Below are 61,461 nucleotides of genomic sequence, written 5' to 3'. Positions count from 1 at the left end.
GCTTAGTCCCGAAATAACCACACAAAAATTGTATTAATTAAAATATTGCTTGGCCCATTTGCTCTAGCCTCTTATTGGCTAACTCTCACATCTTGGATTTAACCCATTTCTATTCATCTGTGTATCGTCACGTGGCAGTGGCTTACTGGGAAAGAGTCTGCATGTTTGACTCTGGTGGCTCCATGGCAGCTCTCTCTCACTTCCTCCCAGCATTCAGTTCTGTTTTTCCAGCCTACCTAAGTCTTGCCCTATCAAAAGGCCAAGACAGTTTCTTTATTCATTAACCAATAAAAGCAACACATAAACAGAAGAACCTCCTACACCAGTTGGGATCATTAATGTTGAAGTCAAAGTTGTGAGGTTTTGTTGTTGTTGTTTGGGTGGTTTTTTTTGAGGGGGTGGAGAGTTGAAACAGGGTTTCTCTGTGTAGCCCTGGCTGTCCTGGAACTCATTCTGTAGACCAGGCTGGCCTTGAACTCAGAGAACCACCTGCCTCTGCCTCTTGAGTGTTGGGATTAAAACCATGAGACACCTTTGCCTGGCAAAGTGGTAAATTTGAATCCCAGCTCATATACTGAGCTATATGGACCAAGTCTTTCTGCTGTGGACCCTCAAATGCGTATGTTGCACTTGTACTTGTACTGGGTGTGGTGGCATGCACCTCTAATCCCAGCGTTCAGGGAGTGGCGGCAGGAGGACTGAGTTTGAGGCCAGCTCAGACAACAGAGTGAGCCACTGGAGAAGGAAAGAGAGCTGGAAAGAACAAATCCTAACTTCCCAGGTGCTGGCAGTAGGAGGTGCACTGTGTGTGATGACTGGATATAGACTCAAAGACTGAAAGCCTCACACTGGGATGGATCCCCTTCCAAAGCAAGCCTGAGGCTGGGACGGTGGTGTAGGCTTGTAATACCAGCACTTGGGAGACACATTGTCTCAAGCTTGAGGCCAACCCGGGCTACTTAGCTACGGAGTGAATTCCAGGCTACCTTAGGTGTTATTTTAATACATAACAAGCCCTGGTCTGAAAAAATAAATAGGCCCAAGAGAGCTGCCCTGTCCTTTCCCATGGTGTGATCATAGAACTAGAGGTGCCACCTTTACGGAAGAGCTAATCTTTAGACTATGCCAACACCTCACCTATGGTTTATAAATTACACAATCTGTGCTGATGGACCTTCATGGTCAATTTGACTGTACTGAGATCTACCTAAGGGATTAGTAAAGCACACTTCTGGGTGTGTGTGTGAGGGCTTTATCTGAGGCTATTAGACCATGACAGTTCCGTCCGAAAGAATGAGTGAAAGACTTGAATGATGCCCAACATGATGGAATTATTGCAAGGTGGTCAAAAGTAGGAGTTAGCTGGAGGAAGCCTATCACCGGGGGCATACCCTGGGACTGTTTCTTGCTCTGGTCCCTCTTCTATTTATTTCCTAGCCATCATGATGTGAATTGCTCTGCTATGCCATAGTCTGTCAAAATGAAATGATACCACTGAAATCCAGCCATCTCCCCAGTCCTGTTTCCTCACCTGCTAAGTTGCTGTCTCTCAACAGTTAGGAGAAAAGTGACACACACACAGGCTAAGGCATCTGTGTTACATTAGTCTAAGCAGACTAAGGTCACTTTCTGAGCTGCCCATCAATAAAATTAGGCTTTAGCCAGTCTGTAATCCCGGCACTCAGGAAGCAAAGGCAGGCAGATCTCTCTGAGTTTGAAGCCAACCTGGTCTATATAGACAGCCAGGGCTATGTAGAGAGATGCAATCTCAAAAACAAACAAACAAAAACAAATAAGTAAATAAATAAAATTAGGACTTTAAGTATCATGTTCACATTGCCAGCAGGGGGAGAAATAGGTTTTTTAACATAGCTTGAAGCTTCTAAAGCTTGAAAGATGAAGGGGGAATGTAGATCTCAGTTGGTAGCATGCTTGCCCAGAATGTCTGAAACCCTAGGTTCAATCCCAATACCACATAAAACACATGCGGAGGGATAAAGTTTTTAATCCCAGCATTCAGGAGGTGGAGACAGTGTAGCAGGACAAAGGTTTCTTCATCTTATCTCAGCTGAAGCCATTTTTGGTTTCTGCTCCCTTCCTTGAAGAGTCCTATGGAAAAATACTTAACCATGTTCTAGAACTTGGTAGTCGAAATGCCCCCAGCTAACTGCATATTCTCTTGGCTCTTCTGCTCTGCGAGAAGTGTCCTCTCTAAGCAGTGACTGCCGGCTTTAATACAGACTCTCAGTTCAAACTTTGGTTGTGCTGAATGGTCTCTACTCCATAACAGCAGGTGGATCATAAGTTCTCCTTTGGTCGTACTTTGGAGAGGGCTTAGTGGGTGAAAACACTTGCTCTTCTGAGTACCTGAGTTCAGATATCCAGAACCCACATAAAAGTTGATGTGTGTGTGTGTGTGTGTGTGTGTGTGTGTGTGTGTGTGTGTGTAATCTCAGGGCTCCTACAGTGAAACAGGAGGTGCAGTCAGGAGAATCCCAGGAGCTCACAGACTACCTAGTCTTGTGTGCTTAGTGGAGAAAACAAACGACCCCGTTTCAAAGAAGATAGAGAGATGGCTCTGAGGTTAAAAGCACTTACTTGTCTTCCAGAGGTTCAATTACCAGTATCTACATGTTGGTTCACAGCACACGTACATACCTACTTTAGCAAGTACACATACACACTCTCTCCTTCTGTCTCCAGAACTGAAGATAATACTGAAAACTCACGGAGTAAAAGCACTTAACACAAAAGACTTATGATCCAGGTTTGATCCCTGGAACCCACAAAGTTGACCTCTGACCTCCATATGTGAGTCCCCCCCATCTTGCATACAGTGATAAGAAAGTCAAAAACTTTGTAAAAAGTGGAAAAAGAAGACCCTCCCCAAGGTTGTCCTCTGATTTCTGCTTGCATGCATACTATGGCATACACGTGCCCACATTCATATGCGTTGATTGTGGTTGGAATAAGAATGGTCCCATAGGCTCATGTCTGTGAATACTTGGTGGAGCTGTTTGGGAAGGTAAACATGAAGCCTTGTTGGAAGAGGGTTGGGCTTTGAGGTTTCAAAAGTCCAAGCCATTTCCTAGTTAGCTTACTCCCCTTCTCTTCTTCCCTCCTCTCCTCCTCCTTCTCCCCCCACCCTCTTTTTGGTTGTTTCTCAAGATGTGAGCTCTCAGACACTGCTCTAGGGCTATGCCTGCTGCCATGCTCCCTGCCATTACGGTCATGGACTCTAACCTTCTGAAATCATAAGCCCCAAATTAAATGCTTTCTTTTGTAAGTTGCCTTGGTCATGGTGTCTTATCATGGCAATAGTAAAGTAACTAAGACATGAATGTATGCACACATGCATACACTTGTCTTCCAGGTCATTCTGAGCTACACAGTGAGTTTGAAGAAAGCCTGGGCAACATGAACCCCTTCCTGCCCCCTCCCCAGCCTAAAGTCTTCAAATCTTGTATCCTGCCCTTTGTCCTAAGTTCCACCAGTTGTTGAAGACCACACCTGTGCTGAGAACCAGGAACCGGCAACCATGACGAGGACCATGTTGTGGTAACAATGAAGTGTTCCTGGATCAGTGTGTGTCCTTACGTGACTTGCAGGGCTTGGTGTGGACTCAAATCCATTTTTTGTTCTCACCTGAGGAAGGAAGCTTGCCCTTTTTTTAAATATTTACTGGTTCTTGTTTCAGGACTAAGCTTTCTGCACACCCAACACCCCCTGAATGAGCCCTTTGCTGGCAGAGCAGGCGTGGTTTGCAGGAAGTAATCTTGCTCTGTCTAGAAGGACCAAGGCAAGGCAGAACCACCATTTATGACATTTTTTTTTCCCTAAGCTCCTGGCAAGCCTGAGTTCCAGGCACCCCATGACCTGCCCTCACCTGCCTCCCAGGCACTGATCCTGCCAGTCTGCTCACTCTGCCACTGGTTATGCTTGACTTGCCGCCCAACTCTCTCCCTCCTTTTCTGTGTCTTCCTCTAGGCTCCTCTAGGTTACACTTGGGATTCTCTGAACCCAGAATTTTACCATTTCCTGTTTCCCCTAGTTGTATTTTATAAGGGACAAATATGTCTAGGTATTACTGCTGATGGGATCAAACCTGGATCATCCCCTCTTACCACTGAGCCCCCCATTGGTAAGATCATCTCTCTTTTCTTCACCCTTCTTAAGATGTGACCTGGGCGGTGGGAGCTGGAGAGATGGTTAAGAGCACTGACTGCTCTTCCAGAGGTCCTGAGCTCAATTCCCAGCAACCACATGGTGACTCTACAACCATCTGTAATGAGGTCTGGTGCTCTCTTCTGGCCTGCAGACATACATGCAGATAGAACACTATATACATAATAAATACATTACAAAAAAAAAAGGTGTGACCTCAGACAAGTCCTGTTACTTCTTGGAATGATTTTCAAACGTGGTAGGTTGTAAACTTTAATCTGGATCATGCTTATTTATGATGTTTATTTCCATAACTAGGATTTTTCACTTCAGGACAAATCAAAGGCTCATTAAAAATTCATCACCCTCAGGCACCGGGTGTGTGATTGGGCTCCTTTCTAGAAGGTCAGGCAAAGAATCTAAGAGGAAACCACAAGAGGCATCCTCTCAGATTCCTTCTTGACATGCGCATCACTGTCCACTGATGCGCATGTCTTTGCTGGCCCCTGAGACTAGTGCTCAGGGGTGAGCGGAGGTCGGGGTGAGCAAACGAGAGGCAGGTGCATAAATTTTAGGAGCTGGCCAACAGCAGTAGCCTTCCACTCCTGACCGGGTTTGGGACACGGTGGTTCTCTGCTATCGCGTGGTACTACCAAAGAGAAGAGAAAGTAAAAAGGAAAGGAAGTCTGGGTCTGGCTGTTCTGTGACCAGAGAAAGTGGGCAGGGGTTTTCATAAGGGGTTTCACTTTTCATAAGAATGCATGATGGCAACCCAGATCCTAGAGGGCTCAAAGGAAAATCACAATCTGGGTAGGAAAAAAAGAATGTGGAATTTGTACTCAGTCCTTTCACAGTACAGGGCAAGACCACCCCCACTCTCAGCCGCTGATAGTGGACTTTCTACTGGGTTCTCCAAGACCTTTCCTTATCATACTCCGCTAGGCCCTAACGTCAAAACTGGGACTCTCCACTAAAACTCTTTAAGATTCTGGCTGCGCATCGGTGGAAGAAGCCCACTTGAAACTGTCCATGCCTCTCGGCAGCAGGAGGTCCAGAGAAAGGTCCCGCTGCTCAAGCTCGGAGTACACAGGTCGGTAACCCAGCAGCTGCAGTGCGCCAGCGCACAGTTCCTGAACCCGCTGAATCTTTGCGAAGGGCAGCGTGTGACGCCAGGCTTGGGACACACTGAGCGCATCTCTGGATGAGGTCTTGAAGGCCTCACGGCGTGTTCCTGGGCCTGAGCCGTGCGTGATGTTGTGGATCCAAGTCTGGAGCTGCGGCGTGAGGCTCAGGCCGGTGAAGGCATAGAGCTCACGGATCTCGGTGAGCGGGTCCCGGGCCAAATCCTCGAAGCGCACTAGGCGGTAACGATCTTGCAGGAAGGGCGGCGGCTTGTACAATGCTGCCTCTGCGATGCGTACGTGGCTGCGACACACCTCACTGACCACGCGCAGCCGGGGGTCCGCCTCCACCTGCGTACCGTTGGTACCCAAGACGATGCCATTATCCCGTGCCAGCGCCTTAGCTGTCTGCTCTCGGGAACGCAGCACCGCCCGCGGGTCGCGCACCAGGTGCACGATGCGCAGGTTGAGCGCGGGGTCATTGAGCAGCGGGTAGAGAACTTGCAGGTTAAAGAAGCGCACCTCCTTGAGCACTATGTGGCTGTAAGAGCTGCAGGCTTCCTGGACCAGGCCGAAGGGCCGCGTTGGGCACAGAGTCTTGCACACCTCCTCGCTGCTGATGTTGCCACGACCGAAGGCGTTGCAGACTGGAGGCGAGCACAACGCGCGACTCACCGCCCACTGGAAGAGATCTGAGACATTGCGACGCCAGGGCAGGTAGGCATCAAATACGTCCATGTCGCATAGGAATACTGAACGGACCAGGTCGCGCACGGCCATGTGAAGCACAGGGGCACTGCCCTGCGACAGGGCATTCCACACATGCCAGGCCGGCTCCATCAGGTAGAAGACATCTGGGTGTTGACTGAAGAGCTGGCCCACGAAAGATGAGCCCGAGCGCCACGAGGACAGCACGAGTACATGCACATGCCCCCTACTGCCAGCTGGGGATGAGGGCATTTGCCGGGAGACCAGGAAGACCAGGATGCAGGTCTGTGTTATTAAGAGTGAAAGCACTAAAGTGCTGGAGAAGCGGGGCAGCCGCATGCCTCTGGTTAGGACCTATAAAAGGGAGGGACAGCATTAGGGCCTATGGCCTGAGCTCACACACCAGGCCCAACTTCAGTCCTGTGCCAGCTGCACGCTATATGTAGCTGTAGAAGGACCCTGAATTTCTACTTCTTCTGCCTCCATCTCCTAAATGCTGGGATTACGGATATGTGCTACCACACCTGTTTTAGCAAATACTATTTTTCAATTAAGACCCCTTAAGAATCGCTCTTATGGAGTAACTTTGAGGTGTTTGGCCATATCGAAGTACTGCCAGGTTTTTCAGGTTGACTCCTGCCTCTTTACTTCCGGCTCTGTGATCTTAGCACCAGGCAATCTCTCTGTGATTCTATTTACTCATCTTTAAAGGGCAATAATACAGGCATCTGGCTTCAAGAATTTGTGGGCATTGACTGAAAAAAGCGTAGGGGAAGGAGAGTGTCGTAACTCCCATGATTGAAGATTAGACCTTTCGGGCTGGAGAGATGGCTCAGTGGTTAAGAGCATTGCCTGCTCTTCCAAAGGTCCTGAGTTCAATTCCCGGCAACCACATGGTGGCTCACAACCATCTGTAATGAGGTCTGGTGCCCTCTTCTGGCCTGCAGACATACACACAGACAGAATATTGTGTACATAATAAAAAACAAAAGTTAAAAAAAAAAGATTAGACCTTTCTACAGCACAGTGTGCTTCCATGTGGTATGATTTTTTAATTAACAAGTAGTATCACTTTTGTTATTAAAAACGAACAGTGTTGTAGAATATTATTTTAAGATGTGTTACATTTGTTTATGCTGTGGAACATTTGTTTAATGATGCAAAAATGTGTCGTTGCATTCTTTTTTTGTTTTTGTTTTTGTTGTTATTGTTATTGTTGTTGTGTTTTTTTGAGACAAGGTTTCTCTCTGTAACAGCCCTAGCGGTGGCAGAACTCACAGAGATCTGCCTGCCTCTGCCCCCCGAGTGCTGGGATTAAAGACGTGCACCACCACCACCCAGCCTATTGCATTCTTTTATGTTGCATTTGTTTAATTCTGTGAAGCTGTGTTACTTTGCCTGCCTAAAACATCTGATTGGTCTCATAAAGAGCTGAATGGCCAATAACAAGAAAGGAGAAAGGATAGGATAGGTGGGACTGGCAGGCAGAGAAGATGATAAATAGGAGGAGAGATGTGGGAGGAGAAGCTCCAGGAGCAAATGAAGGAGGAGGACACCAGGGACTGTCACCCAGCTACACAACAAGTCAAGGAGTAAGAAGCAAAGAAAGGTATACAGAAATATACTAAGGCAAAAGCCCAGAGGCATAAGGTGGGATGATTTAAATAGGGAAAAAAAAAGCTGGCTAGAAATAAGGCAAGCTAAAGCCGGGTGTTCATACGTAAGAATAAGTCTCCATGTGACTTATTTGGGAGCTGAGTGGTGGGTCCCCAAAAAGAGCAAAGAAATAACCAATAACCAACAGCAGAACAGGGCATGGTAAGATGGTTCAGCAGGTAAGGTCTTGCTGCCAAGCCTGATGAACTGATTTTAAATCCCTGGAAGACACGTGTGAAAGATCAGCGCCGATTCCCCGAAACTACCCTTGTCCTTTGACCTCTACATATGCACACCCTCCCCCCACACCATGGAATGGGGGTATGTAAGCCCTGCATTCACTAACCCCACATTAGACAGAGGTCTGATCTCCAAAATAAACAAAGAACTCAAGAAATTGGACACCAGAAGATCACATAATCCAATTTTTAAAAAATGGAGTACAGACATAAACAGAGAACTCTCAACAGAGGAAACTAAAATGGCTGAAAGACACTTAAGGAAATGTTCAACATCCTTAGTCATCAGAGAAACGCAAATCAAAACAACTCTGAGATTCCATCTTACACCTGTAAGAATGGCCAAGATCAAAAACACTGATGACAACTTATGCTGGAGAGATTGTGAGGAAAAGGAAACACTTCTGCATTGCTGGTGGGAATGCAAACTGGTACAACCCCTTTGGATGTCAGTGTGTGGCGATTTATTAGAAAATTAGGAAACAACCTTCCTCAAGACCCAGTAATACCACGTTTGGGTATATATCCAAAGGATGCTCAATCGTGCACAAGGACATGTGTTCAACTATGTTCATAGCAGCTTTGCTTATCATAACCAGAACCTGGGAACAACCTAAATGCCCCTTGACCGTAGAATGGATAAGGAAAATGTGGTACATTTACACAATGGAGTACTACACAGCAGAAAAAAATAACGACAGCTTGAATTTTGCAGGAAAATGGATGGAGCTAGAAAACATTCTTTTGAGTGAGGTAACCCAGACACAGAAAGACAATTATCACATGTACTCACTCATAGGTGGTTTTTAAACATAAAGCAAAGAAAGCCAGCCTACAAACCACAATCCCAGAGAACTTAGACAACAATGTGGACCCTAAGAGAGACTTACACAGATCTAATCTACATGGGAAGTAGAAAGTAGAAAAAGACAAGATCTGAGTAAATTGGGAGCCTGGGGACCTTGTGGGAGGATTGAAGGAGGGAGGGGAAAGGCATGGAGGGGAGCAGAGCAAAAGATAGAGCTCAATAAATATCAATTAAAAACAAAAGAAAGCTAGAACTTATCCGACAGTGGTGGCACACACCTTTATTCCTATCACTCGGGAGGCAGAGGCAGGCGGATCTCTGTGAGTTCGAGGCCAGCCTGGTCTACAAGAGCTAGTTCTAGGGCTGGAGAGATGGCTCAGAGCTTAAGAGCATTGCCTGCTCTTCCAAAGGTCCTGAGTTCAATTCCCAGCAACCACACGGTGGCTCACAACCATCTGCAATGGGGTCTGGTGCCCTTTTCTGGTCTGCAGGTATACACACAGACAGACAGAATATTGCATACATAATAAATATTAAAAACAAATAAAAAAAGAACTAGTTCCAGGACAGGCACCCAAAAGTTACAGAGAAACCCTGTCTCGAAAAGCCAAGAGAAAGAGAGAGAGAGAGAGAGAGAGAGAGAGAGAGAGAGAGAAAGAAAAAGAAAAGAAAGCCAGAACTCTTAAGTGACTCTTGTGCTAGAGGGAGTATTATCTCACCCTGTTACTGGAACTCAAGAACCAGAAAGAACTTTCGGTAGTTGTACAGGTCTCTAGGAGCCCATGTCCTTCCTGAGATTGTCTCATAAGAACGCCAGAGTTCCCACACAGGTTAATTACCAGAGGGTTGGAAGCAGTGAAACATATTTTTATCTTCATGGTCAAGTTTTACCTTCTCAACCTTCCTAGAAAGATGAGACAATTATCCCTGTTTTCATTGAGGCAACTTGAGTTCAGCCACAGGAATACCCAGTCAGGAAATGATCGGAGCTTAGTGTTAGAGTGCTAGCCTGGTGGTGATGGGGGGTGGTGGAATGTGTGAGTTCAATGCCCAGTAGCCCTTCCTACACTGAAATAAATTAAAAAAAAAACAAGACCAAGGACTGGGGACACGACTCAGTGAGTAAAATGCTTGCTGAGCAAGCTGAGGACCTGAGTTCATATCCCCAGAACAGGCATAAAGGTCGGTGTAGTGATGTTTTCTGTAACCACAACAATAGTCACTCTAGCCAAATGGAAGTTCTAGGTTCAAAAACTAAGGTAGGGTCCTGGTTTGATCCCCTACCCCTATAAACCAAGTAAGGCAGCCAATGCCTATAATCCTAGTCCTGGATCGATGAAAGCAAAAAGAGTATAAATCCAAGGTCATCCTCTCCCACAAAGTTCAAGGCCAGCCTGGTAAGTATTAGACCCTGTATCAAGCAAACAAACAAGCAACACGGGGCCATCAGATGGCTCAGAGGGTAGTGTTGAGCTCAGGGGACAACCAGCAAGAGTTGGCTCTGATCTTTCATCATTAGGGTCCCAGGGATTCACCTGAGGTTGTTGGGCTTTGTGGCAAGTGCTTTTACCTTTCTTTGCCAGCCGTGAGCTACCTCAGTAGCACACTTTCCTTCCCTTCCTCCCTTCCTCCCTTCCTCCCTTCCTCCCTTCCTCCCTTCCTCCCTTCCTCCCTTCCTTCTTTCCTTTCTTGTTTTTTATTTGTTTGTTTATTTTGTTTTGTTTGTTTTTTGAGATAAGGCTTCTCTGGCTGTAACTCTAGCTATCCTGGAACTCACTTTGTAGACCAGGCTGGCCTTGAACTCAGAGATCTGCCTGCCTCTGCCTCCCTGAGTGTTGGGACTAAAGGTGTGTGCCATTACTGCCTGGCAGCAGCCCACTTTCTTATTTCTTTAAAAAAACAAAAAACAAAAACAAACAAACAAAAAAAACCTGGGGCTGGAGAGATGGCTCAATGGTTAAGAGCCATCTGGTTGTTCTTCCAGAGGACCCAGGTTCAATTCCCAGCACCCACATGGCAGCTCACAACTATAATTCCAGTTCCCTGGGATCTGACACCTTTACACCAATGCACATAAAATAAACTTAAAATAAATTATTAAAAAACTCCTCAGTGTCAGTGTTATAATTTATTAGTTTTTCTAGTGGCTTACCATAGTGTAATACATAAATTTACATTCTATGAATATATATCTCTCATAGATGCCTCCTATTATAACTTTTGGTTAAATCAATATTAAAAGTGTGCAAGATATGATTTAAAAATGCAATTGACAGCTAAAACACACAATGTAGTAGTAAAGAGGACATTTCCTTTGATAGAAAAGTTTATTATTTTTAATAATAAAACTAATAAATGCTGTACCTATTAACTCATGCCTGTAATCTTAGCACTTGGAAGAGGCAGGAGGATTATTGGGCTACATGAGACCCTGTCTCAAAAAAACAAACAAAATAAAACCAAATTTAAAAGAGCAAATAAAAACCATAATAAAACTGCTTTCCTTGGAATTAGATCCCCCTGGCTATTAAAATTGTAACAGGGGGTGAAAGATAAAATGGAAGGGATGTGGAAAGCAGAATAAAAAGAGATCCCATGGAAAACAGATAAAGAAAACAGGAGCTTCAGTGTAGGGGGTCTAAGGCAGAAGAGTCTCTGTCCTGGAGGAGTTGACAATCCAGCTAGGTACATCAAGACTCACCCGTGGGGTCTGGAGAGATGGTTCAGCAGTTAAGAGCACTTGCTGCTCTTGCAGAGGACAGGGTTTGGTGCCTAGTACCCACATTCACAGCTCACAACCATCCGTAATTCTAGCTCCAGGGGATCTGTCTTCCTCTTCTGGCCTCCACGGGTACCCGACATGCACCCAGTGCACATACATGCATTCAGGAAAAGCACCCCTACACATAAAGTAAAAGCAATCTAAAAAGGGGATGGGATGACCCAGTCATGACGGTCAAAAGATCAGAAAGTTGGTAGTCCAAGTGACTGACTTGGATGGGCCATACCTACTTTTCTCCTGGATTCTGTTCTAATTCACCCCTCCCCTTCTCCCAGCTCATCTTGCACAGTGCCTGCAGACTTATCTAAATCTGATTAGGTCCATCTACTTGGCTTTCCAAATGTACCGTTAATTGCCATCCAGAATCCTCTAGGTCAGAGTTCATCAAAGAGCATCCAGGCTCCATATGCCCAAACCTTCTGCTGTGTGTAGTGAGTACCTACCCCTGTCTCCACCTGGGATAATCTCAACTTCCTCTCACGTAGCTACTGCCAGTGTCTCTCAAAGCACGCCACTCTGCCATACTCCATTGCTCCTTCCTGCCTGCAGGCAGCACTAAGTTGGGATTGTGATTTTGGAATTTTTTTGAAGTACCCATCAATTTTCAGGGATCTGGCACTATACAAGCACATGTGTATCTACTAGGCATGCGTTCTTTGCAAGATAGCCTCTAAGCTGGCATAGTGCACATGCCTGTAAACCCAGTATTTGAGAAGTGGAGGGAGGAGGATCAGGAGTTCAAGGATAGCCTGAGTTAAATGAACCTGTCTAAAATCAATTTTAAAAATACAAAAAAAAAACCCTAACAACAAAAACCAATTGTGCTGGTTTGAATAGAAATGGCTCCCACAGACTCATGTATCTGAATGCTCAGCCATAGGGAGAAGCACTATATTAGGAGATGTGGCCTTCTTGGAGGTGGGTGTATCACTGTGGAGGTGACTCTGGGGTCTCATATATGCTCAAGCGACACCCAGTGTGGCATACAGTCTCCTTCTGCTACCTGCTGATCACAATGTAGAACTCTCAGCTCCTTCTCCAGCACTATGTCGGCCTGCCTGCTGTCATGCTCCCGTCACGATGATAATGGACTGAACCTCTACAACTAGGCCACCTGTCTCAAGTACGTGTTTGCCTTATAAGAGTTGCTGTGGTTACGTGTAGAAGGCCGCAACCATATTCTCCACCATGGATTTCCCCTTGATTTGTCAGTTATTGCTTGCTATCACTTTCCCTTATCCTGTCAGTTATTTCTGCTAAACACTATGGGTATCTTCAAGACAGGTTACAAAATGCCATGGTTATTCAAATTAAAAATTGGATAAATATCTATTTAAATAAAAAAGGGGGGAATAATAAAGGAACTGCCCCCGATGCTCTGTTCATTATACATTTTTTAAATGGCAGCACGGCCTATACCATGAAAAACAGAGACCCTCAATCAGTTATCTACCACAATGGCTACAGCCCTGGATCAACAGGCTACCATAGATACATCTATTAGAGGTAGAATAAAAAACAGATGGATAGCTTATGACAGCTTGCCCAATTGGGCTATAAATGAAAAACTCCAGCCTTATGTATAACCAATGTACCATATGAGAACTTTATAAAAATGGCTAACTTGTCCCGAGAATTGTCTTTGTATCTTGCAGGAGAATTTTGATGATTTGCTGTCCTCCTTGAGACGGTCCATCATGACAATCAACTCCACGCAAATGGACATAAGCCTGGCCAAAGGATTCCAGTCCTAGATTATGTCCTTCATCCCCTACTTCAAAGAATGGATGGGGATGGAAATGTTTTGGAACAATCCTATGCTATGGAATAATGTTTCTCCTCTGGATGGTCTGCTGACTCAAATCCCAAAGTCTTAGGTACAAAATGGTTTTTGCACAGCGCTGGCTGCCCTGGAACAGGGAGCCTCTTCTGATATATGGTTATTTATGTTAAAGCAGTAAGGTTTAAGCCAACCAGCTCCTGCACCCCTAGGACTATGGTCCATTGCACAGGGTGGAATGCTTGGCTTAACTAGCCCTAAAGGTTATGGAGCTAAAAAGCATCGCACAGAGAATGGCCCTCTCTGAGAGATAAGTCGCTCTACATAAGGGTTTCCTGCCATATATTCCCCTTTCCCAGAAAAATGGCAGAGGACAGGCCGGATAGGTTCCAGATGTCATGAGCCTAGGGACAGATTCCATGTAAGCCCATTTTAATGTTTTCATTTTGGAAAATGTGACCTCTATCTTTACCTTTTGAGGGAGTTGCCTTTCTGCAAAGAAGTAAAATTAGCGGGAGATGTAGAAGGCCACAACCACACTCTCCACCATAGATGGCGCTGCACCGCCAGGTGAGCTAGAAAGCTCACACATGTTGGTATTTTTCCACTACTCCCAAGGTATCACCTGGGACTGGGAGCAGTTGACCAATCCAAAAATGACACGTCCAAAGCAGGGTCTGTTTCCTATATAAGGGATGGGTTCCATCTTATCTGGGTCTCCGCCATATGGCTTATGCTCTAGCTCCCAAGAGGATTAAAGCCTTTCTGCAAAAGAATCCTATGTCCCGCATGGTTCTTGCAGGCGAGATGATAGCGCGGGACAGTTACGGTGTCTCTTCACAGCAATAGAAACCCTAACTAAGACATGTCCCAAGATTGGCTTATCTACATACCTACCCCTTCCAATTCCTGGCCTCACCTAGAAGTAGTTTAAGAATGGGACTCCTGAGCTGTAGAGATGGTTTGCTTTGCAAAGGACCTGGGTTCAATTCCCAGCATCCACATGGAGGCTCACAACTATCCATTAACTACAGTTCAAAGTGATCTGACCCCCTCCTGAGCTTGCCAGCACTAGGCACACATGTGGTGCACAGACATACATGCAGGCAAAACATTCACACACATAAAATGAAGTAAGTAAATCTAAAAAAGAAAACAGGAAAAAGAAGAGAACACTTGCCAATCTCCAAGGGAGAGAAAAACTGTCAACATAGAAAAACACTGAACAGAGAAATGACTAAGTTCTCAAGCAAGCTGACAGTATCATCTGAACATCTGGATCCAAGGGTACAGATTACACTCCTGCTTAAACCAATGAAAGATGAGTTTCTGTGAAAACCAGGAGTTCTGGTTTGATAGTGGATACTGGTCGGTGCACAGAGCTTCTGGCTTATGATTATGCTATTTCTCCATGTGGGAGCTAAATACATTAATGTATCAATGACAATTTGTTGTGGAATATTATTTAGGTGTGTTACATTTGTTTATGCTGTGGAACATTTGTTTTAGTGATGCAAAGATGTGCTACCTTCATTTATGCTGCATTTTTAAACTCTATGAAGCTCTGATACTCTACCTGTCTCAAACACCTGATGGTCTAATAAACATCTGAACAGTCAATAGTGAGGCAGGAGAAAGGATAGGCAGGGCTGGCAGGCAGAGACAATAAATAGAAGGAGAAATCTGAGAACAGGAAAAAGCAAGACAGAACAAGGCGAGGAGAATGTCAGGGGCCACCCACCCAGTCACCCACCCAGCCACCCAGCCAGCCAGCCAGCCAGCCAGCCACAGACTAAGAATGAAAGTAAGATTACAGAAGTAAGAAAAGGAAAATGCCCAGAAGCAAAAGGTAGTCAGGATAATTTAAGAAAAGCTGGTAAGAAACAAGCCAAACAAAGGCTGGGCATTTATAAGAATGAGACTCCTTGTGTGATTTATTTGGGAGTTGAGTGGCAGACCTCCCTCTCCAAAAGCCCAAAAAGAGCAAGAGCAAAGAACAGAAAACAGCCAACAACAACTCATCAGTCCAGTGTGGTGGCGCACACCTGTCTGTCATCCCAGGGGTTGGGAGGTAAAGGCAGGAAGATCAGTTTAGTGCCAGCCTGGGCTCTGCAGGGAGTTCCAGGCTAGCATGGGCTAAATGACACTCTGTCTCAAACAAAACAAAAACACGATAGGCCAGTTTGGTAGTACAAGCCTATAATCCCAGAATTTGGGAAGCAGAGGTAGGAGGATCACTAGAATTTTGAAGCCAACCCTATATCTAGTTGAAAGCTTATCTCAGAGAGAGAGAGAGAGAGAATGCATGTCCATCAGGATACTTTTTGTTGTTGTTGCTTGTTTGTTTGTGGGTTTTGTTTTTCATTTTTGTTTTTTATTTTTGAGGTTTCTCTGTGTAGCCCTGGCTGTTCTAGAACTTGCTCTGTAAACCAGGATGGCCTTGAACTCACAGAGATCCACCTGCCTCTGCCTCCCAAATGCTGGGATTAAAGGTGTGAGCCACCACTGCCCAGCAAGGACACTTTTATGCTCTGTGCTGTTTGCTCTTTTCTGAGGTGTTATACTTCAACAAAACATTTGAATAAGACTCTGAGTATCATAAAAGGAAGAAGCTGAAAGGCCACATGAAGCCAGGTGTGGTCACTCATTCCTGTAATCTCAGCACTCTAGAGGCTGAGGTAAGAATACTGCTGCAAATGTGAAGCCAGCCTGGCTAAATGATGAGTTTCGGGGCAGTCTGGATTGTAGGGTGAGACCAAAGAGTACCTGGCATAAATAAATGCATACTGAATTGAAATCAGACACCCCACCATCCAAGTCTGAAAGGAGTAATTAATTAGACTCTTGCCCCGCATTTCTTTCTGCAGTGTTCCTTAAACATCCCTTACCATTTCATGGCCTGGGAGACAGTGGGAGCACTGTTTTCTGCCTGTTTTGCAGATGGGAAGACTGGGATAGGAGGCAAGGGATGTCTGCCATCCCAGGTGCTGAGGTGGAGTCCAGGAACTTCCAGCCAAGCTCCACTAGACAGCTCTTGCTGCCATCAGCCCTGGCATGGAATCTAAGAGAGTGAAACATCACACTGGCAGGCTCAGACTTTGCTCTCAGTTTTATATCAGCCAGAGGCCATCCCTGCTCAGGAATCCCAACGGCTGGGCACATCGGATTCTAGGGGAGGAAATGGGTAAACATCACACCTCGAGGATGACCAGCGAAATAAAACTGCAGTGACGGAGTCCAGGATGTTCCTTAGGGAGAAGGATGCGTAAGAGAGAGAACAGAGGGGAAGAGAAGGAAAATGAAAGGAAAAAAAAAAAACAAGGGAGGAGGAATTAGTCTTGTGATCAAGAGGCAGCACAGTAAATTGGGCATGGTGACCCATACCTTTAATCCCTGCAGAGGCAGGACGATCTCTGCAAGTTGGAGGCCAGCCTGGTCTACATAGTGCGCTCCAAGACAGCCAGGAGCATGTAGAGACCTTGCCTCAAAAATAAATAAAATTTTAAAAGAGGCAGCATAATAAATACACCTGCTTCGGGATCCCTGCAGCCCACGCCCTGCGCGATTGCTGATGTGATGATCCTTGAAATGAGGAAATGAGCTCAACTATTGTCCCCATTTTACACAAGAGGGAGCTGAAGCTTGGGGAAATTAAGACTCACCTTAAGCACCCCAACACCGGCTGAGCCAGAATGGGAACTCTGGCAGCCTACCTGCAGCGGCTCAGAGGGGACTCACTGCCTGCTCAGCCCACATGTCTTTCTGCTGTACCTTGAAGTTACCCCAGGCAGTATCGATTATGTCAAAAAACGCACACATGCCAAAGGGCCGCAACGGATGGGAGAAGGCAGCTACAAATAACCTATCTAGAAAGGAACTTACACCTAGGATATTAAAGAGTTCCTATGAGTGGGAAAAGGATTTAAGAAGACATTTTTTTTTTCCAGAGAAGATACACAAATGAGTGATAAATACATTCTTAGTCACCAGGCATATTATCCAGTAGGGAAGCTGTTGAGGACAAAGAGCAGTGGAGGGGCTAGGAGGATGGCTCACGGGTAAAGGGCATTTGCTGCCACGCCTGACAGCCTGAGTTTGATCTCTGGGGTCAGACAGTAGAAGAAAAGAACCACCCTCTAATGGCTGTGCTCTGATGTCCATGGTGCGCATGTCTGGCCATAAACATATATTTTTTGAAGGAGGGCTGGGCATGGTGGTGCTCTATGAGTTTGAGGCCAACCTGATCTACATACCTTGTTCCAGGCTAGCCAAGGCTACATAGTGAGACTATGTCTCATAAAAAGCAAATTTTATAAAGAGATAGTACAAGCTAGGGATGTGGCAGAGTGATTAAGTAACATGTTGGGGAGAGGGAGGGAGGGAGGGAAGGAAGAAGGAAAGGAGAAAATTCAGGATTTTTTGAGACAGTGTTTCATGTTGCCAGGCCAGCCTAGAAACTTGCTGTGTAGCACGGCTACCTTTGAACTCCTGGTCCATTTCCCTACTTCTGCTATTACAAGCATGAGCCAGGATTTTTAAAATTACAGTGCCAGGGGGCTGGAGAGATGGCTCAGAGGTTGGGAGCACTGACTGCTCTTCCAGAGGTCCTGATTTCAGTTCCCAGCAACCACATGGTGACTCACAACCATCTGTAATGAGACCTGATGCCTTCTTCTGGCCTGTAGGCAGAATATAGGCAGAATACTGTATATATAATAAATAATAAATCTTAAAAAAAGTTTAAAATTACAGTGCCAGTGGAAGTAAGAGGAATCAGAACCCTCATCCAGGGCTGCCGAGAATGGAAAATGGTGCTGTGGAAAATAGTCTGCCAGTCTGGCGGATCCTCAGGGAGGTGAACAGCCAACGCCTGACGCAGTAATTCCATCCCAGGCTATAGACCCAATAATAGTGAAAACATATGTCCACTTAAAACTTGCTCAGGAGTTTTCATAACAGTATTACTTATGCTAACACTAAAGCAGAAACATTCCAAATAGCTATCAATTGATAAGCAAAATTATTGTATACCTCACAGTAGAAAAGTCTCTGCCAAGGGCCAAGAAGATGGCTCGGCAGGTAAAAGCACTTGCTGTGTATGCCTATAACCTGAGTTTGATCCCCAGAAGGATAGAAGGATAGATGTGTCTCCCCAAAATTGTCCTCTGACCTCCTACATAGCTAAGGATGACTTGAAGTCCGGTTTCTCCCATTGTCTCTTCCCAGTGCCGGGATTACAGGCATATGCCATTGTGTGCAGTTCTGATGGTTTTCTTTGGTAACTTTAGATTACTTTTTAGTAGGTTAAAGAAGGTGTGGGTGGAGTTTGCTGTTCTCCAGCCTTTATTGCTGGAAGACATGCCTACAAGTCCATCTATTAGCTTACCTGAGTACCCACCAGATCAGGGAAGACCAGGGGTGGGTTGGAGGATCTCCTATGCACCGAAAGGTATTTCCAAGCCCATCTTCAAGTTCAAGACTGTTTTCCGGGCCAGGCTGTGACAGAAGATATGCCTGCTCTGAGGTCCTGGCCAATCAATCAGTCGTTCCTCCTAGTTCTGATCATGCAGTTGCATGGTGGCTGCTAGGGACGAGGAGCTTGGAGCTGCACAGTCCCGATGCAGCAGGAGGAAAGACACCTGCCTTCTGGAATCTGTCCAATAGATAGGGGCTGATAGAGCACTTTCTTAGCAAGAACAAAGTTCAGGGATCAGTATCTAGCATGGCATAAAACTGGGCATGCTGACATATGTTTGTAATCCCAGCACTTGAGAGGTAGAGGCAAGGCTAGCCTGTAGTACCTGAGACCCTATCTAAAATTATCATCATTCACTGGGGAATCAATTTAAATCAGTCTGGAAAGCCACACCTGGTGGTCTAGGCTATCTTCCCAGCTGCTTGGGAGGCCGAGGCAAGAGGATCACAAATTAGAATATGGAAGCTTAGGGTATGGCTGGAGATCTAACTCAGTGGTAGAGGGCTTACATATAAGCACTCCTAGGTTCAATCCCAATTACTGGAAAGATTCTCAAGATTCTCTGGCTCACAGCCACTCGGAGGCATTTCTGAGCCGATACCAAAACAGAAACCCCCTTTTATTAGTCCTGGGCTTTGGAAGTTGTGTTGTGGAGAAAGATTTCTCTGAAGCTGGGCATGTGGCTCAGTGAGGTAGGGCATTTGACTAGCAAACGGGAGGCTCTAGGTTTCATTCCCAGCACTGAAAAAAGGGAGGGTTATGGAGGAAAATGTTTTGAGTTTTGATTTTTTTTCCTATTCTCACATTGCAATCCCCACTGAAGACCTCTGGGATTCCCAGAATCATGGGGAATTCTGTTAGCACACAAGTGATCACGTCTGCAGCATCTGTGTATCTTTTAGGTCAATTCAATCCTGAGCCAAGGTTATTTCATTGGCCCAGCTAGAAATTGGGGTTCCCAGAATTCCTCTCTGGAGTACGATCAATTTACTCGACTGACTCATAGAACTCAGGGGATCACTTATGTCCATAATTTCATTACCAGGGACACAAATTAAGAGACACACAGGGTGGGGAAGGACAACTTCGTGGTCCCCTCCAGGTGCAAGGTCTTAAAGGAATCTCTGAACTCTGTCCTTTTGGGTTTTTATAAATACTACCCTGTGTGTCTAATGCTTACACCGAGTGTGGAAACCCAGCAAGGCCTGTTAGTCTAGATTCTTCTGGACTTCTCTGGGTAGGATTTCTTCCTCCAGGGTATGGGGTATGGGGCAAGATCACTCACGACACCCTCTACTTTAGACAGGCAATTTCTGAACAACCAACAGCTCCAAGGTGGGGGTGGGGCAGGGGGATTTGAGTTTCTGTGACCTGAGTTGGGAGGGGAAAAAAAGAAATTCTAGTTTATATGATCTGCCTTGGAGTTCTGAGCCAGGAACTATCAATGAAAACAAAGCACATCAGCCGGGTGGTGGTAGCGCACGCCTTTAATCCCAGCACTCGGGAGGCAGAGGCAGGGGGATTTCTGAATTTGAGGCCAGCCTGGTCTACAGAGTGAGTTCCAGGACAGCCAGGGCTACATAAGGAAACCCTATCTCAAAAAAATGAAAAAAAAGAAAGTCATAGAATCTTATAGATAGTGGGACCCTTGGTTGGCTGTTGTTGTTGTTGTTGTTGTTTGTTTGTTTGTTTGTTTTGATCCTAAAATACTCCTTCCCCACAGCGACACATGCAGGGCATCAGGTAGGGATTGCATGTTTAGCATGTTCCTGAGCTTCCCTGCAGAGCACTCATGGAGAGCATAGAATGTTCTCGGATTTTATTAATATTTATTTATTTACTGATTTTTGAGACAGGGTTGTACTATGTAGCCCTGATTGGCCTGGAATTTGCTGTGTAAGTTGTCTGGCTTTAAACTCGGGAGACCATCTTGCTTTTGTCTCTGGGATTAAAGGTGTGTGCCACTGTGCACAGCCATGACTTTATATTCAAAAAAGCAAATTATTCTCCCAAGTCAATGACATAACAACAACAACAACAAAAGGGTTAGTTGAGAAGAAAGGAACTCAACACACAATAATCAAATACTACCTTACCTTAGGACATATTCTTGCAACAACAGTTGCAAGAAGCTCTCTTAGAGATAATGTGGGAAATAAGACCAGGCATAGAGTAGACTTAGAGCATTCAAGAATCTTCCAAAATCTGGGTCATAAACATAGTCTACAAGCCTAAGAAACATTCTGTCCATAAGAAAAACCCAAGCACGGTGGCCGGAAGGGATCTTGATGACACTCTGACTCTCACAAAGATAACAAGCACAGGAAGAGACAGCACACATGTGCACAGCACAGAACATGTGTGCACATGTGTGCACAGCACAGAAGACTACAAGAAACAATGGATGGAAGCCTAGCTTTTGAAGCCAGACAGGGTTCATATCCTGTGTCAAGCCAGTCACTAAGGCGATCGGGGCCAGATTCCTTGGTAAAATAAGGCTTTGAACAAGCCACCCCACCCACGGGGAATTCACACAGCCTCTCTCAGGTGCTCTAACACTGGCCTATACTCACTCATAGCTTCCAGTCAGCCAGCTGCCATTCCCTCATCTCTAAAAACGATGACTTTTTATTTTGTTTAGCTAAGAGCACGGCAGCACACTCCTGTAACCCCAGCATTTAGGAACCTGAGACAAGAAGATGGAGTTTGAGGCCAGGCCAGCCTGGACTATACAGAGTACTCAGGCCTCAAAACTCAAAAACCTTAACTGCTCCTTCTGAAGCGTGGGGGAATTGAATTTGTTTTGCTTAAGTGAGACTCAACTTTCTTGTTTCCTGTTTAAGAGGGAAGAGAAAGTAGAGTTGGCATTTTGTGTGTGTGTGTGTGTGGCACACATAATGAGGGCCAAGAGAGCCCACTGCTGTATCCAATACTGCAGCCAGAAGCAAGTCAGTGGACCCAAATTTTAGGTCCGGCACCAAACTGGTTTTTTTCCTTAAGCCTTCTGTGACAAAGCTCCTGAGCTTTTTTTTTTTTTTTTTTTTTTTTTTTTTTTTTTTTTACTAAACAAAACAAAACAAAAAACCATGTCTTTTGAAAAGCACGTTTAAATTGATGTGATGCTCCAGCAGATAGGGAAGGGGAAGGAGGACTAAAGCCCACGAGGTCCCACAGTAACAACGTACTCTCTGTGACCAATATACAACACACAGCTTTCCGCTTTCCCCACCAACCCTGACTAAGCTGCCAGACCCAAAAGTCCTGCCAGTTGCACCTCTTCAGCCCCAATCCATCCTTGGAGTGAAACACTCCATCTGATTACTCATCTACCCTAAAGCCTGGTGTTCTGCCACAAACTGGCCCTGGCGCCCCGAGCAGGAACGCTCTCTTCCCAGGCTCAACAAAGGCTCCTAGGATTGGTCCCTTCTGAATTCCACACCACGGGCAGTCCTTCTTCTTCCCTGGGAATCCGCGGGGGCTGACTCAGTTCGTGAGATCCCACAGCGAGGAAGGGACATCCAGCGACTTCAGCCCGGGACGCTAGAAGTCACCGATGGGAGCCAGGGGTACTAATATGTTAGAAACACCTGAAGACCCCCAGGCAGTGTGAGTCTGGAAACTAAATAGGAGTCCCAGCGGGGGATGGAAACAGAAGGGCACTAAGTAGATGTTGGAGTGCAGGGGCCCTAGGTTTACCACGCAGACTCGGATCCCCCATCCTGGAGCAGCCCTCCCCCCCCCCCCCCCCCCCCGCTGCCCAATCCGGCCGGCGCCCCGCTCTACCTGCGCTGCTGGCGGCGCTGCTCCCCGCTGCCCGCCCGCGGCGCGTACAATTGAGCGGCTCAGTTAGTGGTGGTTCTTCACCCCGGACTGCCAGGGCGGGAGCGCAGCGAGGAAGCAGCCAGTGGGCCCCGGGCTCCGCAATTCTCTCCAGACAGGACCGTCGGGCCACGCCTGGGGATTGGGGGGGGGGGTGTGTGGCGGGGCGGTGTGTTGTGTGGGGAGGCCAGAAAGAAGGAGGACACAGGTGGGCTCCAGGAACCACACTGACCGCCCCCTGGGGGGTGTGGATGATCAAGCCTGATGGCCGAATCACCGCTGGGTTCACTAATGGACCAAAAAAATCTGTCCCTCAGGGAAGAAGCTTCTGGGAGGACAAAAGGCCCTTGTGCAGGAAATTGAATCTTTATCTTACCCCCTCCCCTGCGGGTGGCATCTTTGCAACTATCCAAACAGACACCTTGATGCCAGAGCGACTAGGCTGTCTTCTGAGCAACAGAGGAGTGGGGAGGGGCCCGAGAGGACAGGTGGCTTCTGGAGCTGCCATCCCCTCCACGTACAAGCGTCTACGCAGAAATGCGAGCTTCATAAAAGGTCCAGATAAACACTGGACACGTTTCAGCAAATAAAGCAGATTTTGCCCCTTACAAACAACAGGGCAGAGCCCAAGCAAACGCTGAAGCTAGGGCTCCGTGGGAGACCTGTGAATCTGGTGAGGGTACAAGTTACTGCTGGGGAGAGTGTATCAGTGCAGCCCTTCCCGGGTGCGGCTTGGCAAGATGAAATTAGGATCCTTAACCATGGCCACAGCTTTCCGAACTAGTAACTCCCTTTTAGATCTATCTTAAGGAAATAAACCAACAACGAAGACTTATATATAACTTTCAAAGAAGCAGTATTTACAGGGAAAAAAAGTTGCAAAAAAAAAAACCCCAAACAAACAAAACAAAACAAAGAATAAAACAAACAAAAACAAAAACCCCAAACTGTAGTCTAATTAGCTTCTGGGTAAAGGATTTAGATGACTGTTATTTTCTTTAAAAATTTAAAGTTTGAGCCCAATGGTGGTGCACGCCTTTGATGCCAGTACTCGGGAAGCAGAGGCAGGTGGATCTCTGTGAGTTGGAGGCCAGCTTGGTCTACAGAGACCAGGACAGCCAGGGCTACACAAAGAAACCCTGTCTTGAAAAACCAAAAAAAAAAAAAAAAAAAAAAAAAAAAAAAAAAAAAGGAAAAAAAAACAGACAAAAAAAAACCAAAAACCAACCAAAAACCCAGATTCTAACATGAGGCTTGGTGGGTCATTCCTGTAATTCCAACACTTGAGAAACTGAGGCAGAAGGATTGCTTGAAGTGTTGAAGTGTAAGACCACCCTGAGTTACATAAGAAGACCCAGTTTCAATAAAAATAAATAAACTAAGGTTTGTGTAATTTACACATTTTCTCCAGTAAACAGGATTTACTTGGTCAAAAATGTACAGAACTTACTTTCAAATGCATGGATATGAAGAAGTAGAAGGGAGGAGAAGATGTTAACCTGGGCCTCCCCTTATTCAAACAGGAGCTGAACCAATCATCTGGCAAAGTCAGAGCCGAGCCCTGTTCTTCCCACAGTGGGTAATTAGCTCACGCTCTGGCTGAATTATAACCCAATTGTGATCCTGTATATTTTCCACGATTTTTCCTCTGTATGACTCAGGCCCAGAACTACCCCACCAACATCTGATCTGGAAATAACCTGATACTTACCAAACACAGCTGTAATTTTCCAGCCTGTGTCTTTCATTTGCCTGGTGGATGCCAAAGAAAACCCTCCTTTACTTGGGGTTGGCCTAGCAGACTTTTGCCAAATACCTAACAAAAGCTCCAGGGTCTTTAGACAGAACATTGCCAGTGCGTGGTTGTGGAAGAATCGATCATGTGCAGCCTGTCCCTCCCTATTTCCCCCACCCAAGGCCCCTGCCTCTCAGAAGCCACAGGAAACTTCTTTTCCAGACATTTTAATCAGAAACTTACAAAACATCGTTGAGTTCTTTATACAAATTTTGCACAGAATAGTTTAGTAAAATGCAGAGTAGTCTATATCTTTGCTCATCTTTCTGAATCTTCTCTTTTCTTCCATATAATATATTCTGATCACACCCCCCACCCCAATCTCCTTATTTTATTGAGACGAGGTCTCAAGTATCCCGGGCTGGGTTCTAACTCAAGGATGGTCTTGAATTTCTGATCCTTCTGCCTCTACCTCCAGAGTGTTGGGATTAGATTTGTGCCACCATGACGCTTTTACATGATGCTGGGGATGGCACCCAGGGCTCTGTGTACATCAGGCAAGCGCTCTTCCAACTGAGCTACATCCTAACCCTCTCATAACCTTTGGGAAATTGAAATCAGAGACTATTTTCCATTTAAATCTCCAGAAACAAGCAACCAGGCGTACAAACAGCTGCACAGGTGAAGTGAGAAACCAGTGCTAGGGAATTTTTCTGCTTGAAAATTTCAAACAAGCTTTGTTTTCAAAACTCTTATTTTGCTCAGTCTGCCAGAAAGCACTGGAAATCAAAACTGAGACTCCAAGGTAAACTAAGACATAAACCTAGGAGCGTGTTGGGGGTGAGACATGAGGCCTGGGCAGTAGGGGCAGGTATGTCCTTCCAGGGCTAATGGCATGGTGGAGTCATAAACAGAGCCACCTGTCCTTTAAGACTGAATACTTGCTGAGCACAAGAATGAGGCCAAATAACAACTTTCTAGGCAAAGTAGAAGCTTGTTCTGGCCATGTTCCGTTTAGATACGTCTTTAGACGAGAGGGCTGCCTGGCTGGCTGCTTGTCCCTCTGTCAGACGCTCCGCTTAGCCTCCTCTTTACTTGCTGCTCCTCCTGCTTCCCCAAAGCCTCCCCTCTGCTGAGTACCCTGTTCCTTAGTCAACAGAACTGCAAGCAACTGAGTTTTCAGCTCAGCCTTCAAATAAACCTTGCGGTTGTCAGTCAATGGAGGCCAACACCACCACCAACCCCTCTGCCGTCCATATCCTTTCAGAAAGGGGGAAGGCCATCAAAGAGGAGTGGCAAATGGCCAGACTGTTGGGTGAGGGCCAGAGAGAAAGAACCTGTTGTTAGAAGCCTGCCGTCCTTCCCTGCTGCTGGGGGTGGGGAGGACAGACCCAATGAAACAGCACTTCTGACTTCAGCCGCCATCCCGGGGGGGCACAGACAGAGGGCAAGAAACAGGGCATAGAGCCAGCCACAGTAGGGCAGGAACAGAGGGCTGTTCAGCCGAGCTGATGATGACAGACCCCCATCTATTAGCCCGAGGGCAGGTGTCTGGTCCTCCTGCCCTTAAGTTACCCAACCACACGTGCCTGTTTCTGGGACTCTTGTATTTAGGCTCTGCCCTGCCCCCTTCAGTTCTCCAGTCAAAGGCTTCAGTTCTGGAAATCAAAGTTCTGAATGGGCATTGTGTAGATACCTAGGAGTAGAAAGTACTAGAGACTTGCATATTTCTTGTGAGAGCCACGAAGAAGCTAAAAAGTAGCTTATACTGGTGGGAGGAGTGCACACAGCATTCCAGTTCAAAAAAGGTAAAGTCTTTGACCAGACTCTTTCAAAGATGCATGAGCTGACTGCAATTTTCTCTTGAAATCCAAGGTCAAAGCATAAACAAAAAACAAAACAAAACAAAACTCATAGCCTCTCGTAACCCTGTGATCCTTTCCACAAACTTGTCCTTGTGGTTTTTCTGGGTACTTTGAAGGCACAGGGCTTGTGGAGTGTAACGTTGGGAGAACCGGTCTTCGTTTCTGAGAGGAAACCATGCAAGCCTGAAAGTGTCCAGCAGGCTCTTTGCAGAAAGGTTCTAAAATGACAGTTCCCAGAAGACAGGGATGCCCTGGTCCCTCAGAGTCTCCTGATGGGGTCTTCTCAGGATAAGTGTTCTTTACCCAGCTCTCCTTGGGGCACGGCTACAGGAATGGAGGTCACTACTTGGTTCTGAAACACGAAGATTTTGATTCTTTCAAACACCCAGATGAAGATGAGCAGGATGCTGACATACTGGACCCAGGCAAACTTAATCATTTCCCAGAAGCCTGGCTGGTAAGTACAAAACGTTAAGGAAGCAACCGACACATGTAAGAAACAGTTAACCCCAAAGTTCAGGTCAGATGGGAAATACAAAGAATATTTCAAATACTCTTAAGATAAAATGGATAACCAGAGATTATTAATCTATAAATATGGATAATCCTGACCCAGAAGAATTGCTTAGAAAGAAGCAGGAACAGGAAATGGATTTTTCCTTCCTGTGGGAAGAGCAGTTATTTGTGTGGGGGCTACAGTGCAGCAGCAATTTCCTGTCTTGTGAACCCCACATCTGTTCCTACTTGGGATAGCTAAGGAACCCTTCCTCTCTTAGTGGGAACGAGCCAGCACTGACGGGCGAGCATTAAGGATATGAAATGACTTCCACAGGATACCGGATGACAGCATTGATTATAAAAGGTGCTTCGGCAGCCCTGCCCACCAGCCAGATGGGGTTGGAGTCACTCAGGACAGTGGTAACTGCAACACAAACATTATTCATTAAACCAAAATCTAAGTAGACTTTGAATACAGGGGGATATTCTGCATTCCAAAATGCAAAGAAATAAAAAGAACAACTAAATGTGCAAAGTTGCTTACACATTATTTAAAATACTTGTCAAAATACTTCTGCTACGATATGTCAAAACCTAACAAAGGATTTCTGTGGTCTACCATTGCTGAAGAGCTGAGGAAATACTATGTTTCTAGAAAAAGTAGCAATTCAAGTGGTATAGCTGTGTAGGGGAAATATTTTTATTATACAGTTAAATAAATATGAATTTGGATCCCAAAGTGTTCCTCTTCTGTTTCTAAGACTTATTTGTGGGCATGTGTTTGTGTGTACACTTGTGTGTACGGTGTGAGGGTATCTGTAGAGGCCAGATGTGTTGGACTCCCTGGAGTTGGTGTTACAGGCAGTTGTGAGCTGCCTACCATGGCTACTGGGAACCCCAGGAAGGTGGAAAAGTAGCAGAATTTTTTTCTTTTTTCTTTTTCTTTAACATGTTCTTACCCACTGAAACATCCCACTGGCTCCTTCTTTATCTTTTCCTTTTCTTTTTCTTTTTGACAGAGTCTCTGTAACTCAAGTTGGCCTCCTACTGGCTGTGTTGCCAAGGATGACCTTGAACTTCTGATACTTGTGACCTGCCTGCTGAGGGCTGGGGCTGCAAGTGTGTGTGCTACCATGCTTTAGGCTTTATGTGGTACTGGCGACTGAACCCAGGGTATTGTGCCATACTAGGCAAGAGCTCTCGGCCTCCAAAAATGACAGTTGTATGAAACTATTTATATATGGACAAAGAGTGGATGAAATAAAGAGGAAAAGAGTTGATTTTCAGGCTAGTGGTCGTCAGATTTTATCAGAAATACTGGAGTTGCGAGCCTTCCACGTGGCAATGTTTGTGTGTGTCCTCTATAATGTCTTGCTGCCAAGAAACAATTTGATGCCTTTAGTGAAAATGTTAGACCACCAACCAGGTTGGAGTGCTACATCAAGCATGGGGATGCTCCTCCAGGGAACAAACACTATCTGTAGTCAGGCTATAGATGTGGACTGCCTGACACGTGCCATCCACAGCTGTCTGGAAATTGAGGACAGTAAATTGTCACTGGGATTTTTAAAATAGGTGTATTATGAGGGGTAAATCAACTAGGCTTAAATACACATGAATAAGAGGAAACCAGCTAAGCCAGTGATGGGGTAAATAAGCAGAGTGATCCATCACTAACCTGCTGGGCCACAGGAGAGGCGGCACGTGGGAAGGGACGTGGCTTTGAAGAGAGGACACAAAGGACAAGGTCTGGCAAGCCCATCTACCTCCCATCACCGAGCTGTCACTGGGTCTGTGATTGTCATCACGAAAAGCATTCCAGTTGTCTGTTTTCATGGACCCCACAACCTGGGAAGTCTGAGGGCCGTGGCCCCGTGGCCTCTACTGGTAACTCACCGTTCCTCTCCTGATAGGCGGCAACAATGCGAGTGAGGTCGTAGTCGTGGGCAAAAGGACTGGTGCCATTGATCACAGACACCTGGAGCAAGGCAGGAGGACAAACTATGAGCACCCCAGCCCCTCTTCTTTCCACCCTGCTGCATACTCAGGCTCAATCCTGGAGACCACCTGAAGCCCAGGCACCACACGCTTATTCTTGTGACCTATTGTTTCAGGAATCACTTTTAGAGTTTTTTTTTAAATATTTATTCATTTATTATGCATTCAATATCTGCCTACATGTGTGCCTGCAGGCCAGAGAGGGCACCAGATCTCATTACAGATGGTTGTGAGCCACGATATGGTTGCTGGGAATTGAACTCAAGACCTTTGGAAGAGCAGGCAATGCTCTTAACCACTGAGCCATCTCTCCAGCCCCCCATTTTTAGAGTTTTATTTCTATTATTTACAGTTATGTGTGTATGTGTGAGGGGTACAGGTGCCCATGGAGCCAGGGGCATTGGATCCCCCTGGAGTTAGAGTTACAGGTGGTCATAAGCAACTGGATGCAGGTGCTGGGAACTGAAATTCAATTCTCTCCAGCCTTCTTTCGGTGAGCTTTTTTTTTTTTCAGGGATGAACAAATTCTTTTACAGTGACAGAAATAAGGGCTAATGTCCACCTCCCACAGGCGTCATCACACACACACACACACACACACACACACACACACACACAGAGCAAAAGGCAGGAGCCTTTTGTGGGTTCAGAAGGGCCCACGTGTGTGGCCGGATGCAGCAAGGGGAACGAGGAAATGACAAGAGGCCGCAGAGCTGGGAGACGGCTAAAGGTTTTTTTCTGGGTCTAGATTGGTTTTTACATAAAAATAACACTTTTCCTCCTTTTTTTGTTCTAGGAAAAGAGCTATGCTAACTGTGTAGCTTTAGGTTTGCCCCCTCCACCCCTGGTCCTGTTGGCATGTGCCATGGCCATAGGGCTCTTGGATAGACAATGCTGAGGGTTGAGCCTGTCAGGAAGCCAGCATGGCGACTGAAAAACATGACTTATATAAACCTTTTTTATTTCTGTTTGACATGAGGCGTTGCTCATTTACACTATGGAGATTTAAAACGTGACATACAAGCCTCTCTCTCTTTCTCTTTTTTAATTTCTGTTTGAGATGGGGTGTTGCTCAGTTACCCAGGCTAGTCTTTTAAATTCCTGGCTTCAAGTGATCCTTCCACTTCGGTGTTCCAAGCAGGGGACAACTAGGCCAGGCATGCCACCACACCCAATCTGTAAACGTTCTCACTCTGGGCTGGCATATGTCACCTGCTCAGTAAGTGGTGACTCGTATTTTTTTAAATGTATTTACATAGGCATTTTACAAGATCATTTAGAAGATGTGACGGTCAGTCTTGATGGTCAAATTGCTTGGCCTGAGCAATGCTTGGGAGTTTAGTAGAGCACACCTCTGGGTGTAAGGCATTTCCAGAGAAGGCTAAGACATGAGGGCTCAGACATGATCAATGGTTTGGCCCGCCAATGGAGTCAACTGTGAATAGACGTTGGGTGGTTTGGGGAGTAGAGCTCCTGAAGATGGGGCCTGATTGGAGGAAGCAAGGCACTAGGAACTTATCCTGGGGGCTGCATCTTGCTCTGGCCCCTGTCTGCTCTACTTTGCTTCCTGCTGGTCATGGAGTGAGCTCTTTAGTCCCCTCTCGCACCAGACTGGACTAAAACCTCTGAAACTTTAAGCAAAATCAATCTCTCCTGCTTTAGGTTGCTTTTTCAGGTGTTTGGTCACAGAAAACAATAAACTAACACAGAAAACATTTGGAATATGTGTATCTGAAAATGGCAGTTTAGTTCCTCAATAAGAACATTTCCCCTCTTTTAGGGTATAAACCAAGGTGTGTCTTTTATATATATACATTTAAAATTGTTGTTTTTTTATGTGCATGTGTTTTGCCTGCGTGTGTTTCTGTGTGCTTTGTGTGTGAAGCACCTAAGGAGGCCAGAAGAGAGTGTTGGATCCACTAGAGATGGAATTACAAGCAATCATAAGCTTCCACCTGGGTCCTCTGGAAGAACAGTGCTCCTAACCACTGAGTCAGTGCCCCAACTCCCTTTCTACATTTTGAAAGAATCCATGATGGGGTGGAGAAAAAAAAGTTCATCAGTTAAGAACACTGTTTGCTCTTCCAGAGAACCTGGGCTTGGATCCAACACTGCACATCTGTGGTGCACATACACACATTATTCAAAATACACATAGAAATCTAAATGCTATTTCTAAGCTTGAATTTCTCTTCCTTCAAAGGATATGGTAAATGTGGGAATGGAGGAGCTAGACCACAAGAAGCATCCTTACATTGTAGCTGATATCCAGAGCTAGACCACAAGAAGCATCCTTACATTGTATCTGATATCCAGGCCTCGGTAGCTCAGTGGCTGCTTCTGCTGTAGCCTCAGGTCACCATTGACATATAACTGTGACCCGGGAACAGCAAAGGAGGACTGAAGAAACGCCATGCTCTGCATCACGAAGGTTGACATCCTCTGAAACCATAGAAAGAGAGATGTTACTGTCCAGTCTGAAGAGCCTGGGGGTTTCATCAGCCACCTGTCTGCAGTGGAAGCTGACAGGCCTGGCATACCTGGGCTAGTCCACCCAGGAACCTTTCTGCCCAGAACCCTCTGACCTATTAATAGTTAATCAGATGATGTTAGGAATCTCTGCTCCAGTCTCATTCCCCCATTACAAAGCCCACCAAGGGTTGGCTCCTCCCCAAGAGCTACTCAAGACCGCGCCTACAGGGTGTTTAAGACCTGGCACCTAGATCCCTGGCATAATTTCTCTCCTGCTTTCTTCAAAGAACTACCCAAGGGTGCTTTGCTCATTAAACTTGGACTTTTAATTCTGCCTGATCTGACTTACTGCACCAACAGAGAGACTTATTATCGGGGTACTGAAACATTTCAAAATAATTTAATATTCAATTTGCATAATTAAGTCCCCAACAATATTCCACAAGAGCCATCTGTGGTGTGGTTGTCCCCAGAAAGGAGGAAAAGGAGAGGACTCAGAGATGACTGACTCACGTGCAATTGGTAGGAGAAGGTCAGCATAAGCTGCACCCCGAAAACATGCTCCGTGGCTTGCAGGGGAAGTTCAAGTTTAAAATGTAGCACATCCATTTTCCCATCCTGGTTCCTGTCTTCTTCTATCGTCTACAAAGGTCAAACAAAGATTTACTTTTTAAAGAATTGTTATGTGTGGGCAGGCGGTGGCGCACACCTTTAATCCCAGCACTCAGGAGGCAGAGGCAGGCGGCTCTCTGAGTTCGTGGTCAGCCTGGTCTACAGAATGAGTTCCAGGACAGTCAGGGCTACACAGAGAAATCCTGTCTCGAAAAACAAACAAGCATTTTTTTATTTATTTATGTATATGTGTGTCTGTGACTATGAATATGCACATGTGTGTGTGTCGCTGGATGCCCTAGAGCCTGAGTTAAAGGTGATTGTGAGCTGCCCGATGAAGGTGCTGGAACTTAACTCGGGTCCTCTGCGAGAACAGTCTGTACTCTTAATCGTGGAGTCACGTCTCCAGCCCCCAGAGAGAGATTTCCCTTTCCTCCCCCTCCCTCCCTCCCATTCCTTTTGTTCTTCCTCTAGAATGCAAAAGATTGAACCTAGGACCTGCTTGCTATATGTTAGGCAAGTGCTTTACCACTGTGTGACAGTTCCATCCCTAAGTCAGCTTGTTTACATGGAAAAGCAAAATCTAATTCTAATCCCCATGCATTTACCAAGCAACTCTACAGAAATCCACCTAGCTCTATTTATACACTCCTTTAAGATTTATCTTTATTTTATGGTTATAAATGTTTGCCTGCACATATGTTTGTGCACTAAGTGTATGCCCAGTACACACAATGGCCAGAAGGGCACTTCGGGAAGATGTCCTGAAAGTGGTGTTACAGATGGCCGTGAGCCGCCATGTGGTTGCTGGGAACTGAACCCAGGTCCTCTGCAAGAGCAGTCAATGCTCTTCACCCCCGAGCCATCGCTCCAGCCCCTATATATCCTCAAACCACAAGAACCTTCGCTTCAGATCCTCGAGGTCCAACTAGCCAACTCATTATTCACATCAAGGCTCTACACCTTGTGCATCTTTTAGCATCAATCAATAAAATAAAAAAAGGGAGCTGAGTAAGATCAATACAATACTGAGACCACAAATATTTGACTAGACTCAGAGGAGGGCATAAGAAAAGTCATAGCCTAGAAATCCGCCACAGCAGTTAAAAATAAGTCACTAGCCGATTCCGCCAGTCTCAGCGGGATCACAGCGGCCAGCAGAAAGGACAGCACTGATCTGACCCCTCTGCCAGGGGTTCTTGACAGGCATCTATGCTTTGAAGCTAAGCTCATTCATTTTGTTTCCCATCAATACCACTCTGTGAAGAAGAGTTTTTGTTTCTCCGGTAAGCAGGGTTGGGGGTCAAGATCGCTGCTTTTGGAGCCCTGCAGTGATTTCTTTCCCTCAGGGCAACAATGTCCTTTTCTTAGGCTTGGTACCATCTACTGTCCTTGTCCTAGCTAGCCAGCTTCCAGGGGGAGGAGGCAACTGTGCTACCAGGGCTGCTGATAGAGTCACGGAGGCACTTATGTATTAGCCAAGGTACATGGGACGGGAGAGCGGCTGCCAGGTCTTCTGTGAGTAACTTCTGCTGAGATAAGGAAGACAGCTGTGCTAGTTCAGGTTCCTATTGCTGTGAAGAGACACCTTGACCACAGCTACTCTTATAAAGGAAAACATTAATTGGGTCTGACTTACAGTCATAGGTTTAGTCCATTCATCATGGGGGCAAGCACGGTAGCATGCAGGCAGACAAAGTGCTAGAGAAGGAGCTGAGAGTTCCACATCCAGATCTGCAGGCAGCAGGAAGTGAACTGCCACACTGGGCATGGCGTGAGCATATGAGACCTCAAACCTGCCCCCAGGGACCACTTCTTCCAACAAAGCCATACCTACTCCAACGAGGCCACACCTAATAGTGCCACATCCTATGGGCCTATGGGGACCAATTTATTTAAACCATTACATACAATAAGAGCATATACCTATGATCCTAGCACTTGGAAGGTGGAGAGAGAAGGTTATCCTCGGCTACATAGCAAGTTTGAGGCCAGCCTAGGCTATACAATACCCCATTTGCATTAAGCCTGAGGACTTTGAAGAGGAAAAACAAGTCAACTGCCTGATTAAAGTAAGCGTGATTTTGGGCTGGGTGCCCCTGGGACTAGCTGGTCTACCTGCTTCTCCCTGGGACTAGCTGGTCTACCTGCTTGTCCCTGGGACTAGCGGGTCTACCCCTGAGACTAGCGGGTCTACCCCTGAGACTAGCGGGTCTACCCCTGAGACTAGTGGGTCTACCCCTGAGACTAGCGGGTCTACTCCTGAGACTAGCGGGTCTACCCCTGAGACTAGCGGGTCTACCTGCTTCTCCCTAAGGTGAGATTTTAGAGAGCAGCCCCTGTTAGCCTCTTAAGGTCCCTTTTATGGGAGAAATAAAGTGTTACAGGGTCGACAGAGTTGGCTGTTATACATTATTAGAGAAACTGCAAGGAGCTGGGGCATGGTGGTGCACGCCTTTACTCCCAGCAGTCAGATCTCTGTGAGTTTGATGTCAGGTTGGTGTACAAAGTAGGTTTCAGGACAGTCAGGGCTGTTATACAAAGAAACCCTACCTTGAGGAAACAAAACAAAACAGAACAACAACACCAAAAATGGGCTGGAGAGATGTCTCAGAGGTTAGGAGCGCTGGCTGTTCTTCCAGAGGTCCAGAGTTCAATTCCCAGCAACCATATAGTGGCTCACAGCCATCTATAGTGGGATCCAATGTACTATTTTGGCATAAAGGTGACATGCAGATAGAGCACTCGTATACATTAAAAAATGAATCGAATTTATGCCCTGGCTGAAGCATGCACGGACAGCCCATATATGGCAGTTCTGTTGAACCCGTCCATATCGGGTTTCATGGTCTAAGCTGATGAGGATGACTGACAGGTCTCTTCCTCAAAGGGCACCAGATCTCATTACAGGTGGCTGTGAGCCACCATGTGGCTGCTGGGAATTGAACTCAGGACCTTCAGAAGAGCAGGAAGTGTTCTTAACCTCTGAGCAGTTTCTCCAGAGCCTTATACATTAAAAAGATCTTTATAAAAGAGAAAAAGTCCAAAGATAGAGAGAAACCCTGTCACAAAAAAACAAAAAGAAAATAAAGAAAAAAAAAAGAAAAAGAAACCTTAGCTTGGGCAAACAGTAACTTCTTCTTTAACTATTTAATTACAAACAGAAATCTTAACCTGTACAGGAACCTTTTTTTTTTTTCCTTTGAGACAGGGTTTCTCTGTGTAACAGCCTTGCCTCTCCTGGAACTTGCTCAGTAGACCAGGTTGGTCTTGAATTCACAGAGATCTGCCTGCCTCTGCCTCTTGAATGCTGGGATTAAAGGTGTGCACCACCACCACCCAGAGGAATTTATTCTTAACTGTCTTAACTGCAAACAGAATCCTGTTTTGGTCTCATGGGAGGTGGAGAGTTGCTTCATCAATTAAGAGCACTGTGTGCTGCTCTTCCAGAGGACCAGAGTTTGGTTCCCGGCACTCGCACTAGGGGCCTCACAACCACCTGTAACTCTAGGTCCAGGGAATCCAATGACCTCTTGTCTCCATAGGTACTAACACTCATGTGCATGTATCCACATAGGTGTATACACACACACACACACACACACACACACACACACACACACACAAAACAAAATTAAAACAAAAGCATCCCCCCAAAACAAAATTCCAAAGATGCCGGGCAGGAAACATCATCTCACATGAAGGTAGCATTCTACTGGGAAGAGTACCAAATAAATAAAAGCCAAATGAATCCATAATGGCACCAGTGACACAAAGAAAAATGAAGTAGGTTAAAATAGGAGAATTAAGAGGGTAAAAATTAACAAAAATGGGAAGTTGTGGTGATATCTTGTTTGTGCTTTAACAAATAAAGCTTGCCTGAAGATCAGAGTGTGGAGTTCGCCGCACTAGTCAGCCATAGAGACCAGGCAGTGGTGGCACACACCTTTAACCCCAGTACTGGAGAAACAGAGGCAGATGGATCTCACAAGAGGAGACAGGAGCTCAAGGTATTCGGTCTGAGGATTCAAGGAAACAGGATCTTGCTCCCTTTGGTTTAAGGATTCAGTAGAGGTAAAAAAAAAAGAAAGAAAGAAAGAAAGAAAAAGTCTCTCTAGTGCCTCTAGTGCTGGCTCCTTCTCTGATTTTTCAACATTTACCCTGACATCTGACTCCAGGCTTTTATTATTAAGACCAATTAGAATTTGTGTGCGGGAAGTGTTTGGGATGATCTACCTTGCTGGCGCCCGGGCAGTAGAAGCTCTAGGACATCTGGGGCATGGGTGGAGGGTGACCCAGTCTAACCAAGGGTCTGTGTACTGACTGTAGGTGGCATCAGGGCACCTGGACAGTGAGGAAGGCTGAGGAAGAAGAGGTTCCTTGCATATGGATGAGTCAAAGTTGACTTCCAAAGACATACTTCTGCCAGCAAGGCTTCACATTTTAAAGGCTCTACAACCTTCCCAAACAACGCCAACAACTGGGCACTGTTGGGAATATTATTTTAAGGTGTGTTACTTTTGTTTATGCTGCGTTTGTTTAATTCTGTGAAGCTGTGATTCTTTGCGTGTCTAAAACACTTGATGGTCTAATAAAGAGTTGAATGGCCAATAGTGAGGAAGGAGAAGGACAGATGGGGCTGGCAGGCAGAGAGGAGAAATACACGGAGAAATCTGGGAAGAGCAGCGAGAGAACAAGGAGAGGAGGACGTCAGGAGCCAGTCAGTCAGCCATGGATTGAGAGTGAAAGAAAGCTATACAGAAGTAAGAAAAGGAAAAAGCTCAGAGGCAAAAGGTAGTCGGGATAATTTACGTTAAGAAAAGTTGGCAAGAAACAATTTTTTTAAAAAAAAAAAAAGCTGGGAGTTTATAAGAAAGAATAAGCCTCCATGTGTGTGACTTATTTGGGAGTTGGGTGGTGCCCCCCCACAAAGAGCCAAAAAGAGTAAGAGTAAAGAATCAAAAAAGTAAACCAACAACTACCGTGCACCAAGTGTTCAAACATGAGCTGAAGGAGGACATAGCATTCAAACCCCGACAGTGACTGATACAATGATAAAAGTAGTCATCCAGGAGGGCTGGAGAGACAGCTCCGCTGTTAAAGCACGGCTGCTCTTCCAGAGGACCCAAGTTCAGTTCCCAGCATCCACATGGAGGCTCACAACTATCTGTAACTCCAGTCCCAGGGGATCCACTGCGGGCTTCTGAGGACATAGCATATACCCAGTACAGACATACATGTGGGCAAAACATCCACTCACATAAACCAAATATATTTTTAACTTTTATAGACTAGCATGAATGAGTTAATACCTCCACAATAATTTTAATTCAGTTCCCAAAATCTGATTGGTATCGCCAGTTGTGGTGGTGCATGCAGGTAGGATTTGCTGAAGGAGGCAGGGGCAGGAGGATCATGAGTTCGAGGCCACCCTGGGCTACATAAAAAAGAAAAAAAATCTGATTGGTATCTACTTAAGAAAATTCTTAAGCCACACCATTGTTTTATGAAACATATGTAAAATTTGGAACTTTAAAAATTATATTTATGGAGTTGGAGAGATGGCTTGGTGGTTAAGAGCACTGGCTGCTCTTCCAGAGGATCTGCGTTCAATTCCCAGCAACCACATGACATGGCAGCCCACAGGAACTCCAGTTCCAGAGGATCTGGCATCCCTACACTGACATTCATGCACATAAAATAAAAATAAATAAAGTTTAAAGATTACATTTGTGTGTGTGTGTGGCACATGAGCAGAAGTCAGAGGACAGCTTACATGACGGTTATCTCCTTCAACCGTGTGGGTGCCAGGGATGAAACATGAGTTATCAGGCTTGGTGGTGAGCACCTTTCTCTACTTGGCCAGTTAACTGGCTCAGTGTGTGTGTGTGTGTGTGTGTGTGTGTGTGTGTGTGTGTGTGTGAGATAAGACTTTTATTTATTTATTATGCATAGTGTTCTGCCTGCATGTAACCCTGCAGGCCAGAAGAGGGCACCAGATCTCATTACAAATGGTAATGGGCTACTATGTGATTGCTGGAAATTGAACTCAGGACCTCCGGAAGAACAGCCAGTGCTCTTAATCTCAGAGTCATCTCTCCAGCCCAGTTTTTGTGGTTTTTAAAAGCACTCATATACATAAAAATAAATCTAAAATTAAGAAAAAAAAGGCTGGGTGGTGATAGCACACAGCTATTACACGTTTAATCCCAGCATTCGGGATGTAGAAGCAGGTGGATCTCTGTGAATTAGAGGCCAGACAGTTCTACAAAGCAAGTTGCAGGATAGCCAGGACTACATAGAGAATTCCTGTGTCGAAAAACCAAAACAAAACCCTAAAAAACAACGCCCTTACCCCCCAAAAAACAGACTTTAAAATGTTCAAAAACAAAACAAAACGAAAACGGGGATTTTGGAGACCCTGTGAGCTGCCTAGTGCAGAATCAAGGCTGTGACTTCTGAATACTTTCCCAAATTAGCAACTACAAAGCCAACTCCCAATGCTGGTCAAACCTTGACCTAAAAACCAGGGCTTCCAACTGGGAGGTGGTGGCTCAGGCCTTTAATCCCAGGACTCAGGATGCACCACCCAGAGGCAGCTGGATCTCTGTGCATTTGAGACCAGCCTGGTTTACAGAGTGAGTTCCAGGACAGCCAAGACTGTTATACAGAAAACTCTGTCTCAAAAAACCAAAACCAACTAAACTATGGCTTCCTTGACTCCTTGGACAGTTTTTCAGACATGGTGAAGGGTAAAGCCAGCATAGGTCTATGTTCAGAGCAAAAGTATTTCACTGAATAGGATTAAGCATATAAAATATGGATTTGGGGGGATTGTATCTTGCTATGCATTGATACCCAGACTTGCTTGTTGAACTTGTGATCCTCCTGCCCAGCCTTGTGAGTAGTGGACAGTAGAGCCATGCATCATTATGTTCAGCTGGACACTGTTCAAATGAAGCCCAGGGCAAATGACCCCTTTTGTGTCTACTTCTTCATATGGAAAATGACAGCATGGCCTCTACCTCACAGGATTACTGTGAGAATAAAGGTTATATATTGTTTTCAAAATTAGTAGTTAACATTTACTGTTCATTACAAGCCAAACACTATAGAAAGGATGTTAGATATGCTATCTAACAATCTAGGGCTTATCCTGTGTACAGGTACATAGGGTGAGGAGATAAGCCTTAGTAAGTCAACACGGAGTTTTACCTCCATCACTTATATCCACGTCGCTAGGCTACTGTCTGTCTGCTTTCTTTTTTTGAAACATTTAACAGCTTTTTAAAAAATTTTATCCATTTTTTAATTGATATTTATTGAGCCCTACATTTGTCTCTGCCCCCCCTCCCTGTCTCTCCCCCCTCCCTTAAGTCCTCCCCCAAGGTCCCCATGCTCCCAATTTACTCAGGAGAGCTTGTCTTCTTCTACTTTCTACTTCCCAGCATTAAAGAGAACTGATCTTGGCTCCTTCAGTTTGAAACTAGACTCCAGTCCCAGAAGTGGAGGAAGATGAGGAGCAGCGCTCTCAAGGGAAAGCTTCTGGTTCTAGAGATAAGACGCCAACTCCAGCCCACTGAGCTACCAGCCAGTCGTAGTGAATGAGTTGGTAAAAAGAGAGAAAGCATGAAGCCCAATATTCATCCTGCCTTGGTGATCACTTTAACTTCCCATTGGCTTTTAGACTCAAATATCAAGAAGTACATAAGAGAACAATGGAAATGTAGAGAGAAGAAAAAGAAAGAAAAAAAAACCTTCCCCCCAAAATTTAAGACATAAACACACCATGTTTGCCAGGCGTGGTGGCACTTGCCTGAGCCCAGTACCTGAAGATCTTGAGTTTGAGGCCAGCCTAGGCTTACACAGTGAGTTAGTTTGATCCTGTCTCAAAAACAGACTAACAGCAACTGACAAACAAGCAAAATATCACTGTTAGAGTAAACCGAGGATTAATTTTGTTTAAAGTTATATATATGCTTGTATTGACTCCAGGGCCCCAAACATAGGCAGGCATTCTCCAGTGAGTTACTCTTATACCTGGAGAAGAAACTCCAGGCTGTGGTGGCGAATGCCTTTAATCCCAGCGCTCGAAAGGGAGAGGCAGGCAGATCTCTGTGAGTTTGAGGCCAACTTGGTCTATAGAGTGAGTTCCAGCACAGGCTCCAAAGCTTCACAGAGAAACCCTGTCTCAAAAAAAAAAAAAAAAAAAAAAAAATTGTTTCCACTTTTTTTTCTCTTAAGTGTGGAAATGAATCCGTCCAGTGAGTCCACAGGAAAGGCAGGTGGGCCTTTGCTCTGGCCCCACCCACTTGCTCCTCTCTAGGGCATCAGAGCACAGGTTCTCAACCTATGGGTCGCGACATATCAGATATCTATAATACCGCTCATAACAGTAGCTAAGTTACAGTTATGAAGTAACAATGAAAATAATTTTATATTTGAGGGTTGCTGAAACATGAGGGACTGTATTAAAAGGGTCACAGTGTAGGAAGGGATGAGAACCACTGCATTAGAAGCTCAAGACGAAAAATGGAGCCAGGTGTGGTGGTCCTTGCTGGTAATCAAGTACTTGGTAAGAAAAGGCAGGAGGATCACCAGTTCAGGGCCAACCTGGGCTACACTGCAAAGCCCTGCCTTAGGGATCATGAATGAATGGAGAGCTGGGAGTGTCGGTCAAGGGGCAGAACACTTGTCTAGCCATTTTGAGACCCCAGGTTGGCTCGCCAGAACCACAGTAAGTAAATAAGTAGTAAAAACAGGCATGGTGGCCCATGACTGCAATCCCAGCACTGGGCAGGCACAGGTAAGCACAGGAGTTCCAAGTCTTTAAGGTCATCCTCAGCTACAAACCCAGTTCCAAGCCACCCTGGGCTACAAGCTACACAGTCTCAAAAAACCCAAAGGGAGTGGTGCTGGTGGCATGGGGGAGAGACTTAATCATTTAAAGAATAAAGGAGTTTAGTGGTGTTACAAAAAAAACCCACATGATTTCCAAAGCAAAAACTTTTACCCATTTACCTGATAAGTGCACTTAGAAAACACTTTCCAGGGCTGGCCAGGCCTTTAATCCCAGCACTCGGGAGGCAGAGGCAGGTGGATCTCTGTGAATTCCAGGCCAGCCTGGTCTACAGAGCTAGTTCCAGGACAGGCTCCAAGGCTGCAGAGAAACCCTGCCTCGAAAAAAAAAAACAAAAACAAAAAAGAAACGCTTTCCAGCGTTTGTTTGGGTGCACCTCCATTTCTGTTTCGAGTGTTCTCTACTGACACTCCCCGAGGAAAGGTGGAGCCTGAGTCCCCCTCTTCCCACCAGCCCCTGTCACACACATACCTCTCTCAGCCCTTCAGTTGGGCTAGACCCATACTTTGGTGAGTCATTATTCCGGGTGGGAACTAGGACTATGCAAGTCCTGTTCACAATGCTGACTGCATTTCCTTCCTTGCTTTTTCTTATGTTTAATTTCCCTGCAGTTAACAATTATTTTATTGCTTGCCTTGTTGTCTTTGTGTGCATAATATTTCAACAGAAAGCTTCTATTGACATTCAAAGATGTATGACTTAAGTCTGGACACGTGGCCATGCCTGAAGTCCAGCTTCTTGTGGGGCTGAAGTGGACTTATTGCTGCAGGCAACATAACAACAACCCACCTTGAAGAGAATAAAAAAGGTATACGATTTAGTCAAAATTTTGTTATTCAAATATTAATTCTAATAGTGAAAAAACTGGGGCAAATAAAAAAAAAAAACAAGGAGTAAGGGTGGGTAGTGAGATAGCTCAGTAGTGGAAGACCCTTGCAGCCAACCCTGAAAATCTGAGCTGAACCACTGAGACGGTGGAAAAAGAAAACTGACTCCTCCCGACTTCACATGCCATAGTCATTTTTTTTTTTTTGAGACAGAATGGGTTTGTGCTTACTGCATAGCCCAGGGAAGGGGGCAATCCTCCTGCGTCAGCTGGGATGACAAGTGTAAGTTAGAAACAGACAAAATTTTACCAACAAATAACGATTAAGTTTATCACTTGCCCATGTTATTAAATAATCTATAGGCCTTAAAACTAATAAGGTTGGTCAACAAGTAGATACATTACCAACCACAGTGAAGCTTTCCTTTTCGTCATGTATATACCTGTACCTCTTTGATATCTAACAATGAGCCTACAGGTTGTGAACAGAATAAATAAATAAATAAATAAATAAATAAACACACACACACATATATATGGAAAAATTAAAGAGCAAAGTATTCTGAATTAGAGTTTGTGTATTGCTATTCACATGACCAACAAGACTTTAATATTTTAAAGTTCTTATTTAGCTGTTGGCGGAAAAGTGAATTTTTCCCCCATCAGCTACAAAAGTTAGCCTTATAAGGCCAATACCAGTGTCTGAAAGGATCCTCGTCTGAAAGTAGGAAAGCCAGATGTCCCAAGCGTCCAAAGGAAAGTATTTTCGGGATACGAAAGGAAAGGGATGACTGTAAGGAAACATTTGGCTTCTGCGAAAGTAAACATTAACCGGCAGACAGTAAAATGCTTCAGTTTCACGGAGGACAGCTGCGATGTGGAGCGGGGCTGAGCCCAACCCTGAATGGCATGGCTTCCCCAAAGCACGAGCCGAGTACTCAACCAACCAGCGCTTGCCCCGCCCCTACCACCCAGGTCCAGTCTGCATAAAAATGCTGGCACTTTCTGTACTTGCTGGAGTTTACAGAACTCGGCCTTCCAGTCCCTAAAGGGGCTTTCACTGCCACCTTCCCATTCAGAAGAGACCAGTACCAGAGACAGGCTGCGCCCTGGCATTTGCACTCTTGTCAGGCAAACACACCGACTGCATGACTGACTTTCTGGGGATTCATGGATCAGCTAAGTAAAACACACCTATTATCTGGAAAGTTAAACAAGCGCAGGCCAAAGAGACTGTTTCCAACCGCTGTGGCTCCTTGAGATCCAAGCTGTGAGGTTGGGAATGTGGCGCACAGTCCTGGGTTTGATTCCCAGCACCCCATAATCTCGAGCACAGCGTTACATAACTGAAATCCCAACACTGGGAAGGTAGAGGCCGGAGGATAAGATGTTGAAGGTCGCTTTGAGCTATATAGTTTAGGACCAAACTGGGATACATGAGACCTCCCTCCAACCCCCAAAAAGACACAACCTGGGATCCCTGGAACTCGCCCCATCTTGTCCCCCAGGGGCCCCGGCGGGAACCACGCACCGACACGAGCGGGACGCGTAAATGAACTCCCTGCAGCCTGTTGAAGGTGGGGAACGTGCTCCAGGCGAGGAAGGCTCCGGGTTCGGGTCCCAGCAGGGCTACGAGCAGCACCTGGTGCTGGAAGCGCACGCTCGGCTGCTCCTCGTAGCTGCTCCGCTTCAGCCAAAACCCTGCGGGAGACAAGGCGGGTTGGGAAGCCAGGTCTAGAGAGCCGGCCTGGGCCAGCGGGCCGCGCCGACACAAGTGTCTCTCCAAGCCCGGGCAGGCTCACCGTGGGTCCGGAAGGCCACCAGCAGAGGGGGGATGTAGGTGAGCGCGGTGGCCAGCAGCAGGAAGAGAGCGGCCTTGGAGCAGAGCCCCGCGCGGTAGCCACGCTCGGCCGGATGGGAGAAGAGCTGGTACAGCGCCATGAGCGCAGGGCCGCAGCGCCGAGTCTCCACGGCAACCGATGGCGGGCAGACGAACCAATCACAAGCACGCAGGACTTAAGGAGGGGTGGGGCTAGCGGGAGGTTGTACTGGATTAGATAGTAGATGCATTTTATGCGGTGCCTGCGGTCCATTCAAGAAAACACTTATTTTTCCACTCATTGAAGTCTGTGTCAACAATTGTATGAAACCAGATGTGCATAGAAATTAACTTGGTAGGGCTGGAGAGATGGCTCAGAGGTTAAGAGCACTGACTGCTCTTCCAGAGGTCCTGAGTTCAATTCCCAGCAACCACATGGTGGCTCACAGCCATCTATAATGAGATCTGGTGCCCTCTTCTGGCATGCAAGCATACATGGAAGGAATATTGTATACATAATAAATAAATAAATCTTTAAAAAAAAGAAATTAACTTGGTAAACATCTCCCCACGGGTCATTTGTTAATGCACAACATGTGGACTGTGGATGTTGCTTAGTTGGCAGAAGGCTAGCCTACCTGCAGGAAGCCCTGAAGTTCATCCCCAACACTCATTAAACTAGGCACAGTGGCCCACATCTGTAATACCCTGTGAGATGGAGGCTGAAGGATCAGAAGTCTGAGATCATCTTTGGCTACTTTGTGAGCTGGAGGTCAGCCTGGGATACACCAGACTTTGTCTCAATACAAAAACTCCAATGTAGTTCATACTGAAGTCCAGTCATTCACATAACAAGGCGAAAGCCCTGTAGCCAGCCAGGTACTTTTGCCTTCAAATTGAGTTCTGTTTCTACCATACCCTATAGCAGGAAAGGCGGAAAACAGACACGAATCCCCTGGTTGTTCAAATGTTAGAAGTAATTAACTACATGGTTTCTTCTGATGTGTGTAGTTAGGTATAATAAGTGTTGGTATCATATTCCACAAAGTTAGCATTTGCTGATTGATTAGGTGAATACTTATTAATTTCTTTTTTTTTTTTATAAATGTGCATTGGTGTTTTGCCTGCATGTATATCTATCTGTGTGAGGGTGTCAGATCTTGGAGTCACAGACTTTTGTGAACTGACATGTGGGTGCTGGTAATTGAACCCAGATCCTTTGAAAAAACAGTGCTCTTAACCACTGAGCTATCTCTCCAGCTCCCACCAATATTTCAACGTGGAAGAAAGTTGGTTTTTTGTTTTCTTTTGTTTGTTTATTTATTTATTTATTTATTTATTTTGGTTTTTTTTTTTTTTGAGACAGGGTTTCTTTCTGGCTTTGAAGCCTGTCCTGGAATTAGCTCTTGTAGACCAGGATGGCCTCAAACTCACAGAGATCTGCCTGCCTCTGCCTCCCAAGTGCTGGGATTAAAGGCATGCGCCACTACTGCCCGGCTTATTTATTTTTTTTTCCATTTTTCAAGACCGGGTTTTCCTGTGTAGCCCTGGTACTGGCATAAGAACAGACAGGAGGATCAATGGAACCAAACAGAAGACCCGGATATCAATCCACACATCTTTAAACACCTGATCTTTGATAAAGAAGCAAAAAGTATCAAATGGAAAAGTGGTGCTGGCATAACTGGATATCAACATGTAGAAGAATGAAAAGAGACCCATATTTATCACCATGTATAAAACTCAAGTCCAAATGGATCAAAGACCTCAACACAAAGCTAGCCACACTGAACCTTATAGAAGAGAAAGTGGGAAGTACACCTGAACGCATTGGCACAGTGAACCACTTCCTAAATATAACCCCAGCAGCACAGACACTGAAAGAAACAATTAATAGATGGGACTTCCTGAAACTAAAAAGCTTCTGTAAAGCAAAGGACACAGTCAACAAGACAAAATGACAGCCTTTACAATGGGAAAAGATCTTCACTAACCCCACATCAGACAGAGGTCTGATCTCCAAAATACTCAAAGAACTCAAGAAATTGGACACCAAAAGATCACATAATCTAATAAAAAATGGAGTACAGACATAAACAGAGAACTTTCAACAGAGGAAACTAAAATGGCTGAAAGACACTTAAGAAAATGTTCAACATCCTTAGTCATCAGAGAAACGCAAATCAAAACAACTCTGAGATTCCATCTTACACCTGAAAGAATGGCCAAGATCAAAAACACTGATGACAACTTAAGCTGGAGAGGTTGGGGGGAAAAGTGAACACTTCTGCATTACTGGTGGGAATGCAAGCTGGTACAACCCCTTTGGATGTCAGTGTGGTGATTACTCAGAAAATTAGGAAGCAACTTTCCTCAAGACCCAGTAATACCACTTTTGGGTATATATCCAAAGGATGCTCAATCGTGCCACAAGGACACGTGCTCAACTATGTTCATAGCAGCTTTGTTTATCATAGCCAGAACCTGGAAACAACCTAAATGCCCCTCAACCGAAGAATGGATAAGGAAAATGTGGTACATTTACACAATGGAGTACTACACAGCAGAGAAAAGTAACGACAGCTTGAATTTTGCAGGAAAATGGATGAAACTAGAAAACATTCTTTTGAGTGAGGTAACCCAGACACAGAAAGACAATTATCACATATACTCACTCATAAGTGGTTTTTAAACATAAAGCAAAGAAAGCCAGCCTACAAACCACAATCCCAGAGAACTTAGACAACAATGTGGACCCTAAGAGAAACTTACATAGATCTAATCTACATGGACAGTAGAAAGTAGAAAAAGACAGGATCTCCTGAGTAAATTGGGAGCATGGGGACATTGGGGGACTATTGAAGCGGGGGCAGGGGAGAGGCAGGGAGGGGAGCAGAGAAAAATGTAGAGCTCATTAAATAATAAAAAAAAGAAAAGGAAGTAGAGCTAACTAGCGGGATGGTGGTGACACACACCTTTAATTCTAGCACACGAGGCAGAGGCAGGCAGATCTCAGTGAGTTCAAGATCAGCCTGGTCTACAGAGTGAGTTCCAGGACAGCCAGAGCTACGCAGAGACAGGCACCCTGTCTTGAAAATGGCCAATAGCTAGGCAGGAAGAAGTTAGGTGGCACTAGCATACAGGGAGAGAGTACTGGAATGAAGAAGGGCAGCATCACCAGCCAGAAGCAGAGGAAGCAGGACGTGTACAAGATAGGTGAGGTAACAAGCCATGAGCCATGTGGCAGCAGGTAAATTAATAAAAATTAGTTAATTTAAATTATAAGAGTTAGTTAGAAACAAGCCTAAATTATCGGCCAAGCATTTATAATTAATAATAAGTCTGTATGGTTATTTGGGAGTTCGTTCTCAGGACAGAAAATTATGCCTACAGATCAAGCTGGCCTCGAACTCACAGTGATCTACCTGCCTCTGCCTCTTGAGTGCTGGGATTGAAGGTGTGCATTAACATGCCTGGATCAAATATTACATGCTAAAGTGCTAAAGTTTTGTGTGTGCCATGGTATTTTCACATTTTCATGACTGAACACTGGTTTTTCAGTGTCTGTTACTAGAATGTTCTCCTGTTTCTGCAGTTTGTCTCAAAAGACAATGAAGTCAAACTGCATATTTTAGATGGAAGTAGCGGCTCATGCCTGGACTCCTAGTGATGCCTGGAACCCTAGTGCTTGGAAGGCTGAAACAGGAGGATCAGGAGTTTAAGGCCAATCAATCTTGGCTACATAGCAAGCTTAAGACCAGCCTGGACTATATAAGACTATCTCATTAACCTGGTTGGGTCATAGCACAAATATGAGTTTGTGCTTTTTTTTTTCTTGGTTTTTCGAGACAGGGTTTCTCTGTAGCTTTGGAGACCTGTCCTGGACCTATTTCTTGTAGATCAGGCTGGCCTCAAACTCAACAGAGATCCACTTGCCTCTGCCTCCCGAGTGCCCGGATTAAAGGCATGCGCCACCCCAGCCTGGCAATGACCCCAGTTCTAAATCCTGCACCTATGTAAAAAGAGCCGGGTCAGGATATGTGTGCCTGTAACCTCAGGGTGACTGGGACTTGATGGCTGTTAGCTTAACTCCAGATTCAATGAGAAAACCTGTCAAAGGGAACAAAGTGAAGGGAAGGATTCCTGATATTGTTATACCTAGTCTGTTGTGCACCACAAGAAATGGGAGAGACTCCAGGCAGTGGTGGCACATGCCTTGAAACCCAGTACTCAGGAGGCAGAGACAGGTAGATCTCTGTGAGAGTTCGAGGCCAGCCTGGTCTATAAGAGCTAGTTCCAGGACAGTACAGAGAAACCCTGTCTCAAAAAAAAAATGAAAGAAAGAAAAAAGAAAAATAAAAAAGAGAGACAATGCTTATGGGTTACGAGGATTTTAATAAATCACTACTTATGTGGAGTTGCTGATCAATTAGGGCCAAAGGACAAAGACTTGGGAGCCTTGCTTTTCCTGACAGTCCCAAGCAGGGGCAGAAGTGGGATTTATAAGCACAAACATTTGTGGTCAAGCTAACGTTCCAGTTTTCACCAATCAGGAGTCAGGGATTAGGGGCTTTCTTTGTGTGTTCCATCATGTCAACAGATATCGAATGTAAGTTTTTCAGTCCAACCAATCAGATTCATTTGTTCTTTCGTTTGTTAGGAGCAGCCATAATGTTTTGGAGAACTAAGGGTCATGATAGATTATTTCTATTGTTTAAGGATGTAGTAGGTCAGCTATTGGAAAGTTCCCAACTCCCCTAGGGCTTGGAAACTTGAACTTTGTTTCACCCTACAGGTAAAATGGAGTCTGAAGTCAAATGACGACACTTAGGACAATTGTCATTGCTTGCTGCCTTCAGTATCCTACTCTGACCACCCCATGGGCACATGCATCCACATGCATGTGAGCACGTACCACATACTTAGGAATTCGAGGCCAGTCTTGGCGACATCCTGAGTTCAAGGTTTTCCTGGGCTACAGGAGACATCCTGCCTGTCTTGTGGGTTGGCTGAAGTCTGGCTGTGTCTGTTACTTTCCTACACTCCTCCCGTCCCTCCTCCTCAGTTCTCCACCCCACTCCAGAAGGTATCTAGTGCCCTTGGAATGTTCAAGAAAGTCAAATGCAATGACCAACACATGGAAGCACATCATGGCAGATTAGAGAAGCCAATTAGAAGGATGAACTAAAAAACAGATATCATGTGAGCAAATAAGACAAAAAGGCATTGATGGTCATCATAACTGTCGGGACATGCCTGTGAGTCGAACACTGACTCTACCTCCCTGAGAAGTGTACATAGCTCTCACACCCTTTCTATCTATATAGATATAGATACACACACATATACGTGTGTGTGTGTGTGTGTGTCTTGGACTAGGACACAGTGACCAGATTTATAAAGAGAAGCGGAAGTTTTAAGTCTGATTTCTTTTCTATTCCTCGCTCACTCCCTTTCTGTAGTGTTGAAGATTTGAACTAGTGATTTTTGTATACAGGAAAGTATGTTACTACTGAACTAAATTCTAGCCCCTTAAGCCCTATTTGTTTTTTATTTATCCAGTTGTTTATTTATTGGTTTTCCAAGACAGGGTTTCTCAGTGTTGTTCTGACTGTCCTGGAACTTACTCTGTACACCAGTCTGACCTTGAACTCACAGAGACCCGCCCTTCTCTGCCTGAACAGTTCTTTTCCTTGACCACGTGGGTCCTTGAAACCAAACTCAGGTACTCAATCTTGGCAGCAACTCTTTTGACGTGCTGAGTCACCTCACCTGCCAATCTCTAGTCCTGACTGGTTTCCAACACCCCTCGTGACTGAGGATGACCTTGAATTTCCTACTACTCCTTGAGATTAGAAGTGAACAGGGGGTGGAGGTGCGTGCCTTTAATTCCTAGCATAAAAGTAGGCAAATCTCTGCAAATTCAAGACCAATCTGATCTACAAAGGGAGTCCCGGAATAGCCAGGAAACAAAACACAAACAAGACAACAAAACCAAACAAACAAAAGAGAGAGATTACAGGTGTGCACCACTACCCAGCTCTTGGGATTAAATCAAGGCTTCAGTTCAAAGTTCTGTACCAACTGAGCTAAATCCCCAGCCCAATGATTTTTTTTCTATCTCTTTTTCTTTCTTGTGCTGGGGATTAAATCCAGGCACGCACATGCTCCATTACTGAACTACACCCCAAGGTTAGGCTGATCATTTTAAAAAGTCTGAATGAGCCAGGCGTGCTGGCAACTGTCTTTAGTTCAGGTACTCCAGAGGTAGAGGGAGGAGGATCTCTGAGTTTGAGGCCATAGGCCACCTTGGTCTTCAGAGCAAGTTCCAGAACAGCAAAGACTACAAAAAGAAAAAAACTTGTCTTGGGAGGGAAAAAAAAAGCTGGGCGGTGGTGGTGCATACCTTTAGTCCCAACACTTGAAAGGCAGAGGTAGGCAGGTCTACAGAGTTAGCTCTAGAACAAGTAGGGCTGTTGCATAGAGACACCCTGTCTCGAAAAACCAAAAAAAGAAAAAGACAAAAAGAAAAAAGAAAGAAGAAAAAAAACCTCTGGATATATTATAGATCTTAAAAACCTCACTTCTCATCACATTATGGTAAAAGCCAAAACTGTCAGAATGCAATTCACGGCACCACACAATTTGTTCTAATTTGTTCCAGGTCTTCCTGATCTGCTTCCCAGCAGATTATTTAGTTCTAGCCACAGGGGGCCCTTTGTGTTCCTAGCGTGTGGCAATTTGTCTAATAATCATTTCATCCCACCGGCGCACCATGCCTTAGTCATCCGCTGCTTTATTCTTCTAAATATCACCTGTCATTTAGTTTTTCGTTTTTTCCCATGAGAACTGCAAACTCTGCCACAGCATGGGTGGGTGCTCATGGATTCCTCCTGCTTTCCAGAACAGCATTCCTGTGTGCCACATCGATGCCCAAGTGTAATATTGAGAGGTTCTTTCATTTCGTGGGAGACAGAAACACAGTCTTTAATTTTTTCAAATTATATTTATATATTTATTTTTAAAATATATTTTTTTCATGCATCTGGGTGTGTACAGAGGCATGCCACGGTGCACACATTGAGGCCAGAGGATAGCCTTTGGAAGTAGCTTCTCTTCTTCCACCACTTGCGTTCAAGGGATTGAACTCAAGTTTTCAGGCTTGGCAGCAAGCACCTTTACCTGTTGGTCTGTCTCACCCCTGACTCCAATTTAAAAGAACAAAAATACTTTCAGAATGAAGCTGCAGTCACAGCATCCGTCAGGAATTTCAACTGTAGGAAATGACGGATGACAGCATCAGACACAAGCTTGACAGATGCAGCAGAATCACAAGCACGTGCTCAGGTGCCCAATTAACTGCATATTCGTGTTACATGGTCACCGGCGCATAAACAGATGGTGACCCAGAGCGGGCTGCTTCGATGACTCCACTGCGACTCAGCTAGGGATGAACCCCAAGGCTTATGCCTAAGCAGGTGACACCAGCAGCTCAGGCTGCGATTGCTGAGCCACTCCCACCGCCCGCCCCGTGGCCTCGGATGTCTCACGGCCAGGGAAATACTCCGCTCATAGCCTCTGACAGCTTGCGATAAAGGATCTCTTTGATCGGGGATATTCCATTGACTAAATGCGTATCTGTGATACTTGCTCATAAATTTTTATGAATATTTAAGTATGTAGTCACGAGTCGAGGGATATGAAAGTTTTTAAAATCAATTTTAGGTGCAAAACCGCCTAAGCTAGAACTCTAGGTTGTCATCAGTACGCATCGCCACACAGTGCTTAGAACTGAGCCCCCCGTCTTGTTACCAGGCCAAACATTAATAATCATATCTTTCGAAAGCTTCAGATTTCTCCTACCAGCGCCTTTATATGCGTTCTAAGCTATGTGCCATAACTTGTCCGTCACGCACAATCCCCAAACCCCTTTCCAGTCGCACACAGACTCCTCAGCTACCTACGTCATCCGCCATTCACAGGAGAACCCCTTGGGGTCTCCTTCTAGGCTCCGCCCCTCACGTAAGTTCATGCCCCCTGGTGCATTTACCAGGCGCGCCGGAAGCCCCGCCCCGGGTGGTTGCTAGGCTCCGACGGCCGGAAGTCCCGCCTGCCGAGTAGTCGTCGCTGCCGTCGCCGCCTCCGTTGTTGTTGTGGTCTCTTCTCCGAAGTCCACGGCTCAGAGAGCCGGCCCCGTCGCCTCCCGCCGCCATGAAGTGGATGTTTAAGGAGGACCACTCTCTGGGTAAGCGCGGTCGGCCTGGCCGGGCCCCGGGCCGCGGCCCCTCCCCCACTCGCGCCGCCCTGCCGGTCAGCTGGGTCGCCAAGGCCCCGCCAGCCTGGGCACCTCCCTCGGACCCCTGTAGCCCTCCGCGGATCTTGCTGGAAATCCGTGACGGGGGCGGCAGCTAGGGACCCGGGGGCGAGGACTCGGGGCGTCCGCGCTCAGGCTGAGGGCGGCGAAGGGCGGACAGGAAGATGGGGTTCCGGGAACTGGGGACGGCGGGCGGGCAGGCAGGCGCGACAATCAGCCCGGTGTACTTCTCTCGCAGAACACAGATGCGTGGAATCCGCGAAGATCAGAGCGAAGTACCCCGACCGGGTTCCGGTGAGTGTGGACTCCCCGTCCCCGCACCCTTCTGTCACCCTTAAAGTCTTGGAGCGGTTTCGGGCGGGTGCGCTGGGCCATGCAACAGTTGATAAGTTAAGGTCTCAAAGTGGAGCCAGAGACCGGACGGACTGGGCTGGGCCGGCCCAAGCCTGGGGCCGGCCCAAGCCTGAGGCACAAGAGGCTGGTGCTGTTCAGGGGCATCAGTGCTGAATCTTCCGATCTAGGGCAGCAAGCTGCTTGCAGCCTCTAGGCTCCCTCGCCAGTTATGTAAGGAACCATGTTCTAGGACAGGGCAACAGGTCACTTCCACTTTGGGGAATGATGGGGGACGGAGACTGTCACTTGGTCTTGGATAGGGTACCTTAGTATCAGGGCATTCGTCTTTAACTTTGAGCCATTAACTTGTAGTTTCTTTTCACCCTGGTTGTTCCATCCTTGCTTGACCAATAAATCTGAAATGCCATCTTTGTCTTTAGTCAATAATAAGTATGATGCTATATTTCTGCCTAGTTGGGGAGATGGTTTCTGATGTCATTCTTGATTTTTGAAGTACATAAAGTCTTATTATTGTAGCTCTTTGCTTGTAAACAGTTCCTTTGAGGAGAGAATTAGGAGGGCAGATGTTAGCCCTGTTAGAGAAGCAACAGGCCAAAAGAAAACCTTGGCTCCTGGGTGGCTGGGTATGCAGAGCATTGCCATTAGTTTATCCATTCTTCTTTCCTCTGTTGCTTGGGATCTTAATTCTCTAGGAGTGTGGATTTGTTCAGGGATCCTGGCTTAAGAGACCTCAGGTGAAACTTTGGCCAGATGATATTTCATCTGCCTAGATAAAATGTTAGAAAGTTTGATGGTGGAGGTGGTGGTGTGCGCCTTTAATCCTAGTGCTCAGGAGGCAGAGGCAGGAGGATCTCTTAGTTGGTCAGTTAGAAAGTTTTTTAGCTGTGTTGGTCTTATAGATGCTGAGATCAGAGATGAGAGATGCAACTGACCCTTTAAAGATAACATTTTGATCAGTTCTGGACCTCCAGAGTGTGGCTTCCTAAGACATAGGTGTATCCACTCATGCTGTGCATTTTCCCACACACTGCCGTGCCCACGCTATGTTCATCATACTGTGAGGGCAGAGCTGTACGTTAGGTAATTCGGTCCTGTGCTTATGTGCACTTGTGCCTTTTCCCTCCCCCTCCTTCCCTTCTCATCTATTTACAGCGCTGGGAATCAAGTACTGGCCTTTGTGTATGGCAGGCATGCGCTCCTCTTTTGCTGAAGTACAACCTCCCCTGCTGACATATCTTGACTTTTCCAGGTGATCGTGGAAAAAGTCTCAGGCTCTCAGATTGTTGATATTGACAAAAGGAAGTACTTGGTTCCATCTGACATCACTGTGGCTCAGTTCATGTGGATCATCAGGAAAAGGATTCAGCTTCCTTCTGAGAAGGCGATCTTCCTGTTTGTGGACAAGACAGTCCCGCAGTCCAGGTGAGAGGGCTGTGATGGGCCTCTGGCCTAGCAATCCATTTGCTGCCTGTAAAACCCAAACCTTGGAAGGTATAAAAGCTTAAGAGTTCTGACTGCAGTTCTTGGTTTGGTTTGAGACAGGTTTCTCTGTGTAGCCTTGACTGTTCCAGAATTCACTTTCTAGACCACACTTAGACCACACTGGTTTCAAACTCAGGGAGCTGCCTGTCTCTGCCTCCTTGGGATTAAAGATGTGTGCCACCACCCCCGGCCCCAATTGAAACTCTTAATTTGTGTATCAGTAGCTTCAGGGGGAAAAAAAAACACCCATAGGGCACAATTATGTATGTACTCTGTTAAAACAGAGAATCTGGAGTTTATGTAATATGTATGGATCTCTGTGTGTGCCAGCCAGAGATCAGCACTGGGTGTCTTCCTCAATTGTTTCTCTACCCTATTTATTTACTTTTTTAGACTAATGCTTGTTTTTCTTTTTATTCACTTTTTAAAAATTGTGTGTATATATGCATGAGGGTGGCACAGTGCATGTATGAAAGTCAGGACAACTTTGGAGTTGGTTTTCCTCTTCCATCATTGGCACTTAGGCTGTTAGGTTTGCGAGGCTAGTGCTTTTACCTTACTAAACCCCAGTGTCTATTGTGACAGACTGCCCCTGAACCTGGAGCTCACTGACCTACACTCGGGTCTTCATGTTCACACAGCAAGCACTTACTGAGTCATCTGCCCAGCTACCAGGTCTGGATTTGAAAATGCACCTGTTGTAGTCCCTCAGAAATTGACTAAGATACTCAGTATTGGCCCCTGGCCTCCACATAGGCATGAACATATCTCATACCCTAAATAAATTATTCTCAGAAATTCTTAAAAACAGTTCAGAACTTTCCTGGACTTGAACCAGTGAGGCCTGCAGTGAGGTTTTCACCTACTGACTCATGTAAACTGGTCCCATTTCTCTCTACCAGAAGGAACCTGTAGGTCCCAAAGAGGCTCATCTTTAGATCATTGCTCTGCTCAGTTACCTTTAAACATAGTCAGCTCTTTACTGTTCTCCCTCAGTGTGAATTTCTTGTCACATCTTATTTTTAGTTACCCAAACTAGGTTTCACACTACCCTAAAAGTAATATTTCTATCAGTTTAAGCTTTCAGAGTCCCGGGAACTAGCATAATTTGTAAAAACATGATTCACTGAAAACTACAAGATGCTGGGTGTAGTGGCTTGCTCTTAGGACTCCCAGGCAGGAGGACTTGAATTCGGGGATAGCCTGGGCTGAATGAGACCCTATCTCAGAAAGAAAGAAAGAAAGAGAGAGAGAAAGAGAAAGAGAAAGAGAGACAGACAGAGACAGAGACAGAAAGATAAAGAAAGAAAGAAGGAAAGAAAGAAAGAAAAGAAAGTGGAAGGGAGGGAGGAAGGAAAGAAGGAGGAAAAGAAAGTTAGTTCCAGAAGAGACCTAAGCCAAATTTTAGACCTATCAGGTGAAAAACTGGCTATTATTCTCTAGTCTGATTCCTTCTTTACTAATCTCTACCACCTATTTTTTGGTGTCTGGTAGAGAGGCAGTAGAGGAGAATACAGGAAGCTTCTCTAAAGCCAGTATTTGTCTGAAGTAGCACCACTGGGTGCTACTGGTCTGTTAATACCTATAGCTCTGGTGGTCTTGTCATTCTTGGGACCCTCTTACCTAGCCTTTCTTCACAGACTTTTGGGTAGTGTGTTGTCGGGTGTGCACTTTACCAAGGGAGGAAGCCAGGCTTCTGTGGGGTCCCTCTTGACTCCCCTTCAGGTAATAGAGGAGCTTTGAGAACTTGTACAGCACCTTCGTGATTTCTTTTCTCCTGCCTGGAGACAGTGGCTTACTGGGGGGAAGTCAGAGTAGGATCAATGGCACTGGGTTTGTTTTCCTTAGTGCTGATGCTCTGGCATGGTCTGAGTGGTGGTGGTCCAGTTCCTTGTCTTGCTAGGCATGTGCTCTACTGCTTAGCCACATCTCGGCTCCCTCCCGTTCCTACTGTCTGATGACATTAAGGTTTCTCTGATGGCTCCATAGTAGCTCGCCATTACAATAGCTGATAGATCTCATTACCTATTTCCTCCCTGTTGTCCCTGAAGTATAAATTGAGTGGAAAGTGGTTCTCATGCATCAGAGGCTGCTTCAGAGCCATTTTCTCTCCAAGTGCTTTCTGGAACAGCAAACGAGCTTTCATTTATCCCATTTGCCTTTTCTAGTCTGGTAATACTCTACCCTAAAGCAGATTGTATTTGAGCAAAGTTAGGACTTTAGGACTGAGTGACCGGAAGTCCAGAAATCAAATTCTGACTCTTCAGGATAAAGAGAACACCAAGGCACTTAGTGCTTAAGGTCCAAGTTAATGACTTCTTGCCCTACACTTAACTGCAGGCCAATCTGTATTCATTTGGGAGTTTTATTAAAAATGTAAAAATGTATTTATTGACGGGTGGTGGTGGCATATACAGGTTGATTTCTGAGTTCAAGGACAGCCTTGTCTACACAGTGAATTCCAGGTTAGCCAGAGCTTTGTAGAAAGATCCATTTTAAACAATAAAAAGGATTTAGAGCTGGGTAGTGGCAGTGGCCAGCCCTTTTATCCCAGCACTTCCGGAGGCAGAGGCAGGCAGATCTCTGAGGTCTTGGCCAACCTGGTCTACAGAGTGAGTTCCAGGACAGCCAGGATGGTTGCACAGAGAAACCTTGTCTTAAAACAAAACAACAAACAAACAAAACCCCAAAATGTATTTGTTGCCAAGTTTGGGATGATACACTTTGTAATTCCAGCTGCTGGCAGGAGGAGACTGTCTGAGGGAATATATACAGTAAGACCCTGTCTCCAACAGAAATCAAAACCAAAATCCAATTTGTTTAAAGACAAGAGGCATGTGACATCATCAGACCCATGCAGATAAAATACCTACCTACCACAGCCCAGAGAACCAGGGTCTCTTTCCTAAAGCTGGTGCTGACTCAGCTTCACTGTCTCCTCAAAGACAATTAAGCAGACTCTTTTCAGCTTTTTCCAGACTCCTTACAGAAACCTGGAGCCTCCTTTAACCTTCTTCTGGGGCCTGCAGACTGCAGAATGAGTGGGAAATGAGCATAGAGAATGAGTCCTGGTGTTCCCTGTTCATAGCTGACAGTGCTGCCTGAGGCTGAACAGGGTATGCTGGTTTTGTCAGCTGAACCCAGGTGATAGCATGCAGAGTGGCAGAGTTTGTACCAAGTACAGATGCTGTGCACAGAGGCAAGCCCCTAAGAGTTTTATTTCCTTCTTTTTTGAGTTTCCCTTTCTTAAAAAAAATTAAAAGGTGGTGGGATCTGGATCTCAGCTGCCTTTCTTTTTCTTTCCTGGGTTTTTTGATTGCTTGAGACAGGGTCTCCCTGCATAGCTTTTGTTGTACTAAAACTCACCCTGTAGTCCAGGCTGACTTTGAATTCAGAGATCCACCTGCCTCTACCTCCCGAGTGCTAGGATTAAAGGCATGCACCACCGCACCAGGCCTCAACTGCCTTTTTCATGTAGCATTAGAAAGTTGAATTCTCTGTCTTTGTGCTTATATCAAGAATCTGGCTCAGCTGGGCAGTGGTGGCACACGCCTTTAATCCCAGCACCTGGGAGGGAGCGGCAGGCGAATCTCTGTGAGTTCAAGGCTAACTGGGTCCACAGAGTGAGTTCCAGGACAGCTAGGGCTACACAGAGAAACCCTGTCTCAAAAAACCAAAAAACAAACAAAAGAATCAGGCTCAACACAGAAGAGGAACTATTCCTTGCTGTAGACAGAACTTGAAAGGCATTGGTATAAACCTTTCCCAGTCATGGTAGTAGAGGGGAACCCAGGTCTGGTAATAGTTTTTTGTTGTTGTTGTTGTTGTTTGTTTGTTTTTTGTTTTTTGAGACAAGGTTTCTCTTTAGCTTTGGGGCCTCTCCTATAACTAGCTCTTGTAGACCAGGCTGGCCTTGAATTCAGAGGCCTGCCTCTGCCTCCTGAGTGCTGAGATTCAAGGCTCACGCCACTACTGCCCAGCTGACAAGAATATTCTTAATTCCCTGTTTAATATAGAAGCAGAAAGCCAGGTGTTGTGATGTGCATCTTTAATTCCAGCACCTGAGACAGGCAGGCAGCTAGCAGAGTTCAAAGCCAGCCTGACCTACGTAGTAAATTCCAGGACAGCCAGGGCTACACAGAGAAACTCTATGTCAAAAAACCAAACAGACAGGAATGTGTTGTTGAATAAATACTTCTAACATGTTGACAGTTTGGCCTGGAGGAACCAGTGCTGTGGAGATTGGCTGGTTTCCTCTCGGTCTGAAAGAGGTCTCAAAAGGATGGTGAGATGTTTTAGAACCCACCTTTTGTTGAGAAGTGTGCTTAAACTAAAACAATTTTGATCATTTCTGGGTAAGTACTTCTTTCAGAAATGGCTATTGGTCTGGCGAAGATAGCTCAGCTGGTGAAGGTGCTTGCCACCAAGCTTGATGAACTGAGTTTGATCTCTGGAACCCACATGATAGAAAGAGAGAATTGAGTCCTATGGGTTGTCCTATGACAATTTTTTGTTTTAAAGAAAAGGTGTGCCTTAGTAATGGCAGAAGATTGTGCAAGAGGGACATCTGATTGGAAGGAGTAGTCAGCTTTGTTTTGTTTGGGCCATTTGGACTTGCATTTGACAATCAGTGCCTTTCTGGCTCCTCGGCGGTGTGGTCATTGTCTCTGACCTCACCCCACTGTGCCAAGAGACGGGGAAGCACAGGAGCTGTGCAGCAGATGGCTGACCAGGTGCTCATCACTCCAGCCTAGTTATGTATGACTCAGTGCCTCCATGCCCTGCCTTTGGTTGAGAGTTAAAGGCAATTCTACTGGGGTTGGGTGCCCACGTGAGCCCTAGGTCAGCCTACCCCCAGTGCAAAGGGCTATCGAGAAGCAGAAAGTGAATGTTTGCCTTGGGTTCTCATAGCTAATCTGGGACCTGGTTCTTACTAGGACTTGCTTTACCTTTGGTCAGTTCCTGCCTAGGAGAAATAACTTTGCCTGGATCTGTGACCCGGATTGAGGTGGGGGAGCAGCCTCTAGGGAGGAACTGTGGTTCACTTACTCAGCACCCGAGAACTCCTCCTCACCTTAGATTGACTCCTTGCTTTGCCGTTCTTTACCAGTCAGAACCAGGAGTTCAGAAGGCAGCAGTGCCCCCGGTACCCTCAGCAAAATTCTTTCTAGGGGCCTTCATATAGTACTGGACACTGCAGTACTAAAGACTGTGGGTGTCTTGTACGGAAACCTCCCAGCAGCTTAGGTAGGAAGCCTCGGAATTGTGGTCTGACTGTTTACAGGTTGGGCAGCTTGCCTGTTAGCTATGTTAGAACTGCCTCTGGTTTAGGACTCCTGACCTGCTGACAGGGCCTGCTCAGCTCTGGTGCTAAGGCCTTGGTTTTAAGAGGGAAGCTCATCTGCCCTAAGGTTTGTAGAGCATGTCCTAAACTGAAGCCTGTGCTTCATTTGAGTAATCGTTCAGTGGAATGTTTGTTAGTGTATGTGTGAGAAGCATTGTTCTGAGTAAGATCCTTGCCAAAGGTACAAAGATCTAATGCTAGGTCACTGGGACTAGCCTACCTGTGTGTTCACTTGGAGGCGGTACAAGTTGGAGAGAAGAATGTTTTCTGGATAAATTATTTGTTTCTCCATGTATTAGTTTTTACTCCTTTGGATTATGGGTTGCAATAGTACGACTTCAGGTTGTTGTGAGAATAAAAAGTTACCATATGTATGTATTTAGAAAAGAGCTTAGAGTGTTAGGATAGGTAAGATTTTTATTCTCAATCTCTGTAGCTGCTTGGGCATTGTTAAACAAATTGATGAACCCAGTGTTTACTTAAGACAGTGGAACTGGTCTGGCAGTGGTGACGCACGCCTGTAATCCCAGGACTCTGAGTTCGAGGCCAACCTGGTCTACAGAGTGAGTTCCAGCATAGGCACCAAAGCTACAGAGAAACCCTGTTTCCCAAAACAAAACAAACAAACAAACAAACAAAAAAAGACAGTAGAACTGAGCTGCTGGGGAGATGGCTTTAGTGCTGAAGAGCAACTTCTCAGCTCTTAACTGTTCGGAACTTCAGTTCCAGGGTTGCCTTCTGTCTTTTGCAGTCAGCAGGCACTTACATACACAGATATACATGCAAGCAAAACACACACACACACACACACACACACACACACACAAGTAAATTTTTTAAAAAACAGAGGGAAGCAGTGGAACACAAGCCATGTGCTTATGGCCTCCACCCTGGTAGAGGTCAGAACTGAGTCCCAGGCCACTCTTGGCCTAGACAACAGCTGTTCCAGTGCTGCTCGTGGTTCACTGTGAACAGCTTGTGGAGTCTGAGTAGACCGTAGACCGTAGGAGTGGTTCATGAAGCTCTTTGGTGTTTGTAGTTGAGCAGTGGGGTTCAGAATTGCTGTATTGGTACTTCTAACCCGCTGGGAAAGAGTGGAACCAAGGAAGTGCTGGGCTGAGCACTATAAGCTCCTGCCATTACCCCATTTGGTAATGACAGTGGGGAGATGTGAGAACAGGCTTCTTCAAGGGCGCCCTGACCTGGACCAAGGACAGGCCTGTGTACTGTCGCAGTGCTTTCAGTTTGGAGGCTCAGCTGTATAACGAATCCTGCTACCTGCTGGCTTTTCACTCATGTTTGACTCATCACCTCACTTCTTAATCAGAAGAGAACTCTCTATACTCCCAGAAGACAGATGCCTTTGTTCTTAATATGGCCACACACAGACTCATCTTCAGCATTTTAAATCATTCCTGGAGCCAGACAGTGGTGGTGTGTGCCTTAAGTCCTAGTACTCGGGAGGCAGAGGCAGGTGGATCTTTGTGAGTTCGATTCCCACCTGGTCTATGGAGCAAGTTCCTGGACAGCCAGGACTACAAAGAGAAACCCTGTCGTGACTCCCATCCACCCTCCCAAAAGAAAAAAGTATGCATGTGAAAGCTAGAGAGGGGCTATTGAGGTAGATAAATCATGAGCCAGACTTGAGTGAAGCAAGTAGTGGAGCTAATAACGGCAGAAGGAGGCATTGGGGGTGGAGACCCAGGGGGAAGGAGGGTAGAATTGACCAAAAATTTAAGTCTTTGAGACTGCCTCAAGGAGACCTGTTACTTTGTATGCTAATTTTAAAAAATGCTTGAGTCCCACCACGAGAAATCTATCTTCATTTTGTTCGTGGAGATGCTGGTAAAGCTCTCTAGAGATCCTGACGGCAGCCTAGGATGAAAATCAGCAGAGTAGGTGTTCTCACGACCAGCTTCCTTCTATACTCTGACTTACCAGCGGAAATGGTATGCAGACCTCTTGTGGGTTTTAAATACTAGTAGCTCCTTAACACTCAACAAGTTAAAAATGGGTGAAATCGTTGGGTGTGGTGTCTTCCCACCTTTGATCCCTGGTACCCAGGAGGATCTCTGAGTTCAAGACTGACCTGGTCTACAAGTGGCATTTCAAGACAGTCAAGACTACATAATATCTCAAAAAAAAAAAAAAAACCCAAAAAACAAAAAACAAAAACCCAGCAAAAATAGGTCAAACTAACCATTTATTTAACTTAGTAAATGGAAAATTTTGTCATTTTAACTTGTAACCAAACTTGTTTTATTTCTGAAATCTTGTGTTTTTACACTTAGCACATCTCAATTCAGATGGCACATTTCAGGTGCTGAATAGAGATCCTGATTTGTTTTAGAAGCAGCCGTATAGGATATTCCCACAGGGATTTGGTTCAACAGTGCTGTTCAGAGAAGTCTGCTTTTTTTCTTTCTATTTGGTTTCCTAGATTTATTTAAATGCAGGAAGAGTTTTGTCTGTGTGTGTGTGTGTGTGTGTGTGTGTGTGTGTGTGTATTTGCACCATGTGTCTGCTGCCCACAGAGGTCAGAAGAAGGTGTCAGATCCCCTTCTGGAGTTATAAATGGTTGTGAGCTGCCATGTGGGTACTGAGAACAGAACCTGGGTCTTCTGTAAGAGCAATAGGTGCTCTTAACTGCTGAGCCATCTCTCCAGCCAATCCAGAGAGTTATTTCACAAATTCCAAATTGAGAATCCTCACATGGAGAACTGTTGTGA

General features: G+C 45.6%; 3 protein-coding genes across 6 annotated transcripts in view; 1 reads left to right on the top strand and 2 right to left on the bottom strand.

Moving 5' to 3' along the window:
- Nucleotides 1-4,423: 4,423 nt before the first annotated feature.
- Nucleotides 4,424-22,906, bottom strand: LOC125402440 (carbohydrate sulfotransferase 5). 3 transcript variants are annotated; one of them, XM_085681707.2, is made up of 3 exons: nt 22,518-22,906; nt 18,645-18,754; nt 4,424-6,347 (listed from the first exon to the last, which is right to left on the bottom strand). In XM_085681707.2, exon 3 carries the CDS (start codon nt 6,330-6,332, stop codon nt 5,145-5,147), a length of 1,188 nt encoding a protein of 395 aa, XP_085537833.1. In that variant the 5' UTR covers nt 6,333-6,347; nt 18,645-18,754; nt 22,518-22,906; the 3' UTR covers nt 4,424-5,144. The 3 variants fall into 3 exon arrangements, with proteins under 3 accessions (XP_085537833.1, XP_048293166.1, XP_048293165.1); XM_048437209.3 differs by lacking the exon at nt 18,645-18,754; XM_048437208.3 differs by lacking the exon at nt 22,518-22,906 and having other exon boundaries at nt 18,645-18,895.
- Nucleotides 22,907-24,499: 1,593 nt separating this feature from the next.
- Nucleotides 24,500-43,402, bottom strand: Tmem231 (transmembrane protein 231). 2 transcript variants are annotated; one of them, XM_085681706.2, is made up of 7 exons: nt 43,222-43,400; nt 42,951-43,120; nt 31,635-31,763; nt 30,948-31,091; nt 28,548-28,629; nt 26,971-27,075; nt 24,500-26,615 (listed from the first exon to the last, which is right to left on the bottom strand). In XM_085681706.2, the coding sequence occupies exons 1-7, from the start codon at nt 43,358-43,360 to the stop codon at nt 26,437-26,439; spliced, it is 948 nt and encodes a 315-aa protein (XP_085537832.1). In that variant the 5' UTR covers nt 43,361-43,400; the 3' UTR covers nt 24,500-26,436. The 2 variants fall into 2 exon arrangements, with proteins under 2 accessions (XP_085537832.1, XP_048293164.1); XM_048437207.3 differs by having other exon boundaries at nt 26,447-26,607; nt 26,991-27,075; nt 43,222-43,402.
- Nucleotides 43,403-51,324: 7,922 nt separating this feature from the next.
- The window catches only part of Gabarapl2 (GABA type A receptor associated protein like 2), a 12,355-nt gene continuing 2,218 nt past the window's right edge, over nt 51,325-61,461 (top strand). Inside the window, exons 1-3 of the mRNA XM_048437205.3 lie at nt 51,325-51,483; nt 51,791-51,846; nt 53,156-53,328. Of these exons, the coding sequence (XP_048293162.1) occupies nt 51,450-51,483; nt 51,791-51,846; nt 53,156-53,328 (263 nt within the window). The 5' untranslated portion in view covers nt 51,325-51,449. The remainder of the gene's footprint in view (nt 51,484-51,790; nt 51,847-53,155; nt 53,329-61,461) is intronic.

This window comes from Myodes glareolus, chromosome 22 (assembly GCF_982192425.1).
Source record: "Myodes glareolus chromosome 22, mMyoGla1.1, whole genome shotgun sequence".
NCBI classification, from domain to species: Eukaryota; Metazoa; Chordata; class Mammalia; order Rodentia; family Cricetidae; genus Myodes; species Myodes glareolus.
Note: the sequence above shows the minus strand (reverse complement) of the source record. Positions and strands in the feature narration are given on the sequence as shown.

What these genes read in the sequence shown, in the direction of transcription:
- LOC125402440 (XM_085681707.2), bottom strand. Translation starts at nt 6,332, where the DNA reads ATGCGGCTGCCCCGCTTCTCCAGCACTTTAGTGCTTTCACTCTTAATA.
- Tmem231 (XM_085681706.2), bottom strand. Translation starts at nt 43,360, where the DNA reads ATGGCGCTGTACCAGCTCTTCTCCCATCCGGCCGAGCGTGGCTACCGC. An exon ending in CGCCTATCAGGAGAGGAACG is followed by an intron (nt 27,076 to 28,547) that starts GTGAGTTACCAG and finishes TTTGTGTTGCAG; the next exon opens with TTACCACTGTCCTGAGTGAC. An exon ending in GTATCCTGTGGAAGTCATTT is followed by an intron (nt 26,616 to 26,970) that starts CATATCCTTAAT and finishes TAACGTTTTGTA; the next exon opens with CTTACCAGCCAGGCTTCTGG.